This window comes from Zea mays, chromosome 4 (genome assembly GCF_902167145.1).
Source record: "Zea mays cultivar B73 chromosome 4, Zm-B73-REFERENCE-NAM-5.0, whole genome shotgun sequence".
NCBI lineage: Eukaryota > Viridiplantae > Streptophyta > Magnoliopsida > Poales > Poaceae > Zea > Zea mays.
Genome location: NC_050099.1, coordinates 108,423,630 through 108,495,718, shown reverse-complemented (window position 1 = coordinate 108,495,718; position 72,089 = coordinate 108,423,630).

Below are 72,089 nucleotides of genomic sequence, written 5' to 3'. Positions count from 1 at the left end.
TTTTAAATCTTGTCATAGATGTCTCTTTATTTATGCAACATATTGATAATGACAATTTACTCAGATGGTAAAATAAGAAAAATGATGCATGCATGCTCGTCCTAAGCGTCCTCACGTCAACATAGGGGTACATAATTCCCCTATCTATATTGTAGTAGCCTGTACGACATATTTAAATAGCCACCTAGCTACCTATCTAATATCCTAAGGCTTCACGTCCTAGGTCTATCCTTATCGTCCTAACCGCTATCTAACTTGGTTTCTAAGCAAGTTTTACTTTTGAAAAGGTAGGTAAATATGATTTATCGATTTCTCTGAGGTGGTACAAGCTCCGATACCAGCTATGGCGGAACCGCCCGAATTATTCCAACTTAAGTGCCTAAGTCCCGCCTTAGAGGCTAGACCACACTTAAATAGGAATAAACCGTCAGTCCCTCAGATCTAGTCCGATAAGGCCACTAACAGGATCAAGTACCACATACTCACTCGAAGGTGAGGCACAGAGTAAATACAATAAAGGATAAAACCATAATTTAAAGGAGTATAAATATTATTACATCATCATCAGAGTTTTTGCAAAAGTAGTGACCATTGTTCTCGATGCAGCAGAAATTAACTAACGGTAAAGAAAAGGGTGGATGGGGAAGCCTGGCCCATCAGTCCTCATGCTCCCCTCCTGCTGAGGTTGGGTCCCACTCGACAGTCCAACCTGGTGGCAAGGTGGTTGGCCAAGTCACTCTAGCGACCATATCCTCCAGAGAACATGTAAAAATTATGCCACAATCAAGCCTGAGTATACTAATACTCAGCTAGACTTACCCGGTGTGAGGAGTCTACTCCTCTACCTCTAGACCATGCAACTATTTGGCTGAGGGGTTTGGTTTGCCAAAAGCACTAGATGAGTCTAAAATCAAGTTTTATCTTTTCAAGTTCTAGGATAATAATTTAAACTAAATGAGAACCTAGCTATTCAGACATGGTATCAAACATTTTATCAATCAACATCTTTTGTGAGTAACCTCATTTTTCACTTATTACTCAATGCAGTACAATGGATCAAGCAGTCTCATTAGCTGCGAGAAACAGACGATTCGAATCGAGTTTTAACCTTGCAAGGTAAACCTAAACACACGACGTGGCGAGGCACTCCGTCCCCACACACATCAACCGTCCCCATCGATTCCCGGGCAACAGAAAGGGGCTCACCGCCTTGGCGTACAATGCCTCACTGACCCCGACCGCCGTCGTGCAGTGACCGCACTTGTACCCACCATAACCAGAATTTTCTAGCAATCCTGCTGGTCTTTAATGTTCTAGCAATCCTGTGGGTTGTTTCCAATTTAGTATTTCACTTATTTTACTGCGGTCTACATTGATTCCTCCATTGGTGATAATATGATCTAGGAAAGCAACTTCCTTTAGCCAAAAATCACACTTCAAAAATTTCGCATACAACTGATTGTCGCGAAGTTTCTGTAGAACTAATCTCAGATGATCTTCATGTGCTTCTTCATTCTGAGAGTATACTAGTATGTCGTCAATGAATACCACCACAAACTAGTCAAGGTATTCCATGAATACTTTATTCATCAAGTTCATAAAGTAAGCTGGTGCATTAGTCAGTCCAAAAGACATGACTAAAAACTCATATAGTCCATATCTTGTAGTGAAGGTTGTTTTAGGTATATCTTCAGTCCGAATCTTCAACTGATGATAGCCTGATCTTAGATCTATCTTTGAAAATATTGTAGCTCCTCTCACTTGACCAAACAAATCTTCAATCCGAGGTAACAGGTACTTATTCGTAATCGTTACTTCGTTCAAACTTCTATAGTCCACACACATTCTCCTTGAACCATCTTTCTTGTTCACAAATAGAACTAGGGCTCCCCATTGTAACACCCCTAGTGTTACTGTCACTAAAACTTGAGCATAACATCATAAGCATTGGCATTGCATATGTTTGACACACGTAGAGTGCATTCATTAGGCAAAAGTTTCAAACAAGTTGTATTGTTATGGCATTTTTGCAAATAAGACCCTAGTATAAGATACTTAACCTTAAACAGGGATCTGAAGGGTAAAGCAAGACCCAAATAGAGAAAACCCTAAAGCTTAATTAAAATAGTCATAAAATGTTACTAAGAAGGGACTTACATTACATTCACACCCTTGAAATACCAAAAACCCTAAAAAGGACCCTGGAAAATCTTAAATCCAAACCCTAGGGGGTTAAATGTAAAATTAGTCCACTTTTGGACTAAAGTGCAAAAACCATGATAATAAAGTGTCCTAAGTCATATGGTTCACAATCATGAAGATTTGCAATCCAAAACTTGAGATTTGGACTTATGTGCAAAAGAGCCACACTTGACCCTTTTGATGAAGTCTGAATTTCAGTGTGATTGATTCAACTTTGAGCCCTTGTATCCTCCAAATTATTGAGAATTTACCCTAGGTCACCACATCAAATTTGTAAACCTATCAAAGGTGAACAACTTTGTTTAAGAGTGTAAGCATAGTTGTTATGAAGAAATTGGAGATAATCAGACCCAAAGTCGGGCTGTCAGGTCATTTTAAGTCTGAATTTTCCAGTGACAGTGAGATTGGATGAATTTAGTGTTCGATTTTGGGCAAGATCCTATGACCTTTTGTGGGTGCACCATGTAACAAAGTTAAAGCTGGTTTATTAAGCTATAACTTTGGTACAGAGAGCTGGTCCGTTCACTACACAGAATCAGGAGTAAATCAACGCCAAACCTGCTCTGTCAGACTGACTGAATGCAATACGCCATGGTACAGTGTCTGAGTGGATCAGGACGCCAGCTCAACACGCTGCCGACGATCTCCGCCGCGATTCGGGTCGCCGGCATCTTGATTCGAGCTCGGGTGGATCAGATAACGTTCGGGTTACGCCGCAGGGGATAAGTTCCGACCAGTAAACAACTCCGGTTGCCGTACCAAGCTCACTGCGGCAGAGTCCGATAAATATGACGGCGACCGCCGCCTTCCGGCCTTGCGCCGCGTGTCTAAGCATCTCCACCGCATTGCCGTGACTTACTTTAGCTCCCCGTTGATCGCCGGAGTGACTGCCACGACATAGGACACAAATTCACGCGCGCTAGTGACCTCCCCCTCCTCCGACCACCGCGCGTCACCACTGAAATTCCCGGCCACCACTGTCGCTCCCTATAAATTGAAGCCACAGCGAGCTCCGCAAGGTCATCACACACCCAGCCACCTAGTATTGCCCCCAGCCGATCACCAGCGAGCTCGAATTTTTCACTTCCCCCAAACCGGTTCGAATACACCGCGAAGAACACCTCGACGCGGCCAGCTCAACTCAGGTCAGTTCAAGTCTCTCCGTCGCTTGTTCTAGCGTCCCTAGGCCCTCCTCAAGCTCCTCGACCCCTCCAATTGAACTAGACCGCCGCCAATCGCCGGGAATGCATGGTTCTTTGGTTCATCCGCGCGCTCACCGTGGCCAGAGACATTGGGATAGCCGTTCGTGAAATTTAATGAGGGGAAACACTCCTCAGGGCTAGAATTAGGGTTAAACCAGAGATTAGCACCAGTCCTTGCCCCATTCGGCCGGTCTACGAGCTCGCCGGAGCTCTGCCGCGCTCGTCGTCGTCGTGGGCCTCAACTTGTGAAGAATTAGAACGTGGGGGGTTTATTGTAAACTGTCAGTGACTGTTTGAAATAGTATTCTAGACTCCTTCGGGTTATTCAAGACTGCAGGGACTTATTCGCAAAGTTATCGTCGCGGGCACAGACGCGCACGCGTTTCTGCCTAGGTTTGGGCCGCCTGGGCTGAAATCGCCCAGGACTGTTCATTCTTTTCCCTTTTCTTTTTCTAGCAGGACTCCAACAATTCTAGGAAATTGTAGAAAAATCCTAAAAATGTCAAACCAATTTTCCTAGATTCCTAATTTTCCATAGTATTTAATAAAAATAGTTCCATGATTTTTAGATCAAATGGGGAATTTTGGAGCATTTAAAATAGCCTAAAACCTTGTTTCTGGATTTTTAGAAAATAGATAATAATTCCAAAAATCCCCAAACTTTTTATATGACCTTTATATAATATTTAGAAGCCTTGGGTAGAATTTGGTATGATATGGACCTTGTTTGATAATTAGAACCCAAAATCCCCACCCCCCTGCTCTTTGAACTTCACTATTGACTCCGGAAACCCTAAGTTCTCGGAGTTCCGTGAAGGAAAGTTGTATTCAAGACTTTAGATAATAAACTCTTATTATCTTTGCACTCTCATGAGTATTACATGGCATTCATTATTATATATATATGGTTATATTTAGAAAACGAGGAAGAGGTTGAAGTAGAAGAAGAGAAGACTACACCACCACCACCTGCGGAACATCAGGCAAGAAATTGTTTTTATTTTGACATATGCGGATCCGAGCCTGACTCACCTATAAACGAAAGCAAGCCCCGGTGCATTTGCCACCTCCTTGTGTTTTAAAAATCTTTTTCACTTGCTTGATGCATTAGGTGATAGGAGTTGATTGCTAAAACAACTCCTGCGTTACCTTCCTTGGCTTTGATTACCTTCCTTGAAGTCCCTGTTTTAAAAAAAGATTTTGATGCTTAGCTTTGCTCTAGAAAAACAAAAGGTTTTGTTTTTACAAAAGATGATGTGGCAAAGTGGGTGGGATGTTTTCTAAAATAAAACTTGATGATGGATCCATCAAGGCCTTGATGGGTTCAACATCGGAAAAGATGTACCTCTGCCAGGTACCAAACTTTGGGTTGAAATGATTAAGCTAAGACCGGGCGGGTGACTTGCACGAGAAGAGAGTCTCGGTGTAGTGTCTCCGTCTGAGTCGATTAAGGACCGTCTCGATGTAGGTTTGATGACCGAGGACCCTTTAACTGGTCACATGCCTTGTCATGGGTAAGCTTTGCCTTGGGCAGAATAAGGCCAGAATAAGATAACACGCAATGGGAGTGGAGCGATGGCGAGAGTAGCGTGTACCCTCCGTGGCAAGAGGCTGGACGGTGGTGTATCTGTGCTCTCGGTTGATGTGAACCTGATCTGGTCTTAAGAACCCCGGTGGTGGGATGACATATGCAAGGGTTAAGTGCTACATATGTCGTGTGATCAGAGATCCTCAGCTGAGTATAATCGATTCGGATCGCCGTACCTTCACGGTTATGAAGACTTGGTCACTGACCTATACGTAGAACTCCAGTAAAGATGAAGGGATTGTTAAGAAATTGGCTAGTGAGGTCAAGTGATTGAACTAGGGTAGAAGGAACTCTAGTTGCAGGTAATCTTACTTAACTTGACAATAAAATTGGATTTTTAAGGATCCACTTTTAGTAAGCATTTCTGCAAAACAGAGTCTTTGATCATTGAGAAACCTTACCTTGACTACCTTATAACCAGCATACCCTTGAGAGTCTTTTCTTTAGTCGGGTAAGACTTGCTGAGTAATTCCATACTTAGGGTTTTATTCCCCGTTGTTTTTAGGTGAAGAAGCGACAAACTTTTGTTGCTTCTGTTCTAAGGTGGTACCGAAGGAAGAACACCAGGAGTAAAGCCACGGGAGGAAAGGTCCTCCATAAGAACTTTTGTTTGATACTTATCGGGTGGGGTTTTTGCCTCCCTTGGTGTGTAATAATAATAGTATGCACTCGTAGGTTATATTCTAGTCTGTAATATATAACTTTGTCTTACTTTTAAAATAAAGGTAAGTTTATGTAATTGCTTCCGCATTCTCGTAACTCCGATGCTTGTAATGTTTGTGTGATGGGTGAAACTCTCTTGGGAAAGGTAAGAAAAGCAGATACCGAACTTGTCAAGTAATTCAGGGGCACCTACAGGGTTGTCTGAGGTCCATTAGACAAGGACAACTGTAGGTGGGCCTAATGACTTGGGAAGTTCCGTCACACCCATGGTGATGAACTGGGGCGAATAAAACCTTTTTCTAGTAATTCTTCTATTTGTTTCTTCAGTTCAATTAAATCTTTGACATCCATTCGATAAGCTCTTTTCGAAATTGGTGCGGTTTTGGGTAATAGTTCAATAGAAAACTCAATATCACGATCAGGTGGCATACCTGGTAATTCATCTAGAAATACGTCTGGGTATTCGCACACTATCCTGATGTGCTCCAAATATTTCTCTTCCAACTGATTTACCATTATCTCTGCTATTGCTGGCATACTGACATTGACTTCAATTCTTTATCCTTGTGGACTGGTTAATGTAACCATCCTCTTAGCACATGATATTACTGACAGGATATTTTCTCAAGTAGTCTACTCTGAGTATCACATTGATTCCACTTGATTCCAAAGTTATCAACTCTACTAGAAAGCTTAGGCCTCTAATTTCAATCTTAGTCTGAGGGCATGAGTGAGTGGCTCTAAGTTCACCTCCTAGTGATCGAATTAATAGTTTTTTCTTCAAGGAATAGTTTGGTATATTATATTTTTCCACGAATGACTTTGTTACGTAGGAATGAGATGCTCCAGAATCAAATAAAACTGATACAGGTATGGAGTTAATAAGAAACATACCATACACCACGTTGGCATCCTCAGGCACTGATTCCGCTGTCACATGGTCATCTTCCTCTACTCTGGTTCTACGGAGTCTTGTTCTATGCAGATCCACGAGTAGGTGTGTTCTGGTCAGTCCTATGGTTGCTGTTCTTCTAGGGTGTCTGTGGGTTACCCCTGGGGTAGTTGTTGGCATAGTGGCCAAGTTTGCCACACTTGAAACAGCCATTGGGTTGAACTGGGGTAGTTGCATTGTTGTTCTTGACCGGTGTGTTCATGGTGCTTCCCTGACGATTCTGCTGTTGCCCACTAGACCTTTGATCGGTCAGAGTGCTGCTTCTCTGTTGGTTCTTGTATTGATTGTTCCTCGGACTTTGTTGTACAGAGTGCTGTGCTTGGTAGTTGTTGTTCCCACTCTAGTTTCTGGAGCGGAACTGAGAACCTTGGGAGTTGTTTTGCCAGGTGTTTCTGCTGGTCTGCCCTTGGTACTTCCTCTTGTGATCAGACCGTTCTTTCCTTTTGTTTTCATGGCCAATTGCCTTGTTCAACAAAGTCTAGAAATTGGGGAAACTGTGGCTCTGTAGCTGGTAGTTCAAGGGTCCAATCAAGCCTTCCAAGAAACGTTCTTGGCGCTTCTCGTCAGTGTCCACCTCCTATGGGGCGTAACGTGAAAGCTGGATGAAGCGATCACGGTACTCACTGACAGACATGTTCCCTTGAGTGAGGGAAAGGATCACCTTCTTAAGATTCATAATTCCCGAGGGAATATGATGAGCACGGAAGTTCACTTGGAACTCCTGCCAGGTTATGGCATCAGTATTGGCGTGTGCCGCAGTGAAGGCATCCCACCAATCGGACGCGGCTCCTTAGAGTCTTCCGGAAGCGTACAAGACCTTTTCTCGGTTATTGCATTGGGTGATGTCTAACTTCTTTCCAATGACCTTAAGCTAGTCATCGGCATCCAAACGGTCTACTGCGTGAGAGAAAGCAGGCGGGTGATGACTCATGAAGTCCCGATGCTTGTCTCTAGCATGGGGTGCGTGCTGCTGTTGTTGTTGTTACTGCTGGTTTTGTTGATTCTGTTGAATCTGCTATACCGAAGTTGTAAGTCCTTGCAGAAGTTGCATCTGCGCTGCGATGAACTGATCCATCGTGGGATTGGGTGGTGGTGGTGGCAACTGCTGACCACGCTAGTTCTGGTGATTATTGGGACCTGATTGAGTGTTCACCATCTATTTGGTTAGAAAGTGCACTCCCGGGGTAAGTGAGGAGTAGAGAAGAAGATTCTAAGGGGAATAGCTTATTATTAATGGTAAGTTTATTATTATTTTTTATGCTCTTCTGGCCATCATTTCATAAGACCATTGCACTCAAGCAAAACCCAAATCAAACATTTCAAACAACACCATCACATGGTTGTTTTTATTAATAGTGTCATAATATAAAGATGTTTTTTGTCTAACACGAAAACTAACTTATTACAATATAAATGAAAAATCTAAAGCAGCCTGGTGATGGATCCTGGTTCTCCATAGCGGATCCTCTTCCGGGGAGGGGATAACACCATGGTAGGGACTTGAACTTCAGGGGGATTCTGTGGGGGATAGATATCCCCTGGGTCCACTAAAGAAGTAAAAGGCCTCACGAAAAGCCCAAGGGCCCAAATAGTTCGTAAGGTCATTCTTTCGTGGGCCTAGGGAAAGACAACCAATAAAGAAGACGTGGGACTGACTAGTGCAAACACAGGCGGCCCACAACGTCAAACGAATGAATCACAAACAGAGACCCGACTTTCCCGCGCTGAAGCCCCCATGCAACGGAGCCATGCGAGGATAAGTCGGCGGAGGTTACGTAAAGATAAACTCAAGAGGTTTACTATCTTTCAGCTACTTGTTGTTATCGTATCACATGTAATGCTCCACGGCCGAGTATATAAGGCCTAGGGGGCACCCCTTCAGAGGGATCGACCCTATTCTACTTAGCCACCCACAAACATTCTCTGTGCCTTCTATCCAGAGAATCCTCTTGTAACCACGCTCATATACTCACCAGGACGTAGGGTGTTACGCACTTCTAAGCGGCCCGAACCTGCAAACCTTGTCCGTTGTCCCTCGTGCGATCGGCACGAACCATTTTGCTACAGTCGTCGACACCGTCCTACTCCTAAAAGCACCTTGAGGGGCAACCCCGGGTGTGCGGTCGGACCCAAAACACCGACAGCTGGCGCGCCAGGTAGGGGGTGTGTCGACGATCCAAGCTAGCTCAATGGCCGTCACCTTCCACAGCAAGATTACCATGCGCCCCGGATCCACATTCTGCTTCGGAACAATCTCATCCGTGGCGGACGAAGAAGGAATTCTACACCGCCTCGCGGATCTACCGGAACAGAAGTCTCCTCCAACAAACTCCGAGGATGCTGGAAAAACACTACCTCCGGCTCTTCGGAACAAGATCGCCTCCGGGGAGGCTGGAGCTAGAAGCTCGCTGACCCGGAAGACTCCGCTGTCTACTTCCCCAACGAAAGAATGGACACAAGTCATGAGGAAGAAGGAGATCAGAGGGAGGCCAGTCATTCTTCCCGTTCCTCCGACCTCAAAGGAGAACGGAAAGAAATCCGCCGCGGCAACAATGCCGTTCTACCCCGACATCCTCTTCATTGGGAGGGCAGAATCGCTCGCCGTCTCCGACGATGAACCGACTGCACCCGGAGAAGAACCGCCTCAGCGAGAGTCCCGCCGACGAAGGAACCGACGCAGGAACATCCGACGACATCACGCAGCTGGAGAACGGGATCCGGAACAGCCTGTCTCGCGAGACGAGGTCTCAGAGATGGGAGAAACTCCGGAAGAACGCGTCTTCAGGGAACGAAGGAACTCCCGACGACGAGATCGCCGTCGGACTCAGGAGCAAGCCGAGCAAGATGCAAGGCAACGACGCGAGAATCCGCTCTTCGGGCGCAACCTGAACCCCGACTTCGCCCGAACTATGAATACGCCGAGCGAAGTCGGAGGCGTTCTGGCCCGGATAGCCGACGGACTTCCTCGGACCCCCGACGCCGAGGGATACCGGCGCCTGTTCACTCAGGCAGCCAATCATCTTCTACCGCTCGCCCATCCGCCGAACGATCTGCGACACGCCATCAACAGTCGCCGAGACGCGCGAAGCTCTATCAATGCTTCGCGCGAACGGCGGCACGAGAACGAAATTCGCCGTCGGGAGGAGTATGACCGAGATCATGGCTTCCCGACTCAAAGCCAGGCCACCCGAACTGAGTCAGCAACGGCTTCAACCGGTGGAACCTCCCGGGAACGGTCGAGGAACCACCACCGCCACTCCCCTCCCCGGGACAGGCGCCATCCTCGACGACAGGAGGACACGTGCGGAGTATCTGCTCTTACTCCGCGCCTTAGGGCCATCCAATGGCCTCCAAACTTCAAGGTATCCAACGTCGACAAATATGAACCTAAGCAGGACCCAGGGGGCTGGTTAGCCGTCTACACCACCGCCGCTCGGGCTGCCGGGGCATCTGAGGACGTCATGACTGCGTATCTGCCCATCGTCCTCGGGCAAGACGCACTGCAGTGGCTACGGCATCTACCCCGACACTGCATCGACGACTGGGAGACTTCAGCCGACGTTTCACCGCCAACTTCCAGTCTCTCTCCGACAAGCCGGCGCAACCATGGGACCTCAAATCCATCAAGCGCCGGGGAGATGAGACTCTCCGGTCATACCTTAAAAGGTTCCAGACCATGAGAAACCGCATCCCCGAGGTCACGGAGGCGGCCGTGATCGAGGACTTCTACAGAGGATCTAATGACTCGGCTTTCGTCCGAACCATACTACAAAAGGCGCCAACCACCTCCGAGGAGCTGTTCCGGGAAGCCGACCTCTACATCACCGCTGACGAGCGGGCCCAGGACCTCATCGGAGGAACAAAACCCGTACCGGCGGCACCACGACGCGACGCGAACCAGCCGTCCGACAAGCGCTGGGAGAAGAGGCCTCGCGAAGAGGTACACGCCGCCGGACCACCCGCCTCTCGCGCCCGAGGAGGACCTCGTGGAGGCGAACGCACGCTGGACGACATCCTCGACGCCCAGTGCCCGTATCACAAGGATATGCGCCACACTCTCCGCAACTGCCGGGACTTCAAGCACTCCGTCGGGCATGGCCGACCCTTCCAACCTCTACCACCTCCTCCTCCGAGGGGAGGACCAGACGAACCACGACAACCCCATCAGCCGGAGGAAGGGGGAGGCGGAGCTTTCCCGCGCGTTGACAGGGAGGTCAACGTCATCTTCGGCGGGCATGGGTCGCAGGAGAGCAAGAGACAACAAAAGCTCAACGACCGCCAGATACTGGTGGCGACCACCGGCCCTCCCGCCCCGTACCGGTGGTCGGAGCACCCAATCACGTTCACTCGGGAGGATCAATGGCTCAACTTCGACCACCCAGGCAAATACCCGCTCCTCGTCGATCCGGTGATCCGAGAGAGCCGGGTGAAGAAGGTGCTAGTGGACGGGGGGAGCAGCATCAACGTCACCTTCCCCCGCACACTTCAAGGCTTGGGAGTTCACCTCAAAGAGCTCCACGAGTCAGACACTCCTTTCTTCGGCATCGTGCCGACGGAAGGGGAGTATCCGCTGGGCCACATCTACATGCCGGTCACCTTCGGGACTCCGGATAATTACAGAACCGAGTTCCTGAGGTTCGAGGTGGCGAACTTCGACTGCGGGTACAACGCCATCGTCGGAAGGCCAGGGCTGGCCAAGTTCATGGCCATTCCACACTACACGTACATGATACTGAAGATGCCAGGACCACGAGGAATCATAACTGTACGCGCCGACTTCCAAGGCGCAGCAGAGTGTTTCCGAGTGGCCATCCAGGCGGCCCTCACCACCAAGCCATCAGGGATTTCTTCTACACCGGCGAACTCTAAGCCTGACGAAGACCTCGCCGTGCCGGCAAACGAAGCTCAGGCCGCGACCTCTATGCGGCCGACTGAAGACACCAAGCGGATCAACCTGGGTTTTGCTGATGAACGCAAGACGGCCATCATCAGCTCCAGTTTGAGTGACAAATAGGAAAGCGCGCTCGTCCAGTTCCTGCAAGATAACCGAGACGTATTCGCATGGCAACCTGCGGATATGCCGGGAGTCCCAAGAGAACTGGCCGAGCACAAATTGAAGGTCTATCCCCAGGCGAGGCCAATCCGGCAAAAGCTGCGTCGTTTCACGCCCGACAAGAGAGAGGCCATTCGTGCCGAGTTAGCTCGCTTGGTCACGGCCGGATTTATTAGAGAAGTATTACACCCCGAGTGGTTAGCCAACCCTGTTCTTGTACTCAAAAAGAATAAAGTGGATTGGCGCATGTGCGTCGACTATACCGATCTCAACAAACACTGTCCGAAGGATCCCTTCGGGCTCCCAAGGATAGATCAAGTGGTGGATTCCACCGCTGGATGTTCGATGCTGTCTTTCTTAGATTGCTATTCCGGGTATCATCAGATTAGTTTGGCAAAAGAAGACGAGGAAAAAACGGCATTTATCACCCCATTTGGTGCTTTCTGTTATACCTCCATGCCGTTTGGCCTCAAAAACGCTGGAGCGACTTATCAGAGAGCTATTCAGACATGCTTAGCCGATCACTGGGGCAAGCGTGTGGAAGCTTACGTGGACGATGTGGTGATCAAAACGGAGAATCCAGAAAACTTCATCGAAGACTTACAGCTGGTTTTCAACAGTTTGAGAAGATATAGATGGAAGCTCAATCCTGAAAAATGTGTCTTCGGGGTACCAGCAGGGAAGTTACTCGGATTTATTGTCAGCCACCGGGGAATTGAAGCTAATCCAGATAAGATCGAAGCTATCATGAAGATGGAAGCTCCTCGGTCACAGAAGAAAGTTCAGCGACTCACCGGATGTATGGCAGCCCTGAGCAGATTCATATCCAGACTGGGAGAAAAAGGTCTGCCATTTTATAAACTGCTGAAAAAGGTGGATAAGTTTCAATGGACTTCAGAGGCACAAAAAGCTCTAGACGCACTGAAGAAATTCCTGACGACACCGCCAGTATTGAAACCGCCCCGGCGAGCTATGCCGACTCAGCCGGCTGAAGATCTGCTGTTATATATCTCTTGCACGACTCACGTGGTAAGCACTGCGTTGGTAGTCGAGCGAGTGGAAGAAGGGCATGCCTACCCGGTTCAACACCCCGTCTATTTCATCAGTGAAGTTCTAGGCCCATCGAAGAAAAAGTATCCTCAAGTTCAGAAGCTATTATATGCAGTACTTCTAACTGCCCGCAAGTTGCGTCACTACTTTGACGACCACAAAGTCATAGTAGTTACTGGTTTTCCAATAGGGGACATTCTTCACAACAAGGAAGCCATTGGCCGAATAGCCAAGTGGGCTTGCGAGTTGGGGTCCCATGATATCGAGTTCCGACCTCGCACTGCCATCAAAACTCAAGCACTGGTCGACTTCGTATCAGAATGGACAGAACAGCAAGTGCCGGATAATCCAGAAACCGCAGAAGTATGGCGAATGTATTTTGATGGCTCGCTGAAGCTGCAGGGAGCAGGAGCAGGAATTCTCTTCACTGCACCGGGAGGCGAACACCTCAAGTACGCTCTCCAATTGCTATTCCCGGCCTCTAACAACGCAGCCGAGTATGAAGCTTTGATACACGGGTTAAACATCGCCATATCACTGGGTGTCAAGAGACTGATGGTATATGGGGATTCTCTGGTAGTCATCAGTCAGATAAACAAGGAATGGGATTGTTCAAATGATTCAATGGGGAGATACTGCGCCGCCGTCCGAAAGCTAGAAGATAAATTCGAAGGTCTGGAGTTTCATCATATAGAAAGAGATCGGAACACGGCGGCTGATATACTGTCAAAGCTCGGATCTGGTCGAACTCAAGTCCCGCCCGGGGTCTTCGTGCAAGAAATCCTTCAGCCAAGCATCTCGATGGATCAAAGGGAAGAGTGCAACATCATAGACCAACCCGAGCCAGACTCTGATGACTGGAGGCAACCGATTATTAAGTATATAAGGAATGAAGAAGAGCCAGATGACAAGAACTCAGCAGAGCGCATTGCCAGACAATCAGCTCACTACACACTCATTGGGGAGGTATTATATCGGAGGGGCGCGTCAGGCGTCCTCATGAAGTGCGTTCTCCCGTCCACCGGGAAGCAACTTCTGGAGGAAGTCCATGCAGGGCAGTGCGGAATACATGCAGCATCCAGAACATTAGTTGGGAAGGTTTTCAGGTCGGGATTCTATTGGCCGACAGCAAAGAATGATGCAGCCGAGCTAGTTCAGAGATGCGAAGCTTGCCAGTACCTGTCAAAACAACAGCACCTGCCAGCACAGCAACTACAAACCATACCAGTAACTTGGCCTTTTGCATGCTGGGGATTGGATATGATTGGACCTTTCAAGAAAGCTCAAGGAGGATACACCCATGTATTGGTGGCAATTGACAAGTTCACTAAATGGATAGAGTTTCAGCCCATTGCCTCTTTAACCTCTGCTAAAGCCGTGGAATTCATACAAAGCATAATATTCAGATTTGGGATACCAAACAGTATCATCACTGACTTGGGATCCAACTTTACCAGCTCAGAATTCTTTGACTTCTGCGAGCAGAGAAGCATTCAGATCAAGTATGCATCTGTAGCCCATCCGAGAGCCAATGGGCAGGTTGAGCGAGCCAACGGAATGATATTGGAGGCACTCAGAAAGAGGGTCTTTGATAAAAATGAAAAATTCGCAGGAAAATGGATAAGAGAATTGCCTTATGTTGTTTGGAGCTTGAGAACTCAACCTAGCCGGGCCCTGCATGGAAACACTCCTTTTTTCATGGTCTATGGATCAGAAGCAGTGCTACCCGCTGATCTCAAGTTTGGGGCGCCAAGATTGATTTTTGAAAACATAGCGGAAGCTGAGGCCACCAGGCTGGAAGATATTGATATACTTGAGGAAGAACGACTGAATGCAGTAATACAGTCAGCGCGATACCAGCAGACTCTAAGGCGCTATCACGATAAGGCTGTGCGGCAAAGGTTCTTTTCAGTAGGGGACCTCGTCCTCCGCCGAATTCTAACGGGGGAGGGACGACACAAGCTATCACCCTTATGGGAAGGACCCTTCATAGTGGCAGAGGTCACTCGACCCGGATCGTATCGCCTCACCCAGATGGATGGTACAGAAGTCGGGAACTCTTGGAACATAGAACACCTCAGAAAGTTTTACCCCTAGCTGTACTTCAAAACAGCCGGGGCGGCCATGTACTCTGTAAAGTGGAAATATGTCATCAATAAAGAGAAATTTCAAAGATACTTGATTCATTTATGATTGACCTGCATTCTTACTTAACTCGGGGTGACCACTATGCCCTACAAACGGAGCAATCGGCTTAAGTCGGCAACGACTTAAGGCGGTGCAACATGCTCACGCTCACTTAACTCGGGGTGACCACTATGCCCTACAAACGGAGCAATCGGCTTAAGTCGGCAACGACTTAAGGCGGTGCAACATGCTCACGCTTACTTAACTCGGGGTGACCACTATGCCCTACAAACGGAGCAATCGGCTTAAGTCGGCAACGACTTAAGGCGGTGCAACATGCTCACGCTTACTTAACTCAGGGTGACCACTATGCCCTACAAACGGAGCAATCGGCTTAAGTCGGCAACGATTTAAGGCGGTGCAACATGCTCACGCTTACTTAACTCGGGGTGACCACTATGCCCTACAAACGGAGCAATCGGCTTAAGTCGGCAACGACTTAAGGCGGTGCAACATGCTCACGCTTATTTAACTCAGGGGTGACCACTATGCCCTACTAACGGAAGCTACCGGCTAAAAGTAATTGATGGTTTTAAACCAGTATAGCATACTCACGCTTATGCAGTTCAAGGGATGATCTCCATATCCCACAAACAGACTTCATAATTATCATGTAGCATACCACAAATTTGCAAACTAATAAATTCTGATGCGATAAGAAAGAAATCATAACATTCGAGTGATAAGCTGATGTCCTCTAAATAAATACTCGCTCATGCTAACTGCGCGCTCAGAGCACGCGAACTGTTTCTTTATCTTCCAATGTCTCTTTCAGGAACGACTGACGAAGAAGGGCGATTCGAGGAATCAGGGGCAGCAACCACATCGGCTCTTATATCCTCGGGGACAACCACGCCAGGTCTTCTCATCAAAATTCGTCCCGCCCGAATGGCCTTGTCTAGGGCCTTATCGCGCTGAGTTTTGAAAGTGACAGCAGCCTCTTCAGCAACTTTAACAGCCTGTTGAGCAGTTTCCAACTCCCGGGCAATGGTTTTCTTGGAAGCTCGGAGTTCCTTGATGGAGGCATCCTTTGCTGATAGCAACTGTGTAAGGCGGGCCACTTCGTCCGAAGATTCTTGCAGTTGACGGCGCTGATTGTCAAGTTCCTCCATCGTAAAGCGGTGGCTCCTCTCCAAGATGGTCAGCGAATTACTGGAATCCCGGTACAGTCTGTCCAAGTTGTCGCGAGAAGCAGCAAGGCTACGTTTCTCTTCCTACAAGCAAAAATCAAGCTCATTCAGAATCCAAGATCGTGATAAGGCGAAGCACAGGTTCGTAAGCTACCTTCTCAGAGTTAAGCTGAACATGAAGAGAAGAGCTCAGAGCGTTAGCGTCATCCAAAGCCGCAGAGACCTGACTCAACTCGATCTGACTTTGAGAATACTTCTCCTCGAAGTCAGCACATCGTTGAGTCATCTCGGCTTGATCTTGAGAATGTTTTTCTTCAAGAACTATGATCTGCCGAGTCATCCCTATCAAGAAGTATTCAAACAAAACGAGATCAGAAGGTAAAACAACCTACGGACAAGAGCAAAGAAGAAGAAGAAAGGACACTGACCAGCATTGATGGCCTCCAACTCAGACACACAATGGCGAAGCAACACTGGATTCCAACACTCGAGAGATGATGCCACTTCTGGGGTAGAAGCACCCTGTGATTTCAGTTGACTGACCAATCCATTCACCAAAGCCTGACGAGAAGAACAGATGAGTATAATGACAGCAATTCATGCAACATAGAGATCAAATTAAAGCACGGCACAGCACCTGGAGGTTGGAAAAGAACGAAGAAATCCCCAGGTCAGGAGAAATCAGCTGGTAATCAGGTATCAGACCACCACCCGAAGCAGCTCGTAGTAGGCCAGCAGGAACAAGCTCAGTACATTCAGCAGAGTTCAACTTCAGACCAGTGGGGATGCTGCCCTCCAAAGCGACCCCCTGATCCGAAGTCCGAGCCACCGTCATGCCGCCAGAATGTGGAGGTGAACCCACATGAACATCCATAGAAGTGCAGGAGGGAGACCCCACTCGGACACCCTCGGGGGCTGGGTCAAGGTTGGCACTGCCCACTTGAGCCGGGTCACCCCCGGCAACACCCTCGGGGGCTGGGAAGTGGCCTACACTCCTCACCTGAGTGGAGTCCTCCCCGGCGACACCCTCGGGGGCTGGGCACATGTCAGCACTGTTCAAAGGATCCAAGCTCTCTGCCGTGACCACCTCTAAGGTCGATGGGCCTTCAGCTGTTTCCACAGGATCAGGACGGTCCAAGTCATTATCCCGGCCCTCAAGATCGCGCTCTAAGGTCGACGAGGCACGAGACGACCTCAACCCTGCATCTGGCACGGCTGCGCAAATTTCTGTTGCATCAACGTCTGCAGGTTCCAACAGCAAGTTCTCAGGGACCATATCCTCTAAAGCTTGATCAAAATTGGTCATGGACAGTTCTTGCAGACCAATAAGAGCAGACAAGGCAGGAGAAGGAACCCCACTACTACCACCGCTAGCGACGAGCTGCCGACTGTTTTTCCGAATTAATGGAGTTTCATTCTCTTCCTCCTCATCTTCCACAGCAGCAGCGCAGACAGCATCCTCATTAGGGTCAGCAACAGGCGGAGCACACCCATTGGGATCAACGTCAGCTAGACCAGTCGCAGTCATTTCTTCAGCAGTAGGAGCTGAGGTGCTGGCGTCCTCATCAAAGCTAGACACTCGCCGGAGGCGTCTTCTTTTCCTTTTCTGATCATCAGCAGAAGGCTCGGGCTGACTGGTTCGGCTAGGACGCCTCGGGCGAATATTGGCAGGTTTCGAGACATCCAAGGTCGCAACAACCTCTGGAGGCGGCACCACTGCCAGTGTACCATCAGGAATAGTATCAGACGAATCCTCAGCTAGCAGATCGAGCATGTCATTTATGTCTGCGTCACTAGGGTTCAGGGGCACTTCAAAATAAATCTGTCGTTCATCATCAGGTATCTCCCCGAGCGAAGCAACTAAGGAACGGACATCTTCAGCAGAAGGTCGAACTCTAAGACCCAAATTGCTATCTGTCACGGGCGGATTGGACACAAAAAGAGTGAAATCTTTGGGAGAAGGCAGATTCCAAGCCGAGTATGCCACTGGAGCTCCAACGTTTGAAACCTTACCCCTGAGGATCATCTCGAGTCGGCTCACCAAATCAACAGAAGGAATTCTCCTATTAGTAACTCGAGTTGGGTCGGCCAGCCCTCGGTAGAGATATGCTGGATAGGCCCTGTCCTTCAGCGGCTGAATGTTTTTGAAAACAAAATCTGTGACCACAGCTTCGGCAGTCAGACCTCTCTCTTTCAGTAATCCAACCTCAGTAAGCAACACGCCCGCCTCGGCTACTTCTTGGTCCGTGGGAGATTCAGTCCAACTCGGAGTGCGAACGTCTGCCTGTCTCCCTGAACGAGGAGGAAGAGAGTTTCCATAATTGTCCATTATAAACCACTCCAGACGCCAGCCTTTAATGCTATCCTTGAGGGGTATCTCGAGATACTCGGTCTTCCGCCCCCGGCGCATCTCTAAACTGGCACCTCCGACCAATTGATGTTGCCCCCCGGCCATCCCAGGACGGCAGTGATACAAATATTTCCACAAGCCAAAATGCGGCAGCACGCCAAGAAAAGCTTCGCAAAGGTGAACGAAAATAGAGATTTGGAGAATGGAGTTAGGGTTCAGGTGAGTCAGGTTGATATGATAAAAATCAAGGATGCCACGGAAAAAAGGAGATATGGGAAGGCCGAGGCCGCGAAGAAGGAAAGGGGTATAGACCACTGATTCGTGGGTATCTTCGGTTGGGACAGTAGTCCCATGGCAAGAACGCCAAGAACAGAGTTCCCGTGGAGGGAGAACCCCGACGGAAACAAGGCGGAGAAGCTCAACTTCAGAAATCACAGACATATGGTTACCTGCGAAGGGTAACTGACTGTTGGGATCGATGGCGGGGATCACTGCAGCAGACGAGTTCGCGGTTTTCCTCTTGGGCGCCATTCTTGCTTCTCGCTAGCGAAACAGAGTGGGAGGCGAGTGGCAGAGAAGATTCAGATGCGGAAATGCAAGAACTAGGGCACGGAAAGCAAAGGCGGCTGAAAGCGCGACACTTAAGGGATATTCTTGAGCCAGATACCTTTTGAAAAAGTGCCCGGTCATCACCCAGCGGTCATCTCCGAAATCTCAGCACGCCACGTGGATATCTAACAGTTATTTCCAAGAAAGCCGATATGCCACCTCATCACTCGGCCATTTTCCTCAAAGAAACTTGAAGAAGCTGGCTATCACTCGGCGTTGCCTCTAAAACGCCGACCATGGGTTCAATCACTCGGCATTACTTCTAAAATGCCGACGCCGACTTGCTATCACTCGGCGTTGCCTCTAAAACGCCGACCACGTGTTCAATCGCTCGGCATTACTTCTAAAATGCCGACGCCGACTTGCTATCACTCGGCGTTGCCTCTAAAACGCCGACCACGTGTTCAATCGCTCGGCATTACTTCTAAAATGCCGACGCCGACTTTCAACCACTCGGCGCTGTCTCTAAAACGCCGACCATGTGTTCAATCGCTCGGCATTGCTTCTAAAATGCCGACGCCGACCTTCAATCACTCGGCGCTGCCTCTAAAACGCCGACCACGTGTTCACACGCCCAGCATTACTTCTAAAATGCTGATGCCGGTATTCTATCACTCGGCGTTATTTCTAAAATGCTGGTCTTGTGTTCGATTGCTCAGTGTTACTTCTAAAACGCTGATGTCAATCTTCACAACTGCTCGGCGTTATTTCTACTACATCAAAAGAATCGATTCAACATTTAGCAAAACCAGTGAAGAGTCATCAAAAAGAGGAAATAAACGACAACTTTCATTGAAGGGAAGTCAACAAGTTACAAACCAACTCTTTATGAGTTGATACTTCCCTAATTCTACTCTACACTACTACTACTACTAAACTACATTATACTACTACTACTACTAAATTACACTAATTACTACTACATTATATACTAAACTATACTAAAATCTAAAAAGACCAGTGGCACCTAGCCACTAGCCCTGGTGCTGTCTCCGCTGCCGCCGCTGCCGCCCTTGGTGCCGCCTCTGCCGTCGCCGTCGCCCCCGCCATTGCTGCCGCCGTCGTCGTCATCGTCGTCGTCGTCGTCGTCGTCGTCTTCACCCTCCTCGCCGCCGTCCGAGTCCTCCTCATCCGAGGAGTACTCCGACTCATCCGAGCCTTCGAGCCCGGCGCGCTCGACGGCCCGGATGTATGTCCAGACCTCCGCGGCTATCCCCTGGGAGCGTCCGAGTCATCGGACGACGCCGGGGGAGAGACGGGAGCCGGAGACCCCTCGGGCTCGGAGGAGAACTCCTCCTCCGAGTACTCCGAGTCGCCAAACTCCTCTGATGGAGGAGTCGGCTCACGCTTACGCTTGTTGTTCTTGCCCATGGTTGAGAGCTTTGGGAGAGAAGAAGGAGAAGAGGCAGTAAGAAGCAACGAAGAGATGCGAAGAAACCAGAGAAGCAAAAGGGTTATTTATAGAAGGGAAAGGCAACCGCTCACTTCTAACCGCGGTCACTGAACAGTCGCAAGGCATTCAATAAGCACTTCCACCCACCCGAAGACACGTCAGGCGGCGGACGCCGTTTCATGCAACACTACACCCATTGGGACTCCAGTCAACAGCGCAAAGGATATGATTACACTAGCCGTCCCATCGCATTACTACTCAGAGGCAACCAGGCTAAAACACTCAGCGTACCAAGCCATCTCTTGCCCACACCCATTGGGGGGGGGGACGCCCAGGAATTATCAGTATATTTTTCAAACGGTCACATCCGTGCAGGGCGTGCAGTGAATACCTCAAGACAAAAATGAGATATCAACAAGAGTTAGAGGGAAGCCAAATATAGCCAGTGGAGTGCAAAATATGGTCGACAGAAATGACTTGAAGACTAGACAGAGAACGTCCATCAAATGTCCAATCAGTCACAGAGCAAATAAATTACACTACCTAGCGAGATATGGATGGATTGCGAACTCGGCTGCAAAAGACAGAAAACATGCTGACCTCTGAAGCATAAAAACTGATGACATAGCGCGGATGACATCATGCCAATTTTTTACAAGCAGAAAGGATAATTCTCAGCAAAAGGACACAGAAGGAAGACCTTCGAGTGGATTATCCTCAAAAATCCACTTGAAGGTCGGGGGCTACACCCATTGGGTGCACCTTCGGTGCACCCCATGGATTATCATTCTAAATCAATATAGTGCCGACCTCTAAGGCGTAGAACAAGATTGGAAAGGTCAATCCTCAACTGAGATACAGGAACGCGAATGGAGATAATCTTTGGAGAAGACCTTTGAGTAGATTATCTTGTAAAATCTACTCAAAGGTCGGGGGCTACACCCATTGGGTGCACCTCCGATGCACCCAATGAAGCCTAGAGTCTTACAACCCAAAATGCCGACCTCTAAGGCACAAGCACAAAACCAAACTTTGGTCGAACGAGTGATCAGAGCCAGAGAAGACAGCAGGAAGTCATTTTCCGGACCTTGGATCTTTGAGTTGATTACCTCTAAATTAACTCAAAGATCGGGGGCTTGTGGGGGATAGATATCCCCTGGGTCCACTAAAGAAGTAAAAGGCCTCACGAAAAGCCCAAGGGCCCAAATAGTTCGTAAGGTCATTCTTTCGTGGGCCTAGGGAAAGACAACCAATAAAGAAGACGTGGGACTGACTAGTGCAAACACAGGCGGCCCACAACGTCAAACGAATGAATCACAAACAGAGACCCGACTTTCCCGCGCTGAAGCCCCCATGCAACGGAGCCATGCGAGGATAAGTCGGCGGAGGTTACGTAAAGATAAACTCAAGAGGTTTACTATCTTTCAGCTACTTGTTGTTATCGTATCACATGTAATGCTCCACGGCCGAGTATATAAGGCCTAGGGGGCACCCCTTCAGAGGGATCGACCCTATTCTACTTAGCCACCCACAAACATTCTCTGTGCCTTCTATCCAGAGAATCCTCTTGTAACCACGCTCATATACTCACCAGGACGTAGGGTGTTACGCACTTCTAAGCGGCCCGAACCTGCAAACCTTGTCCGTTGTCCCTCGTGCGATCGGCACGAACCATTTTGCTACAGTCGTCGACACCGTCCTACTCCTAAAAGCACCTTGAGGGGCAACCCCGGGTGTGCGGTCGGACCCAAAACACCGACAGATTCCTTCCATCAAGCTAAGCTTCCAGGGCTGCGATCCTTGCATGTGCATCCTCCAGCTCCAAGTGTACCCTAGAGAGGTCCAGAGTAGCACTATCCAGGTCGGTGTTAAGACCTGCCACTACACCAGCTAAGATGTTGAGGCGATCTATATTAGCTCCACCTGGAACAATGCTGGTCTGGTTCTCTCCATGAATACGTAGAGGAAGATGCATGTACTTCGCATTGTGCAGCTGCTGCCGGTAGGTGTGGCTGAGAGACCACAGAGTTCGCCTAGCAGCATCGCTGACCGAAGCAGCGTATGTTGATAGCAGCGTCAGAGACTCATGTGCTGACAGAGTCTTGAACCCTCTATGACCTGCATCCATTATCTTGACATGAATGCGAGTGATGTAGTAGCAAGCCCGAGGAGGCTCGTACACTCGCCTGGTCTCGTACAAGGGTCAGACATAGGTTCCCAACGCGTGCAGAACATCCTGCAGCGGGTTAGGGAAGTGCTCTGTCTCGAACATTGAGGTGTAATGTTCAGTGACAGACCATAACCCCACTATGATACCCAATTTTCTTAAAAGAAGTTAAATTTATTTTTCCCTTTTCTTTCGTGATCTGTGTAGCTGGGGTTTTGGATTTCTTTGTTTTAGGAAGCATTCACCAGTAAAACAGTAGAATTCTTGTGAGACATGCGTTGGGGTTGGGAGCAGACGTGAGAGCAAGTTGGGCCATGGATCTCGATCTGGCCCACTAGTCCCTTCCCTTAACCCTAGCCGTCCCTCCCCCCTAATCCCCTTTTTGGTTGCAGCCGCCCCCCCTTCCCTCTTCCTTGCTTGGCCGCCCCCTTCTCTCTCCCTCTCCTCCCAAGTGTTTGCAGCCACACCACCTAACCCTAGCCGCCTCCCCCATCTCCTCCTCTCCAAGGTGCCATTCCTTGCCGCTTGGATCTACGTCACGTGGTGCAAGTCCCCAATTGGTTTTGGTGGAGGGAAGAAGGGAGGAAGGAAAGAGGGAGAATTAAAGGTGATTTTTGTGATTATCTCTTGTTTATTTGTGCTGCAATTCCATTGAATAGATGTTACGTATGCGAATTGGTAGAGGTGCTGTCCAGAAATTTAGTGGGTGGGCGAACAGCAGTAGTTCTAGTGATTTCTGCGAATTTTTCGTGGGTAATTAGTGGGGATTAGTGGGAGAATCATGTAGAGCTTTGTCATATCTTTCCAACGAGTACTTATGCACTCGATTCGGAGTTATATTTTAGTAGATATCGCTGTTTGAATCCGGGTATGTTGCTGTAAAAAAAACAGATTTGCAGGTGGGCGAACAGTAGTAGTTCTAGTGATTTCTGGGAATTTTTCGTGGGTAATTAGTGGGGATAAGTTGGAGAATCATGTAGAGCTTTGTCATACCTTTCCAACGAGTACTTATGCACTCGATTCGGAGTTATATTTTAGTAGATATCGTTGTTTGAATCCGGGTATGTTGCTGTCCAAAAAAACAGATTTGCAGGTGGGCGAACAGCAGTAGTATTGACAGTTTCTGGGGATTTTTTGTGGGTAATTGGTGATATTTAGTAGGATAATCATGTAGAGCTTTGTCATACCTTTGCAACGAGTACTTACGCGCTCGATTCGGAGTTATATTTTGGTAGATATCGCTGTTTGAATCCGGGTATGTTGCTGTCCAAAAAAAAACAGATTTGCAGGTGGGCGAACAGCAGTACTATTGACAGTTTCTGGGGATTTTTTGTGGGTAATTGGTGATAATAAGTATGATAATAATGTAGAGGTTTGTCATACCTTTCCAATGAATACTTATGCGCTCGATTCGAAGTTATATTTTGGTAGATATCGCTGTTTGAATCCGGGTAGGTTGCGGTCAAAAAACAGATTGCAGGGTTTATCTTGTGGACTGTGTTGGGCTAATTAGATGTTGGAATTTAATTGTAAATTGTATACAAAACTGGTGGGGAATTTTATGTACATGCTTCCTGAGTTTTTGATTGATATCACTGTTGTTATAATTTTAAAGTTATGAAATTATCAAGCAGCACCGCTGCAATTTGGTGGTGATGGGGAGAGTTGTCGCTCGCGACGGGTTGGAATTGTGCGTATGTGCGGCGTTGTTTATTAGCGTTTGTTATGTGAATTTGTGCACTAAGGTGTGTGTCAAAAACAGGTGTTGGACTTCCAGATCGTACTTTTTACCATTCTAAATTCCCGGTGAAGGCAAGTAAATACAGTGGTGGTTGCTACCGTTTGGTTTGCATCCTATTCCCTGTCATTGAGTATGCATAAGTTTTAAATATGTTAATCATTGAATTCTATGATGAAGTTTATTTGTTCCAAAGTATTAATTCTCAATTGTCTAATATTGTGGATGATCATGATTTGGTAATGATATATGTGGTTGATTCCCATCTTGGATGAAGTTGAAGTATCTTTTTGAATCACGTTATATGAAGTGTTGTAGGCATGTCATGCACATCGCATCATCCATCTTGCATTATGAAGTTATGTCGTGATCTTATGGTCCGACCGTACTGGTACATTTTTAGCATCGTACGTTGCCCGAGAAGGGGTACGATGCGGCTTCATATCATTAGAGGTATGAAGGCAGAAGTCATCCTTGCATTTGCAGACATTTACACTCATGAGGTATATATGAAATGTGACATTACTATGTTACTATTGTGGTTTCTACCTGCGAGGTGTGGTAACTAGGAGTGTTGTACGTTGTATACGTGCTGCACCTTCGTAATAAGAAGGTTGTGAAATCAAGTGGTGGTAAAACAATGTTCTTATGTGGTTAAACAGTTTGATATTATTTTACTTGCTGAGATGTGTCATCTCACTCTTGCATTACTCAATGCAGGTACTTGATACATGTTGGGAATGAGGGGAGTAGCAGCACGTCCACTTTCACTCTCATAATAACGCTGCCTAGGCACAGCCATGATTTAATTAGAAACTTGTTATTAAAGGAAGTTTGTTTTTTAGCTAGTCATGCGCACTGGTTAATTCAATTCATGTCGTATGTTTAACTTCCCTTTGCTAGCCGATTAATAATACTTAGTACGTTTTTGTCATGATATATGTTTATACACTGTCCCCCCCCCATTTATGCAATTTTGCAAAGGAGATGCTGCCGAAATTTTATATAGATGTCAGAAGTGTAGTTCAATAGCATTCCGGGGTGTTTGTGGAACTCGGGGTGTTACAGTTGGTATCAGAGGATAGGCTTTAGATTCTACGCAATTTGAAGATAAATTTGACACACTTGCACATATAGGAAGGGTATGAGTTCATATATCTTTCATATTAGTATTTTATTGTATAGATGACTAGAACTTCCTTACTCCAAATCCCTTTATGGTTTGATGGGGTATGTCGTTAACGACGTAATGCTTGATATGATATGTTACTTCTATTTAATATTGGTTTCTTGATGTGGTTGTTATTGAAGATATTATGCAAGTGAAGCTACTAATGTACTTGTTTTATATACATATCGTCATGATTTCTTTTGGATGCAATGTTTCAAATCTCTGAGCTATTACTATCATAAATTTCTATATGCTTGACTGTGGATGTTTTTTTCCAAAAGGATTCTTGGGTTCTAGTACTTGTAGGACCGATTGTTTATTGAGCTTGTGTGTAGTGGGTCTAATCCGACTTGGTGTAGTGTGAAAACACTATATAATGTAGTTTTATGGTGTTGTTGAGTTTGATTGACTGTTGGGTTACAACCCAACTTATCAATGTAATATTTCCATGGGTGCAATGCTTTGCGCCTCACTTTTTTTTGGCTAGTGTGGCTACTTGCTAACTTGATCTTAGTATAAAATTGGTTTGTCTCTATAGAGCAAAGGCAACGTTGTAATGTCTATGAAAGCTTGAGACTGGTAGAACTCAAGTGAATTTGTAAGATGACGTAGATTGATAAGTCCAACCATGTTTACCTGATAGGTTTTCTTATTATGTGCAACCTTATTTTTAACAATCAATAGGGTGGTTTCCTGTGGATTTTATGTCGTGCATGTTTTCCTTCTATGGCTTGTTTCAATAGCCATAAAGGCTATGCATAATTTTTAGTTGTTGCAGGCTAGTCATGTGGACGATATTGACAACCTGTTGTATATTTTTTTTATTTGCCAACATTGTATGGTAGTTTGATTTTTTTATGATCAGTTTCTCTATGCATGCTTGTTGAATCATTATTTGGACCGCTTTATCTTAAACGAAGTCAATGCTTAACTGGGAGTTGCTTATGTTTGCTAGTCATCTATCTCTTTAATGATGGGGTTGTTGCATCAGATTGAGATTTTTTTATATGAATGATGGTTTGATAGATCATGTATCTCTACTACTTTGAATGCATCATGTGATATCACGAGGTACAGATTGTTCAAGTGCAGTAATAGTAGGTTTTGTTGTATGTGAGGTTAATCAAGGTAGTTTGGTTATGTGGATTGTCTTATTGACGTCCAATTACTCCTGTTGAGCATAGTATCGTGTTATTATTTTAGTATTGAAAGTAATATTTATGAAGCTTTTGCATGAGTCTGTGTCAAGAAGTACATTAGTTTTTCTTGTTGTTATCCCTCCATTGCATTATGAGTATTGCAAATTTTATCTCTTTTGAGAGGAGGAAAAGACATTACATGACATGAGCACTGTCGGAGAGCAAATCTTTGGCCGGGTGGCGGAGTGCACCCGCCCTAAATCCTAAGATGAGGAGGGGCCTAGGCGTTTTGCTTGTTAGTCGGGAAAACGGGAAGAACACAAGGACACACAAGAATTTAGAGTGTTTCGGGCCGCCGGAGCGTAACACCCTACTCCAATGTGTGATGTATTGCTTGTGAGCTTGTATGAGCTTGTGAGTCTAAGATTGGATCTAAGATCGGGTCCCCCCGTAACGTCGCATGTCTCCCCTTTTATAGCTGAAGGGGAGCATGCACAAAGGTACTAGGCCCCGACATGTGGGCCCAGGGACATAAAGAATATAACACTTGGGTTACAAATGTTTGTTGCTGGAGCAATCTTCTTGTGCCCTGACATCCGAGATTTGTGTCTCTTCGGCGTGCAGGGGAAGCTTCTTATAGAAGAGATGATGAGTACAGTGCACCGCTTGGCACGGGCGCACTGTTTGTCAGCAGACTGGACAGGCGCGTCGTCTGCTGGGTGACCCTGACACCGCTACCAGCAGATTGGACATGACGAATTAAATGCTGAGAGGGCACGTCGCTCGTTAGCGTGGTGGCAGGTAGTGCGTCCTCTCCGCAATAAATGCAGAGGCTGCGCGGCGTTATGGGCCTCGCGTCAAGCCCAGCCCGTTGGCTTATGTCATGGGCCACAAGCCATGCGGCAGCAGCGGGTGTCTGCCTGAGAGGGGAGCGCAGGGTAGAGCCTAGACGCGTTTCAGCACTGGACCGTTACTCAAGCCGGGTCCTCCCCGTCCCGGGACCCTGCTAAGGCCCGGACCTTACTCGGCGGGACCTGGGGCCTATCCAAGGGACCCGACATGCCTTCTTGGGAGCCCCGAACTTGTATGCACAGGGGTCCGGTGTCCTACTGTGGGGGTCCGGACCCAATGATGTATCCTGGGATGTATTACCTTCCCTTGCCACGTGGTGCCTTCAGACCTGCCCATGTGATGGGGTCGGGTGCCGTTCTCCGTGTGACCTGGAGACGTTGTACATGTACAGCGCCTTCGTACTGTAGAAGAGGGTACCCCTAATTCAAGGTACCGACAGTGGCCCCCGGGCCCGCATCAGGGTAGGATGCGAGCCTGTAGGTGGGGCCGAAGCTTGATTAGCAGTTGGTCTGCCGCCCCTGCGCGTCTGTTGACGCAATTAATGCCGACCCGCCTATGGTCATGCCGACTGCCATGTCTATTCCCATGGTTGACTCGCCCGTGATATTCATACTTAATGCCACCGCTGGGCCATGTGAGGGCTGCCTCGAGTCGCTGCACTGGTTTTGAAAACTTATCTTTTCAGTCTTTCGTGACGGCCCCGAGAAGACGTGGCATTAGCGCGAGCGGCGGTGTCATTTTTCCGCACCCGGTAACCGGCGCGCCGGTTTGCATGACATGTGGGCATGGGCCCCCATGTTGGACCGCCGGTTGCAGCGAAGCTGAGGGGGCGCACAACCGCAGGGCGGTTGTACGCTTCTTGCGTGGCGGTTCGCCTTCCTGACCGCTTGTTGCTCCGTAAATGAAGGGGCACATAACTGCGGGGTAGTTGCACGCTCCTTGTGCGGTGGTTCACCTTCTTCGTGCTTCGGGTCAGTATGTATGACATGTGGGGCCTGGCCCCCGTGTCATAGGGCGGTGAGCCTGGTGCACGTCGGGGAAACTTTGCCCATGACGCTTCGGGGTGCGAGCGGGGAAATCTGCCTTTAAAAAGGGATCAGTCTCCTGGGCAGTAGCCATGCCTTGCTCCTCTCGCATTCATCGCGCCCTTCTGCCTTCCGGGCGTCGTCCAGATGGAGTGCGCCGGTGTTCTCTAGGGGGATCCTCGTCAGGGTCGCCCCCTCTAGCGATCTCACCACCGGAGAGCTCGCGCTCGCGGTGGTGCTGCCGGTCTTGTCTTCTTCTTGCTGCTGTTAGAGGAGCGCAACCCCGTGGGGGTTGGCGCTCTTCCGCCATCGCTCGGCTTTAAGGATTTTCATCATGCAGCCCGGCCGCAACCTCCAGCCGGTGGTCATCAACAAGGATGACTACCAGCCTTGTGGTGGAGAGAAGAGAGCCGGGCTGCGGCCTCCCCCCTGCCCTCAGCTTCAAGGATGTACATCATCCGTGTTGGGGAGGAGGGTGAGCTGAGTTGGGGTCCCGCCTTCCGCATGGGCTAGTGGCCCGCTTCTTCCTCCAACATTCAGGGGAGAAGGGCGTTCACCAACCTTGCGGAGGAGGCGAACTTCGGGTACGCGGGACCGGCCAAATGTGGGTGCCGCCGGCCGCCGCGTGCCCGGTTCCCCGGCTTGGACAGCCCCGGCGCCGCCTCCGACGCTGCCTCCTACCGTTTGGTTGGGGCGTGGCTGCCCGTCCACCGCACGGTCGACGGTCGTGCCGTGCGTAAGTCCACCACATCCACGGCTTCTCTCGCGCCGGCGGCCGCACCGAGGGCGGTACAAGACGTCATACGCCGCGGGGGCGGTGGTCACGTTCTTGGATGGTCTTGTCAACACTCCCATATCGAGGACGGGAGCGAGGACCTCTTCGTGCGCGCTGGGGCGACCGCCATTCGCCGGTACGGCACTGGTGCGCAGGTGGCCGCTGTCGTCCGTGCTGAGGTGGTCGCCACCGCTGGTGAGGCTCCCCACTGCAGAGGTGGTTGCCTCCGCTGGCGAGACTGTCAGTGCCACCTGCCACCGGGCCTCTGACTCTTTGGCTTTAATGGCCTCGTTGTCGCCCCTCATAGGAAGACGGGGGCGAGGACCTTTTCGCAGTGGCGTACGTGCTGAGGTGGTCGCCACTGCTGGCGAGTCGTCGGTGCAGAGGTGGCCACCGTCGTTGGTGCTAAGGTGGTTGCCTCCGCTGGCGAACCGCTCGGAGCTAGCTATCTCGCGGCCCTACTGGTGTGGAGGTAGTTCATTCCTGCAGAGTAGAGATGGAACTAGGGCTCCACTTGAAAACAGATGTAATACTTTTTCTTTTTGTAAGGTACTCAAGAGTACTATTTAAGCAGTATTAGCACTTATCTATCTCCAACTTGTTTCTGCTGTGTGCGATAATGTTGACTCCTCCCTGGTACATGGCCCCCCTGCCTGGGATGCAGGCTTGATTTGTTGAGGTTGGATACGAGTGTATCTAAAAAGGTTGTCAATAATTCTCGGGAGGCAGCCTCACCGAGGTCTGGATCTGTACACAGCTTTAGCTAAGGAGCATTAGTAGTACACCCATAGGGTCCCCTATCTGACATTAGCCATCCTTTGATACATGCTCGGGACTCGCAGGTTTCAGTCCGGGTGGCCAAGTTGCGCGTCCGGACCCCCTTGGGTCGCGGCTCTAGATACTAGGACACTTGTCGCAGGGCGGTGGAGCGTGCAGGCCCACGGTACGGGACCAGGCTGAGCGGCTGCACGGGCTCCGGACCACCCTAGGAGACTAATGTCCATTCTCTAGCTCCGGTCCCGAGGTTGTCGGACCCACATGACTTATAGCCCCAGATACTAAGTACCCGTCATGGAGTGGCGGAGCATGCAGGCCCACGGTACCGGACCAGGCTGAGCGGCTACACGGGCTCCGAACGACCCCATGGAATGGGGTCCCGTTCTCTAGAGCCGCTCCCAGGTTGTCGGACCTCCCAACTTTCGTATCAGGGGCCCTAAACTGCAAGCCTGGCTGCTCAATTCGAATGTCGTCATGTCAGACAGATGGAAACCATACGGGTGGGTTAGATAAAAAGTACTATCTGAAGGACTGCAAGGTAAGACCATGGAGCAGCGAGATGGATCTATCATAGGGGCACAACTGAGGGGGTAGTTTTTCTTTATAACTCATCATGCATGGGTGCAGACCAATAGGTCGGGTTTATGGGGATAGACCCCACCGGATTGTCGTACACGTGTGCGTTACCTAGTTACAAAAGGGAAACAGATTCAACCCCTTAGTCTGGCCCTATGGATAGAACTTATAGAGATGTTTTGGCATCGGGGTAAGGCACTCCTTCAGTCGTAGCTAGATGGCTGCCCCTGGGTCGGTGTATTCCTGTTTCCTTGAAGGGTCCTTCCCAGCTAGGGGAGAGTTGCGGAGCCCTTCTTGGTTTGGTACTTGCCGTGGGGCTAGGTCTCGACCCTGGGTCCCCATCTGCATTTGACACGGGAGCCCACGTCTTTGGTTGTGGCCATCCCTGCACGTACCTATCGGAAGCCTGGACCCGTGGGGAATCCAGAAGGGTTTCCGGAGGAAGGCATGCTTCAGCTCCATAGACCGGGGAGCATGGGATCCCTCTGGGGTCTGTCTAGTTGTCTTCACCGGAGTAGGAGCCTCCGGCGAAGACATCCTTTAGGTCACCCTCGGGCGAATGATACCCGAGGTCCCGCTCAGCCGCGGCCACCTCGCCGTCGACCACCTTTTCTTTACCAGGTCGGCGGTAAGGTGGAGAGCCGTCTTTGGAAGACTGCTCGCGCCGCTCACTGACATGTTTCGCGAGGTCAATGATCTCGCGACACTCTGCGGCGCTGTGGCAACCATTAGGGTGCACAGGGCACGAGCCGCTGTTACCCCTCTGCGGTCGTGGGCGTTTGTTGCGGTCGTCCTGGCCTCCGGTCGTGGCTGCGACCACCAGAGCGGTGGACCGCGACTTCTGGTAGTCGCGGTCCTTCTTCTTTTTCTTCTTTCCGTCCTTGGGGGCGGCACTGGAGCCACCCGATTAGGTAGCTCCGGTTTGTGGGGCTGAGTGCCATGCACGGCCCTCGGCGGCTCTGGCGCATTTATCGGCCAGAGCGAAGAGTGTGGGGACAGTTTCCACGTCATGTGTGGCCAACTTCTCCAACATTTTTTCATCACGTACTCCCTGTCGGAAGGCCGTGATGATGGAAGCAACAGAAATACGAGGTATAGTACCTCGCACCTTGGTGAAGCGGGAGATGAACTTTCAAAGGGTCTCCCCGGGCTCCTGCCTCACCGCATGGAGGTGGGCCTCCACACCATGCTGCTGATAAGCACTGGCGAAGTTTGCAACGAACCGCGCGCAGAGCTCCTCCCTGGAGTAGACTAACCCTGGGGTGAGGTTAATGAGCCAGGTTCGGGCTGGTCCAGACAAGGCCACATGGAAATATGTCGCCATCACAGCGGTGTTTCCACAAGCTGCCGTGATGGCGGTGACGTACACCTGTAGGAACTCCGACGGGTTCGATGTTCCATCATACTTTTCTCGCAGGTGCGACCGGAACTTGGGTGGCCATGACGCCGCGTGGAGATGATACGCAAGAGCGGCACAGCCCACACCGGCCAAGGGGACACCCGTTTGGGACCGGGTGCCCATTGGTGTCTGCGGTGCAACCGCAGCGAAGTCTTCATCGAGGTTGCGACCATCGATGTTTTGGCAGCGCTCGTGCGCCCTTTCCAAAGAGACCCGGGCATCCTCTCCCACAGGCCTGCGATTGAGTTCTACCCGGAGGTCGTTGGTCTGTGCACCCCTTACTGAGGGCGAGCGCACAGATGCTGACGCCTCGTGTTGGCGCCGGGATGACCGTGTCCTCGACCTGGTCGAGGTAGAATGTGCCATACCGAGTAGTCGGTCGACATCGTCCCACCATTGCTTCATGGCCCCTGGTGAGGCCGTGGAGCTTGGAGGGTGTCGCAATAACTCCCTGGCTGCTGACAATGCTCCCGGAGTCGCCCTCGATGGAGTCCGGGATGTCTGTGCAGCCGTGTGCCGCCGTGCGGCGTGCACAGCAGTAGTGCCTGCCACGGGGCGGTTGGGAACTTGCGGCGTGGAGGAAGCAACTTCTCCCTCCACCGCGAAATCTACCAAAGTCTCGGCGCGGTGCTCAATGATTTGCACCATCATGCTTGGGCAAGGAAACAAGCAAAAACATAATGCCTGGCCCCCTACCTGGCACGCCAAATGTCGGAGAGCAAATCTCCGGCCGGGTGGCGGAGTGCACCCACCCTAAATCCTATGATGAGGAGGGGCCTAGGCGTTTTGCTTGTTAGTCGGGAAAATGGGAAGAACACAAGGACACACAAGGATTTATAGTGGTTCGGGCCGCCAGAGCGTAACACCCTACTCCACTATGTGATGTATTGCTTGTGAGCTTGTATGAGCTTGTGTGTCTAAGATTGGATCTAAGATCGGGTCCCCCCGTAACATCGCATGTCTCCCCTTTTATAGCTGAAGGGTGGCATGCACAAAGGTACTGGGCCCCGACATGTGGGCCCAGGGACATAAAGAATATAGCTATTGGGGTTACAAATGTTTGCTGCTAGAGCAATCTTCTTGTGCCCTAACATCCGAGATCTGTGTCTCTTCGGCGTGCAGGGGAAGCTTCTTGTAGAAGAGATGATGAGTACAGTGCACCGCTCGGCATGGGCGCACTATTTGTCAGCAGACTGGACAGGCGCGCCGTTTGCTGGGTGACCCTGACACCGCCTGCCAGCGGATTGGACAGGACGCATTAAATGCTGAGAGGGCATGTGCTCGTCAGCGTGGTGGCAGGTGGCGCGTCCTCTCAGCAATAAATGCTGAGGCTTCGCGGCGTTATGGGCCTCGCATCAGGCCTAGCCCGTTGGCTTATGTCACGGGCCACAAGCCATGCGGCAGCAGCGGGTTTCTGCCTGAGAGGGGAGCGCAGGGTAGGGCCTGGACGCGTGTCAGCACCGACCCTTACTCAAGCCGGGGTCCTCCCCATCCCGGGACCCTGCTAAGGCCTGGACCTTACTCGGCGGGACCTGGGGCCTATCCAAGGGACCCGACATGCCTTCTTGGCAGCCCCGGACTTGTATGCACAGGGGTCCGGTGTCCTACTGTGGGGGTCCGGACCCAATGGTGCATCCTGGGATGTATTACCTTCCCTTGCCACGTGGTGCCTTCAGACCTGCCCATGTGATGGGGTCGGGTGCCATTCTCCGTGTGACCTAGAGACGTTGTACATGTACAGCGCCTTCATACTGTAGAAGAGGGTACCCCTGATTCAGGGTACCGACAAGCACCATTTGCTTCACGTTAATAGAATAGTAGTGGAGAGCTCTAATAGTTAGATTCTAGTGTAATAACAACCATGTTTTATAGTGCTAGAGACGGGTATGTCAGGTGTTTCATACATTGTCGATACATGGATGTTTGACCTTAGTGGCATTAACAAACGAGGTTGTTGAATTCGTTGATTGTTGTGCTTAGTGTTCTAACCTATTAGCTAAAGTGTTGCTTAAAGCCTTTGGGGAGTTGCATCCCCATTTGGTAGTGGAAAATCCTAGTGTCGATCGCACCTGCCAATGCCTTGGGTTTTATTTTATATTGTTTTTTTTATTATGGGTAAGGTGTTGTTTGGTTTTGGGAGTCATTTTAAATTAGTTGGAGGCTGAATCAGGCTTCACTTATCTAGAGTGTTTTGTAGTAGATTTCTTCATCTTTGCATAGGATTCTCAATCACCCAGTTTGGTCTAAACATTTGAGAGTTATGGATTTTCTATAGCAGCCTTAATTTTGTACGGAAGTATAGACATTGAAGACGGTAAATTTTGGTTTTTGTTGGATTATGAAAGTTTTAGTAATTTCATGATCTTTCCAAAGAGTATTGGTTTGTAATTTTCATTGCATATAATTGGAGTTAGGCTACTCTGAAGTTGTTGCACTGTTGTGTCTGAACTTTAGGTGTCGTTAAAACCACAAATAAATCGACCGCGTTTTGATAGTTTCAGAGCCCAAATTTGGGAATTCTCTTTAAGCAAAACATTTAGTTTTTCTCAGTACCTTTTAATGGGTATTTACTTGTAATTGTCTGTTAAATAGATTGGGAAAGGTGGTTGTCTGGATATAAGTCGAATTTCTGATGTGCAGTATCTCAGGCTGAGTTTAGCTGTAGGTCATGCAGAGTTGAGGGATATAAAGATAAATTTGGGTGCAACTTTATTGCAAAAGTCATGGACAATTTCCAAACTTTTCCAACGCGTGTTCGTTGTAGTTTTAAGTTGAGTATAGCAGGAGTTATAGGATTTTGAATTTTAGTTGTCCATTGTATCTATCCTATCAGTTTTGCAACAAAGCAGTTGCATTGTTTTATCGGTTTGGAAACCAATTCTGAGACACTCATTATAATAAAAGTTTTAGGGAATGTTATAATATTTCCAATGAGTTTATATTTGCAAAATTTTGTTAGATGCAGATTGTGTGAGTTATTGGATGGATATATATGCATAGTATAATTAAAAAAGTGTTCTTCGATGGAATGATATAATGTATAGAATGTGCTTGGATGGATATATGGGCAGGCATAGTATGCTTAAATCGATTCTTCCTTGCATGATGTGAGATTAGGCTTAAAATGATTTAAAAAGTAAGCATATTGCTTCTATCCTTATGTTGGCTCTAAGTGTCTCGTAATGAAGAACCTAAAGTTATTAGTCCTTCGATGAACGCTTAATCTTAGAAGAGTATAGAACCTGAATAAATCTATTGCTTGTTGTTTGGGTCTACATGACCAGTTTTGGTTATGCAGCTAGTTCAATGAATTAAACCATGTTTTCTGTAGAGGTGCTGTATATAAAAGTTGTAGCCAACTTCTTCGTCTTACTTGTGTAAACATTTCATGACCATAGGTCTAGTAGTTTGGGAGTTATGATTTTCTCAAATCTAGTCTTGGAATCTGTCCAGATTTTGTACAGATTTCGAAACTGACCTTGTTTGCCCAAGTTAAACTTCGATGTCAAGAATATTCCACGAGGAGAAAATGAGCACGCTGATCTACTAGCCAAGTCAGTGGCACAAGGGCTGCCTCTACCTTCGGAAGTATTTTTTGAGATAATAAGAGCACCTTCGGTGGAACTTCTTGAAAGAGGAGTGCTCAATATATCTCCTGTTCATAGTGAAGATTGGAGGACTGAGATTATATCTTTTCTCCAAGGTAACTGCCTTTCAGATGACGAAGCTTATAATAAGAGAATGGAGGCAAGAACAAGACCATATGTAATAATAGAAGGGGAGTTATACAAACATGGAGTCTGCTCTCCACTTATCAAGTGTCTATCCAGAACTGAAGGTATAGAGTTGATGAAGGAAATACATGCAGGATTGTGTGGATCTCATATTCGATCTAGACCTTTGCTGGGGAAGCTCTTTAGACAAGGATTTTATTGGCCGAAGGCAGCTTCGGATGCAACGGATCTGGTTCAAAAGTGCAAAAATTACCAAAAATGTGCAAGAGACCATAAACAACCTTCGTCGTTAACCCAACTGATACAGCCAACTTGGCCATTGCAAAGATGGGGCTTGGATTTGTTAGGTCCACTTCCACCAGCAAAAGGTAATTTAAGATATGTTGTGGTGGCTATAGAATATTTTTCCAAGTGGATTGAGGCGAAGCCTTTGGCCACAATAACTTCGGTCATAGTCCAGAAATTCTTTTGGCAAAACATTGTTTGTCGTTTTGGCGTACCAAAGGCTATAACTGTGGACAATGGAACACAGTTTGATGACGAAACCTTCAAGGAATTCTGTTATCAAATCGGCATGAAGATCCATTTTGCATCAGTTAGACATCCAGAATCAAATGGACTTGTCGAAAGAGCAAATGGTACTATAATGACAGGAATAATGAAGTTAATTTTTAACCAGCCCAGAGGAAAGTGGCCAGAAGAGTTGATTAAAGTGGTGTGGAGCCACAATACGACTGTATCAAGATCAACTGGTTTTATGCCATTCAAGCTATTATTTGGTGACACTGATTATCATGTGGCAAAAGACACTATAGAAGGGGTCAGACTTTAGGCTGTGGAAAATATTAATAAATACCAAGCCGAAACAATAAAATGGCACGACAGAAAAGTCCGACTGAAAAATATCAAGCCAGGGCATCTGGTGCTTCGGAGAGTGGCTAATCCGGACACAGTAGGAAAACTACAGCTGAAATGGGAAGCGACCTTATCTGGTGGTATCTTCGTCAAGGCCCGGTTCTTACAGACTAAAGGATATGGATGGCAATGATATTCCTAGGTCTTGGAACGAGGATGAGCTTCGACGGTATTATGTATAGGTTCATGTAATCTTTTTCATTTTTCTATGGCACCCTTTTCCTTTCCAAAGGGGGAGAAAGGTTTTTAACGGGGCCATAGTTTGTAATTTTTTCCTTTCTTATTCAGCTCCACGAGAGCAAAATCCCCCAAAATATGTAAATGTAAAATTTGAGCATGCACCATCGAGTGCAGAGAAAAAGAGAACATAGGGAGAAGCTCGAAAGTCATCCCTAAGGGGATGCAGAGCATGACGAAGCTACAAAAAGTCGTTCCTAAGGGAGCGCAGCGTAAGTTTTCTGCTCAAAAGTCGTTCGGGAATGCAGAGCCAAATACCGCCGAAATATAAGGCGAAGCGCGAAAAGTCAACGCGAATACCGCCGAAATAGAAGGCGAAGAAGTTCAAAATATGTTCCTAAGGGGATGTAGAACTTACACCGAAAAATAAGCGATGCAGCCGAAAAGTAAACGGCGAAGAGATTTCAGTCATTCTTAAGGGAATGAAGGTTATGGATAAAGCTTCGCATTTGTGTGTGTTTGGGCATTCTTTTGCATGATACATTACATCATATAGTGCATTCATAAAACATCCATTTAGACATACATAGGATCATCATCATCATACCATACAGATACAGACAGTTGCTTCGGCTATAAGGATACAGTTTCAAAGGCAGATTTATGCTTCGTTGTGTACAAAAAGAAGGGAAGGTGTTTTTCGCCTTCGGCTCAAAAAATACAAGTTTCGTCCACATCAAAGCACTTCATACATTGATGGAAAGGTAAAAATATATTACAAGGTATGGACAAATTTACAGAGTAGAATCTGATTCTTAAATTACAATATTCTTTATAAAGGTTAATACAAGAGTTTTTAGAGTTTTTTCCATAGCTAGCTATTCGAGCTTCATCACCATCTGATTGAGCTTCGGATCGTCTGCTAAGCTTCGGCTTTGTGCTCCTCGGCTTCGTCATCCTGTACATATTAAAGCCTTATAAAGAAAATTCAAGTTTCAAGGAAAAGGTAAGCACAAGGTATGATTTTATTACCGGCTTGAGATGACTCCGAGCTTCGTCACCAGCTAGGCTCCGCCCACCCTTCGTCCATATTTGCTTTATAAATATGTTTCCTATGCTTCGAGCAAGACTGGGGATATCAATCAGATCTGCTAGTGATAAGCTAAAGTTTGGTCTATTAACAATTTTCCCATGCGTGCAACCAGACTTCATGAAGGCAACAGCTGTGCCCCGAGAAGCTAGCAGGGCACAGAAATCACCGTGTCCAGCTATAACCTCATCAAGAGCATCAACTTCGCCCTCAATGTGTTCGAAGGTTCCCGGCAGGTCTTCAATCGAAGGACTGAATTTCTCAGAACTAGCTCCAACTGAGTTGAAGACCTGCTTTAGCCGCTGCACGCATCGGTTGCTGAACTCTAGACATTTATCTTGAAGCTCTTTCAATGATTTTTGCAAATTTGAACTTTTTTCGACCTCAGCTTCAAACTTCGTATCAATGTGACACCCCAGTGTCACTCAGGGTTTTTCTCAAATGCCAAACCAAGAACCATCATTTTATGTGAACCAAAGTAAGCATGAACAACAAAACAATTTAAGTGAGAAAGAATTCACCAAGTATATGCTTAAAAGTGTCATGGTCAAAACAATTGAGACTTTTGAAAGATAAGAATGTGCAACCCTAATTAAAAACCCTAAGTAAGCCCCATGAACAAAATTCAAGACAATATGAAAAAGAGGATGAAAAGTTTAAAATTTTGAGTTGAGCCAAATATATAAGTTAAAGTATATTTATTAAGCAACAAGAAAGTTTGAGAAGGCTTAGCCAAAATAACTCAAATAAATCCCCAAATCAGCCCTTGATCAATGAACCCTTAGAGAAATTCAGATTTCTGAATTTCTGAATTTCAGACCTCTTCTCAAAGATCATCTGTGTTCTCTGCTTTTCAAAACTCAAAGCCAGAAGATCCAAATATCAAAGTCGTGCCAAATTACCTTGAACACATTCTGGGAAAGTTTGAACTCAAACCAAATTCATTTGACACGGTTTTGGCGCAGCTTAACCTCGGGACCAGGCATTCTGACACTGGCACCTTGGTGACGCTACAACTCCCTGTCCCTAGCCTAAAACCGCACGTCGTCCATACACAAAAGACAAAGCTTGGTCTGGTGAACAAATCCCTTGCAGTGATCTTGCCCAAATTATCGAAGATTTGCTCCCAATCGGCGCTTGAACAGGGGCAGAGGCAACGGGAACACGTGTTCGACCGTGGCTGACACCCCTGGTTCACGCCCGTTCGCGCACCGCGCCTTCCCAGTGCACGCCCGCGCGCACTCGCCGGTCCACGACCGCCCGTGCACCGCGCCGTGCGTATAAAGCCTTCCCAGGCGCGCCCCACTTCGCCCCGCACTCACCCTCACCGGCCAGCCCCTTTCCCTTAGCTCCGGCGAGCTTAATTCCGCCCGCCATTGCCGCCAGAGCTTCGGCCACCGTGGCCAGCCCACCCTAGCCATCCTCCGGGCAGGCCAGTGCTTTGGCTAGCTCCGCCAGTAGCCCGTGAAGCTCGCCAAGCCCTCGGACCCGACTGGACTTCACCGGAGGCCCGAGATCGACCTCACCGGACTTCGGTCTTCCGCCGCCGCGCGTGGACCGAGCTATCCTGTGAGTCTCCGCCCAATTCCTTTCGCTCATGTCTTCTCTGGCATCCCGTGGACCTCCCTGACCTATTTGATTGAACTATCTCGCCGTGACCAGGCCGGTCTCCTCGCCGCCGACGAGCATCCCCGCCTGCGCGCGTGGACCGACCGACTCCGGCCATCTCCGACGGCGTTCCGCACACCGTTGTGATCCCCGCAACCTCCCCTTCATCCTCGACCACTTCACCGGAACAGTCTCGCCGCCGGTAAGCCCCTCCGCCCTTTTCTTCGCCGCGGCTACTATTTAAGGTAGAAGAACGACCTCGGGTTAGGTTTTGTAGAACCCGAGGGGTTTTCTGTAATGTAAGTGACTCATGTGAATAGTAACCTAAGGACTGATTCGCGAAGGAAACTTAGAAAACCCGCCAGGGACCCCAGTGCAAAGTGGATTTCCATTTAATCAATTCTGTTATTCTTTTTAAAATGACCAGAGAACTTAGAAAATCCATAACTTGATGAAATCTTAATAAAAAGTTGTCAAACCAATTTTGCTAGCTCTGGAATATTATGACCTATCATTTAAAAATGGTAAACCCTATGCTTTCTGTTCTAAATTTTAGAGTTTAAAATTAAAAACAGAAACCCACTAAAACTTGTTTAATTAAGGAAAATTAGTTTTTCTTTTGTGCTGAGCTTAAGAAAATTTGTAGATGTTTATACCTTATTTAGACACTGTTTAAAAATAGTAGGAACACCAGCGTTGGAAATTATGGTGTAGTTTTCCATTTAAAGCTATTTTGTCCAAAACTTAGAGAAAATCAGAAAGGCATTAGAGATTAATGAACAATGATTAATAATATTTTTCCTAGTTTACTTATGCAACAGAGAACCTAGGAAAAATACAGAGACCATTAATTTGGACCAGTTTTTAATTAAGATGATTTATTTAGCCTTATATAGACTGAAAATCAATTATTAGAATTGCAAAACTATAACCAAAGTGATTAATAAAAATCCAGTGAACTTATAACCACCAGAGCCCCACTACAAAAATACAGAGCACCTCAGCCCAACTTTTTAAGTAGGGAAAATAAATACAGAGTGATAATAAGGCATTTTTCCAATAAATCATAAACAACCCCTTTTAAGGTGGTAATGGGCAACTAAAAATTAACTAAGTCCATGATGAAATAAACTACCAGAGAAAAATGCAAACCCATGAAAAAGGAGTAAACCCATACCTTTTGCTAGTAATTTATGAGAAAGGCCATTTAATTCAAATAATGCAAACCACCCCTTCCCTTAAGCAAAAAGAGGCCAAACTTCAGAATGATTGCTCTTGCACAAAATACCAACTAAGAAAAATAAGAACTCTGTTGTTTGATGTTTTTCAAATATAGTGGTAGTAGAAAGCACCCCTTTGGCTAGAAACCTTAAGAAAACCATAGGAAAAGAATTAAAAGGTATTAATGACTAGAAATTTGTATCAAGTCATGTTATAACACCTAAAAGCCAGCAAAAATGAGTTTTAGAAAATTACGCACTGTTAAATAATAGTTGTAGTTCAAAGCACCCCTTCTGCCCTAAAATTTGGTAATTTTGTCCAGAGAAAACCATTCACTTTCTGATCCCCAAACTTTGAGACAGAGCAACACACACCAGTAACAAGCCACTGTAATTTTTGCAGAATTTGTGGAATTTTATAAAAGCAACTTGTAGTTCAAACCTACTCCAAAACATTAAAAGAATAAAAGAAAAGGAAAGAAGGAATAAACCTCATCCCGATAAGTCTAACTTGAGAACTTATCATTTATCACTAAGACTTAAAAAGAGTTCAGTGGAACCCCAAAATTTAATCTACTACTTACCTTAGCTAAGTCTAACCCAATTTACTAAGTATACCACTAAAGGGTTTTGCATAAGTAAAGTTAACTTGTTTAAACTGAAAAGATCATACCCCTTTAAAGTTGTAATTTCTAAAAGCACATATCATATCATGCATATATCTTACGCATTGCATTCATTAGATTGTAATCTTGCCGACGGAGAGTACGTGCTCATCCCCGAGCAAGGACCTGTCCAAGAGGAGGACCAGGAGCAGGCTTCAGAGGCTGCTATCGAGGATCTCCCCGCAGCCCCAGCAATTGAAGGCAAGCCCCGGTTTTATGCATAACCATGTTATTATATGCTACTTTACTACACTTAATGCTTGTAGGATTGCAATGTGCACTTAAGTGTAGGAGTTGCTTGAAACCTCTAGTTGCATGAACTTAGGATTCCTTTTTGAGATGAATACTAGTATGCTAGGTCGAGTAGCTGCTTGCTAATCAGGATCTCGGTAGAAGTCGAGTGATTTTTCTAGCACTCGCGCGAGGTCAGGAATTGATTGTATTCATCTTGATAACGGGATTTATGTTGGTCTATGGACTTGGATCCAGGGAGGATGCCTTGTCCATGAGACGGGAAAAATGAATTAAGGATTAATGTGTGGATACCTGAGTCAAGCTTTTGAACGTACTAAGCACATGCCGGGAAAAATGGTAACCGGTAAACCTAGTACCTGAGTGAAGCCGGGCGCGGACTTTATCCCTCATGCGACCTGAGACTGGGTCTCCCATGCTAGCTATGGTGGGTACAAGTGCGGTCACTGCACGGCGGCAGCCGGGGTCAGTGGAGCATTGTATGCCAAGGCGGTGAGGCCTGGACGCGAACGGGGAATCGATGGGGACGGTTGTCATGTGTGGGGTCGGAGTACCCTGACATGACGTGTGTTTAGGTTTACCTTGCAAGGTTTAAAACTCGATTCGAATCGTCTGCTTCTCGCAGCTAATGAGACTGCTTGATTCCTTGTACTGCATCGAGTAAGAAGTGAAATGTGGTTATATGAGATAACTTGTTGATTGAACTAATTGATTGTTACCATGAATGCTTAGAAGGAGCAAATCTAGCTAAGTTAATAATGGTAGAATTTGAAAAGCTAAAAATTGAATTTAGAAACAGCTAGTGCTTTTGGCAAACCAAACCCCTCAGCCAAACAGCTGCATAGTCTAGAGGTAGAGGAGTAGACTCCTCACACCGGTTAAGTCTAGCTGAGTATTAGTATACTCAGCCTTGCTTGTGGCACCATTTTTGCAGGTACCATGCAGGAATTGGTTGATGGTGTGACTTGGCCTACCACCCTGCCACCGGGTTGGACGGTCGAGTGGGATGTGGCTCCGACAGGAGAGGAGCATGAGGAGTAGTGGGCTAGGCCTTGCCCATTTCCTCATTACCGACGACATCGATTATCCGCTGCACTTTAATTTGTGAACTTATTTGCTACTCAAAAACTCCGATTTATGTAATAACTCAGTACTTAATTTGAGGTTTCCTGTTTTATTGTATTTCTTCTGTGACTCACCTTCGAGTGAGATTGTGGAATTTGATCCTGGTTAAGTGGCTCTATCAGACTAGATCTTCGAGGGACTGACGGGTTATTCCGATTTAAGTGTGTTACGGCCCCTGAGGCGTGACTTAGGCACTTAAGCTGGAATAATTCGAGCGGTTCTGCCACAGCTGGTATCGGAGCAAATTCCACCACAGAGAAGGACAATAAACCATGAATACCAATTTTCAAAACCTAAAACTTGCCTAGAAACTGTTAACGAATCGTCAGGACTAGACCGCTAGACCTAGGACGAAAGGCCTTAGGCATAGAGGGAGAAATAGGTGGCTAATTAATTAGGCCCCGTGGGCCAGTACTTATATTTTAAGGATGCCCTAAAAAGGCACCCTATTTTCTCTTTGAGAGGAGCGTTTCTTCCAGCATGCATGCATTATAAAACACAAAGAGGAATTGAAATTTGAGCTAACCCCTTTTCTTAAAACCATTCGGGCTCTCTTTTTCTTTTTCCTTCCACCATAATCTTTATCTTTGATTCCCTTCCGCAGATGAATTCACCCACCCCCGCCAGTGGAGGAGACTCTCGTTTCAGTTCTGACTTCCTTTCTCGCGATGGCTTTCCCTCCATCTTGTGGGAAGTGCTTAACTCCGCCGGTTACCCTACGCCCCCTTTGTACACGGTGCAGTTGTATGAGGAGCATCGGGTACCTCGTTGTCGGGTCTGGTTGACTTTGGAGGCTCATCCCCTTCAGCCGGGTTGGCGTTCTCTTGACTCTGAGACGATTGGACTCAGGACGGACGACACCGTTGAGGCAGCAGCCATGAAGACTCTGACGACTTTCTGTGGCTACCATCCCCTGGAGATGGTGATGCACCCCTTGGGACTCTTCCCTGCTGAGAAGAAGGATGATCCCATGTGGTGTAACCGCGTGAGCCATGTGAAGGATGTGTGGGCAATGTATCCTGACTTGGTTGGGAGGGTCACTGTTCAGTGCATGAGTGCGCTGTACCGCCTTCAGGCCCTTCAGAGCGATGCTATGACACTTCTTACTAACACCGCTCAGACTGCCAAGCTCACTCTCGACAGTCGGGAAGATTTTGTGGTCGACCTATCCACAGAGTTGGTGGAGAAGGATCTGCAGGTGGAGAGGCTGAGCCAGCGTATCGCTACCCTGGAGCAGCAAGTGGAGATCCGAGACAACACTATTGATGTCTTGGAGAACCAGCTTCACGATGTGCAGAGGGAACTCGAGGAAGCAAATGACCACTTGGACATGCACCACCTGGAGATGGAGGCCAATGAAGCAGGAAGCGAGGGAGAAGAGGCTCCCGAGGAGCTAGGACCAGCCCCTGGCGCCAATGGGACTACCTCCGCGATGCCTCCTTCACCCGTATCCAGTGTCGCTTCCACCGCTCAGGGTTAAGCAGTCGCTTTGAAGTTTTTAGGCGGATAGAAACCTATGCGAGCTTAGTAGTATCACATTTTGGACTAGGCTTGTGGGTACCTTCCCCTGATTAATGTAACCCTGTAAACTTTTGATATCTGTGGGATCCTTGTCACCATGTTATCTTCATTTCGAACCTAATATTATGATTATGGCATTTTCCTTCCATATGAGATGATATCTTGTCGTTCGGAAATGTGAGTTGGGATAACAATGGCGATAATCTCTATTTTCAGATGGCAGCTAGGCAGCGTCGCGGGCAGAACGAGCAAGCTCCCCCGCCACCTCCTCCAGCTCCCACAGTGCAGGAGCTGATGGCCCAGCAGAATGAGATTCTGCGACAGCTCTTGCAGCGCCAGCCCCACCAACAACATCATGGTGGAGGTCAGCATCAGCGACCTCCGGCTATGGCAACTTACCAGGAGTTTCTGAGCACGCAGCCGCCCTTGTTCACCAAGGCAGAGGATCCGTTGGACGCCGACGTATGGCTTCGCGTCGTCGAGTCCAAGTTTCCCCTCCTCACAGGAGACTGCCCTGATGAGGCCAAGGCTCGCTTCGCCGCACAGCAGCTTCGCGGCCCTGCTCGGACTTGGTGGGACCACTTCCGTGCTATGCTCCCCGCTGATCGTGAAGTATCTTGGGAGGAATTCAAGACTGCCTTCAGAGGACACCACATCCCAGCTGGCATTCTTGATCGGAAGTTGAATGAATTTCTGGCCCTCAATCAAGGAACCCGCACGGTACTGCAGTATGCGCAAGCCTTCAACGACTTATGCCAGTATGCAGGGTATCATGCTGATTCTGATGAGAAGAAGAGGGATCGCTTCCGAAGGGGTCTCAATACCAAGCTGCGGGAACGACTCAACACTGTCCGAGCTGATAGCTTCAATGAGCTGGTCAACATGGCCATCTCTCAGGAGGATTGCATTGTTGCTCACCGGGCAGAGAAGAAGAGAAAGGCACCAATGGCAGCACCATCCGCTCAGGCTCAGAGGTTCCGGATTGTTTCTCACAATCAAAGCAGGGGTTTTCAGCAGCAGGCAGGCAGATGGGTGATCAGGCCACCTCAGCAGCAGCAGCAGCCGGCACCCAACCGCTACCCAGCTCCCGCCCCAAGAAATAATCAGCCTCCGCAGCAGCAGCAGTTCCGCCAGGGCAATGGGAACAAGTGTTTCACTTGTGGCAATGTGGGCCACTATGCCAAGAATTGTCCCAGGAACCAGCAGAGGCAGATGCCAGCACCAAATCAAGACAAGGGAAGAAAGCAGAAGGTGCAAGTCAGGCAAGGGAAGCTCAACTTCACTGCTCTAGAGGAAGTGCCAGAAGGAGCTCCTATCATGACCGATACCTTTTCAGTTCATAATCAACCTGCTTTAATTCTGTTTGATTCTGGTGCATCTCATAGTTTCATTAGCCAAAAGTTCAGTGCTAAATGCAAACTGCCATTCTCTCACTCAAAAGGGTCATTCATGATAGTCACACGTGGGGGTAAAATTGCAACTAATCAATTAAACCAAAGTGTGCCTATTCAACTGGGAAGCCACATTATCAAAACCACTCTTCTTGTGTTGGGATTGGAAAATGTGGATATTATTCTAGGGGCAAATTGGATGACCTTGTACCAAGTTGTGCTTGATGTAGCCAGTCGTACCGTGGAAGTTAATTCTCCTTTCTGCGGGAATTTCACTTTGATTCTGCCTAGTCAGGGTTCTTCTCATTCATGTGCTTTCTCTATGACGGAGATACCCCTGAAGAAGATCCCAGTGGTCTGTGAGTATGCAGATGTCTTCCCTGATGAATTGCCAGGAATGCCACCGGACCGGGATATTGAATTCGCCATCGAGTTGCAACCGGGAACGACCCCAATTTCTAAGAGGCCCTACCTAATGCCACCCGCTGAGTTGGCAGAGTTGAAGAAGCAGTTGCAAGAATTGCTGGATAAGGGTTTTATTCGCCCAAGCACTTCGCCTTGGGGATGTCCAGCACTGTTTGTGAAGAAGAAGGATGAAAGCTTGAGGCTGTGTATAGATTACCGCCCTCTTAATGCGGTAACCATCAAGAACAAGTATCCTTTGCCTTGTATTGATGTTCTCTTTGACCAGTTGGTCGGAGCCAAGGTGTTTTCCAAGATAGACCTTCGCTCTGGCTACCATCAGATCAAAATACGAGCAAGTGATATTCCGAAGACGGCATTCTCAACCAGATATGGGCTATATGAATTCTTGGTGATGTCATTCGGGCTGACAAATGCACCAGCATATTTCATGTATCTGATGAATTCTGTTTTCATGCCGGAATTGGACAAGTTCGTGGTGGTTTTCATCGATGATATTTTGGTGTACTCAAAGAACGAAGAAGAACATGCCGGGCATTTGCATGTAGTGCTTCAACGTCTGCGAGAGCACCACCTTTATGCCAAGTTATCCAAGTGTGATTTTTGGCTAAAGAAAATCAAATTCTTGGGTCACACTATCTCTCAGGATGGAATAGCTGTTGATCCTGATAAAGTGCAAGAGGTGATGAACTGGAGGCCACCAACGACTGTTTGCCAGATTCGGAGTTTTCTGGGATTAGCTGGTTATTACCGAAGATTTATTCCGGACTTCTCTCGAATTGCGAAGCCTATTACTGAGTTGCTGAAGAAAGAAGTCAAGTTTGTGTGGAGTCAGAAGTGCGAAGATGCCTTCCATGCATTAAGGCAGCATCTGACCACAGCACCAGTGTTGGCGCAACCCGACAGCAGCAAGCCTTTTGATGTATATTGTGATGCCTCTGGCACCGAACTAGGTTGTGTCTTGATGCAAGACAACTGAGTCATTGCTTATGCCTCAAGAGCACTCAGGCCTCATGAGCAAAACTATCCCACTCATGACCTTGAGTTAGCAGCAGTGGTTCATGCATTGAAGATGTGGAGGCACTATCTAACGGGAACCCACTGCAACATCTTCACTGATCATAAGAGCCTTAAGTACATTTTTACTCAGGTTGATCTCAACATGAGGCAGAGAAGATGGCTAGAGCTGATCAAGGATTATGACCTGGAGGTACATTATCACCCAGGAAAAGCTAATGTGGTAGCAGATGCCTTGAGTCGGAAGTTGCAATGCAACTGTATTCTGATGGATTCTCGCATTAACACCTTGTGTGATGAGTTGAGCAAGATGCAAATTGAAGTGATTCCTTCTGGTTCCTTGTCTCAAATTGCTGTTGAGCCAGCTTTGCAAGACCAGATTATCATGGCCCAGCTCAGTGACAAGGGAGTGCAGATTATCAAGAAAAATCTCCATCAGAAGGTTGAGAAGTACAATTGTTTCCGCCAGGATGAGAAAGGTGTGTTATGGTTCAAAAGCAGATTGGTAATTCCTAAGGACCAGGATCTCAAGAGGAAAATTTTGGATGAGGCTCATCTCTCCAAATTCTCTATGCATCCGGGAAGCACCAAGATGTACCATGATTTGAAGCTTTTGTACTGGTGGACCAGAATGAAGAGGGAGATAGCCCAGTATGTATCAGAGTGTGACACCTGTCAGAGGATAAAGGCAAGCCACTTGAAGTCCGCTGGAGCTTTGCAACCACTGTCCGTACCTTCGTGGAAGTGGGATGACATCAGCATGGATTTCATTGTGGGTCTGCCCAACACCTCTCGTCATCATGATTCAATTTGGGTTATTGTAGACCGATTGACGAAAGTGGCACATTTTCTTCCTGTGCACACCACTGATAAGGCTCAGAAGTATGCAAAATTGTATATCGACCGGATCGTGTGTTTGCACGGATTACCTCGGACCATTGTTTCTGACCGAGGAGCCCAATTTGTTGCCAGATTTTGGGAACAATTGCAAGAGTCTTTGGGGACCAAGCTAATCAGGAGTTCAGCTTACCACCCACAGACTGATGGTCAGACGGAAAGGGTAAACCAGATTCTGGAGGATATGCTGAGAGCTTGTGCGATCGATTGTGGCAAGAACTGGGATAAGCACCTCTCCTTAGCAGAGTTTGCTTATAACAATAGTTATCAATCCAGCCTAAAGATGGCACCTTTTGAAGCTCTCTATGGAAGAAGGTGCAGGACACCACTCAATTGGTCTCAACCTGGTGAAAGAGAAGTTTTTGGACCTGACTTAGTGACTGAAGCCGAAAGGAAGGTCAAGCTAATCAGGAAGAATCTAGAAGCTGCTCAGGCCAGGCAGAAGAGCTATCATGATAGAAGAAGGAAACCTCTCCAGTTCGAGGTGGGAAGTTTCGTATACCTCAAGGTATCACCCACCAAGGGAGTGCAGAGGTTTGGGATCAAAGGCAAGCTAGCCCCTCGTTACATTGGACCTTATGAGATCATAGAAGCATGTGGACCCGTGGCATACAAGCTGAAGTTACCTTCAAAGATGTCTGCCATTCACAGTGTATTCCATGTATCTCAGCTGAAGAAGTGTGTTCGATTGCCGACTGAGATCATAGCAGAGCCAGAATTGGAGATAGAGCCAGATCTCTCGTACCAAGAGTACCCCTCTAAGATTCTGGATTGCAAGGAAAGATCAACTCGGGCTAAATCGATCAAGATGTTCAAGGTCCAGTGGAGTAATCACTTAGAGGAGGAAGCTACTTGGGAAACCGAGGAATTCCTGAAATCCAACTTCCCCGATTGCCTACCTAAGAAAGCTGGTACGTAATCACCCCCAACCCCTCCTCCTGCCTTTCGAATCTAATTTCCAAAAATATGATCTTAATTCAGAATGAAGTAACTATAAAGTAAAACTTAAAAGGACTTCCTTCTGAAGTTGCAAAGAGAATGACATTAGAAGAGCAGTTTTGCCCTAATAATAACAATCATCACCCTTTTTTCTATCAGTCTCACCCTTCGCTTCACCCCGGGAGGACTCTGGCCCGAATCTCGGGACGAGATTCCTTTAAGGGGGGAAGGCTGTGACACCCCAGTGTCACTCAGGGTTTTTCTCAAATGCCAAACCAAGAACCATCATTTTATGTGAACCAAAGTAAGCATGAACAACAAAACAATTTAAGTGAGAAAGAATTCACCAAGTATATGCTTAAAAGTGTCATGGTCAAAACAATTGAGACTTTTGAAAGATAAGAATGTGCAACCCTAATTAAAAACCCTAAGTAAGCCCCATGAACAAAATTCAAGACAATATGAAAAAGAGGATGAAAAGTTTAAAATTTTGAGTTGAGCCAAATATATAAGTTAAAGTATATTTATTAAGCAACAAGAAAGATTGAGAAGGCTTAGCCAAAATAACTCAAATAAATCCCCAAATCAGCCCTTGATCAATGAACCCTTAGAGAAATTCAGATTTCTGAATTTCTGAATTTCAGACCTCTTCTCAAAGATCATCTGTGTTCTCTGCTTTTCAAAACTCAAAGCCAGAAGATCCAAATATCAAAGTCGTGCCAAATTACCTTGAACACATTCTGGGAAAGTTTGAACTCAAACCAAATTCATTTGACACGGTTTTGGCGCAGCTTAACCTCGGGACCAGGCATTCTGACACTGGCACCTTGGTGACGCTACAACTCTTTGTCCCTAGCCTAAAACCACACGTCGTCCATACACAAAAGACAAAGCTTGGTCTGGTGAAAAAATCCCTTGCAGTGATCTTGCCCAAATTCGCGAAGATTTGCTCCCAATCGGCGCTTGAACAGGGGCAGAGGCAACGGCAACACGTGTTCGACCGTGGCTGACACCCATGGTTCACGCCCGTTCGCGCACCACGCCTTCCCAGTGCACGCCCGCGCGCACTCGTTGGTCCACGACCGCCCGTGCACCGCGCTGTGCCTATAAAGCCTTCCCAGGCGCGCCCCACTTTGCCCCGCACTCACCCTCACCGGCCAGCCCCTTTCCCTTAGCTCCGGCGAGCTTAATTCCGCCCGCCATTGCCGCCAGAGCTTCGGCCACCGTGGCTAGCCCACCCCAGCCATCCTCCGGGCAGGCCAGTGCTTCGGCTAGCTCCGCCAGTAGCCCGTGAAGCTCGCCAAGCCCTCGGACCCGACCAGACTTCACCGGAGGCCCGAGATCGACCTCACCGGACTTCGGTCTTCCGCCGCCGCGCGTGGACCGAGCTGTCCAGTGAGTCTCCGCCCAATTCCTTTCGCTCATGTCTTCTCTGGCATCCCGTGGACCTCCCTGACCTATTTGATTGAACTATCTCGCCGTGACCAGGCCGGTCTCCTCGCCGCCGACGAGCATCACCGCCTGCGCGCGTGGACCGACCGACTCCGGCCATCTCCGACGGTGTTCCGCACACCGTTGTGATCCCCGCAACCTCCCGTTCATCCTCGACCACTTCACCGGAACAGTCTCCCCTCCGGTAAGCCCCTCCGCCCTTTTCTTCGCCGCGGCTACTGTTTAAGGTAGAAGAAGGACCTCAGGTTAGGTTTTGTAGAACCCGAGGGGTTTTCTGTAATGTCAGTGACTCATGTGAATAGTAACCTAAGGACTGATTCGCGAAGGAAACTTAGAAAACCCGCCAGGGACCCCAGTGCAAAGTGGATTTCCATTTAATCAATTCTGTTATTCTTTTTAAAATGACCAGAGAACTTAGAAAATCCATAACTTGATGAAATCTTAATAAAAAGTTGTCAAACCAACTTTGCTAGCTCTGGAATATTATGACCTATCATTTAAAAATGGTAAACCCTATGCTTTCTGTTCTAAATTTTAGAGTTTAAAATTAAAAACAGAAACCCACTAAACCTTGTTTAATTAAGGAAAATTAGTTTTTCTTTTGTGCTGAGCTTAAGAAAATTTGTAGATGTTTATACCTTATTTAGACACTGTTTAAAAATAGTAGGAACACCAGCGTTGGAAATTATGGTGTAGTTTTCCATTTAAAGCTATTTTGTCCAAAACTTAGAGAAAATCAGAAAGGCATTAGAGATTAATAAACAGTGATTAATAGTATTTTTCCTAGTTTACGTATGCAACAGAGAACCTAGGAAAAATACAGAGACCATTAATTTGGACCAGTTTTTAATTAAGATGATTTATTTAGCCTTATATAGACTGAAAATCAATTATTAGAATTGCAAAACTATAACCAAAGTGATTAATAAAAATCCAGTGAACTTATAACCACTAGAGCCCCACTACAAAAATACAGAGCACCTCAGCCCAACTTTTTAAGTAGGGAAAATAAATACAGAGTGATAATAAGGCATTTTTCCAATAAATCATAAACAACCCCTTTTAAGGTGGTAATGGGCAACTAAAAATTAACTAAGTCCATGATGAGATAAACTACCAGAGAAAAATGCAAACCCATGAAAAAGGAGTAAACCCATACCTTTTGCTAGTAATTTATGAGAAAGGCCATTTAATTCAAATAATGCAAACCACCCCTTCCCTTAAGCAAAAAGAGGCCAAACTTCAGAATGATTGCTCTTGCACAAAATACCAACTAAGAAAAATAAGAACTTTGTTGTTTGATGTTTTTCAAATATAGTGGTAGTAGAAAGCACCCCTTTGGCTAGAAACCTTAAGAAAACCATAGGAAAAGAATTAAAAGGTATTAATGACTAGAAATTTGTATCAAGTCATGTTATAACACCTAAAAGCCAGCAAAAATGAGTTTTAGAGAATTACCCACTGTTAAATAATAGTTGTAGTTCAAAGCACCCCTTCTGCCCTAAAATTTGGTAATTTTGTCCAGAGAAAACCATTCACTTTCTGATCCCCAAACTTTGAGACAGAGCAACACACACCAGTAACAAGCCACTGTAATTTTTGCAGAATTTGTGGAATTTTATAAAAGCAACTTGTAGTTCAAACCTACTCCAAAACATTAAAAGAATAAAAGAAAAGGAAAGAAGGAATAAACCTCATCCCGATAAGTCTAACTTGAGAACTTATCATTTATCACTAAGACTTAAAAAGAGTTCAGTGGAACCCCAAAATTTAATCTACTACTTACCTTATCTAAGTCTAACCCAATTTACTAAGTATACCACTAAAGGGTTTTGCATAAGTAAAGTTAACTTGTTTAAACTGAAAAGATCATACCCCTTTAAAGTTGTAATTTCTAAAAGCACATATCATATCATGCATATATCTTACGCATCGCATTCATTAGATTGTAATCTTGCCGACGGAGAGTACGTGCTCATCCCCGAGCAAGGACCTGTCCAAGAGGAGGACCAGGAGCAGGCTTCCGAGGCTGCTATCGAGGATCTCCCCGCAGCCCCAGCAATTGAAGGCAAGCCCCGGTTTTATGCATAACCATGTTATTATATGCTACTTTACTACACTTAATGCTTGTAGGATTGCAATGTGCACTTAAGTGTAGGAGTTGCTTGAAACCTCTAGTTGCATGAACTTAGGATTCCTTTTTGAGATGAATACTAGTATGCTAGGTCGAGTAGCTGCTTGCTAATCAGGATCTCGGTAGAAGTCGAGTGATTTTTCTAGCACTCGCGCGAGGTCAGGAATTGATTGTATTCATCTTGATAACGGGATTTATGTTGGTCTATGGACTTGGATCCAGGGAGGATGCCTTGTCCATGAGACGGGAAAAATGAATTAAGGATTAATGTGTGGATACCTGAGTCAAGCTTTTGAACGTACTAAGCACATGCCGGGAAAAATGGTAACCGGTAAACCTAGTACCTGAGTGAAGCCGGGCGCGGACTTTATCCCTCATGCGACCTGAGACTGGGTCTCCCATGCTAGCTATGGTGGGTACAAGTGCGGTCACTGCACGGCGGCAGCCGGGGTCAGTGGAGCATTGTATGCCAAGGCGGTGAGGCCTGGACGCGAACGGGGAATCGATGGGGACGGTTGTCATGTGTGGGGTCGGAGTACCCTGACATGACGTGTGTTTAGGTTTACCTTGCAAGGTTTAAAACTTGATTCGAATCGTCTGCTTCTCGCAACTAATGAGACTGCTTGATTCCTTGTACTGCATCGAGTAAGAAGTGAAATGTGGTTATATGAGATAACTTGTTGATTGAACTAATTGATTGTTACCATGAATGCTTAGAAGGAGCAAATCTAGCTAAGTTAATAATGGTAGAATTTGAAAAGCTAAATATTGAATTTAGAAACAGCTAGTGCTTTTGGCAAACCAAACCCCTCAGCCAAACAGCTGCATAGTCTAGAGGTAGAGGAGTAGACTCCTCACACCGGTTAAGTCTAGCTGAGTATTAGTATACTCAGCCTTGCTTGTGGCACCATTTTTGCAGGTACCATGCAGGAATTGGTTGATGGTGTGACTTGGCCTACCACCCTGCCACCGGGTTGGACGGTCGAGTGGGATGTGGCTCCGGCAGGAGAGGAGCATGAGGAGTAGTGGGCTAGGCCTTGCCCATTTCCTCATTACCGACGACATCGATTATCTGCTGCACTTTAATTTGTGAACTTATTTGCTACTCAAAAACTCCGATTTATGTAATAACTCAGTACTTAATTTGAGGTTTCCTGTTTTATTGTATTTCTTCTGTGACTCACCTTCGAGTGAGATTGTGGAATTTGATCCTGGTTAAGTGGCTCTATCAGACTAGATCTGAGGGACTGACGGGTTATTCCGATTTAAGTGTGTTACGGCCCCTGAGGCGTGACTTAGGCACTTAAGCTGGAATAATTCGGGCGGTTCTACCACAATCAAATTTCTGCTTTTCTTGTTCGAAGCTTCCTAATTTTGAGAGAAGCTCTTTAACCAATTTTGCAATTTTGGCTTCAGCTTCTGCCAGTAAACCCTCCACTGTCTGAAGTTTGAAATCTTTCTTTTCAAGAGCAGCTGCTTGATCTTTTATTTTGCTTTCTAAACCTTCAATTATAACTTCATGCTTTTTATCTTCAAGGTCCTATTGCATCCTCAAAGCTTTACTCAATAACATACTTTGTATAGAAGCAACTTTCGTTAGAAAACACCTTCGTTGTTAAAAACAATGAAAAGTCAAAGAGAAGTTTTTACCTTGAAGTTGGAATAGAATAAACTACCGATGATATGTTGTCGTCGATAGCGGCTGATATCGGTCTCAAGCTTTGGGAAACCAATACTCCTCGACAGAGTACCGATAACCTTTGCTCCAGTTTGGTCTCGAAGACATCCTAAGCATTCATCATCAACACCGCCGAAGAGTAGCGCCCCTAGTTGATACCCGCAGAATATGGCAGTCTTTCAACTCTTCTTTCTCAGCCTTTGATAATTCTTGTCCAAATAAGTTTTGAAAGTTGAAATTTTCTTCTTCCGAAGCATCTTTGGCTATTTCCTTCTCTTTCTCAGGCACTGTGGCCATGGTCTCTTCGGTGGCTGTAGCAGCTTCTTCTGCGGCCATGTCCAGTAGTATTCTATCAATATCAGAGAGTGTGCTTTCTAGATTTGCATCCTCGGCCGTTGTAGCTTCGGCAGCTGCAGCTTCAGTAGGTGCAGCTTTGGTAGCTGTAGCGCTCTCGACAACTGGTGTCTTTGGCGTCGAAGCTGGCGGTGGTGTTTCTTCAATGGCTTCAGTCACAGTAATAATTCTTTGCTTTTTAGGCCCAGCAGACTTCTTCGTTGACGAAGGCTCCTTCTTCTTCTGTAAAAGCTTCGTCAGATGTGGTCTCAGTGGACTTAGCTTGATAGGCAAGGATTCAGTCATTACCTTTAAAATTTCTTCCACGTTGGCAGCAGAAGGTGTTGAAGGAGTTTCTTCTTCGTTATCAGTCGCCTTCTGCTTCAGAGCCGCAACTTTCCTTTTCTTCGGAGCAACTACCTTCGGCTCAGGGCTCAATTTTCTCCTCTTCAGGTTTTCTTCATCTTCTTTTACCATTCTAGCAGCCTCTCTGCCCACAATACTAATAATTCTTTTTCTTTTTTGCCCTTCGGCGCCCTTGTTCAATCGCTCATAGTCTGGATATTCAAAATTCAGGGCATACATTACCTGATTCAATCTTCGCTTTAGTCGGGCATCGAAGGCTACAGTCATCAACTGATCTTCTTTTCTCGTATAATTGCCCAAAATCTCGTTGCACATAACTTCAATTGTATCCAACCATTCTTGGTAGGGTTCTTTGAAGTGTTTCTTGAACTTGAAATGATAGGGCAGCTGAACGAGTTCATTCTTCTTCTTCTCTCCTTCAAGCTTCGGCATACCCCATTCCCTTAGCGTTGGGAATACTCGGTTGGCCAAGTATTCTTGAACTAAATCCTTAGTTCCAATGTGTTCAGATACAACTCTAAACTCATACACAGCATCTCGGCATGGTGCCCCCGGCGTCATGTTGCACTGAGGCCTAGTCAGCCCGAAGGTTAGCTCCAGCGGGCTCTGAATTAGCTTCTCCTTTTTCTCGTCAATCTTAACATAAAACCATTCAGATTTCCAACTGGTCGGCCATTTAGTGTGATAGCTAACCACCGGTGTCTTCATGTCTTTGCGATAGGAAAAATTATAGCAGCCGAAGTTCTCATGCAGTCTGTCTTCTCTAGCATTCGTCTGATAGTGAAGTTCATGTACTCGGCAGAAGGCTTCGGCGTGCGGCTCCACCCCTTGACTTCGGAGAGCCCAGATATACACGCTGAGCCTAACAATGGCGTTAGGGGTCAGCTGATGAAGGTAAATCTCAAAATTTTCCAAGACATCTGCAATCATGCCGTGCAGAGGAAATCTCAACCCTGCTTTAAAGAAGCTCTTAAAAACCACCACTTCATCATTTTTCTGGTTTCGGGATAGTCTCTTCCCCGCCAAAGCGAATCAACCCTTTATCGGCTTCTCTGAAGTAGCCTAGCTTCGTCATCATAGCCATATCAGCTTCAGACACAGTTGACTTCCCAAAATCCAAATGGATGGGCTTCGACGGCATAGTGGTGTTATAATCAATCTCTTCTTCACCAGCATCGCCCTCTTCAATATCTGCCTGCTCGGCTTCAGCAGCGGGTGCATCTTCGTCAGAAGCGCCCTCAGTCACAACCAATCCCGACCCCATCATGACTTCGGAAATCGGGGTAGTTTCAGCACCTTCAGTTTCCTCTCCGTCGCTAGTAACCCTAGCTGTTGAGTGCACTCTAGCCATTTGATGTTGAATTTCTTGCGTTTTGACGAAGTTGATTATTCTTTACCTTTGCTGAAGCTCCCTCTTGTCACGAAGTTAGAGCAAAGTAATACGTTGAACAAGCTTCAGCTGTGGTCAAATTTTTCGGCAGCACAACAATGCAATAGCAGTAAATGTTGTGGTAACTTCACACCTACCCGTCTGTTTATATAGTGTTGCAGGTGGGAAGGTGAATCATCAAGCCGCTCACACCCGTTGAACAGTCACCCGCACTCGCTGAACAGTGGACCATAGTGCCCAAGAAGCTAAATCACCAGATCGCGTGTACCCGCTGCATGGTGGGACCATCCTTCATTGGGAATATTTAAATCGTTTCTCGGCAACGAGCTCAGGGAATGTGTTTTTCGGACCTTCGACATTCCGAAGCCTGAGAGAGTTTTTCACGAGTTGAGCTCGTTACGAAAAACGATCTGGCACCGTGAAGGGGCTACTGTTGGGGGTCTGCTTCGTCGCCGAAGGTCCCATAAGAAGAAACACCTTCGGAAGATTGACACAAAGCCGAAGCTATCAATCAGAGAGCTTCGAAGTACATTTCCAAATGCACCGACTTAAAGATGAAATGACCAATCAGCCAGTGATAACTTGTATTATGATTGTAAACCTTTGTAAAGGGCATGAATGTAATTTCTCACAGGCTGCGTCCTGTGCCTATAAATAGATGAATAGTACCCCCATACAGTTCACGCTATCCTGCATTAGTTCGTGCGCAACACTTGGATTTTTGCCTTCTGTCAAGCTGAAGGTATAAATGTAATTAAATATCGCATTTAAATATCCAAGTTTAAATAATGAAAACATGTGAATGATATTATATGTTTGTTCATGTTATCTTTCATATTTCATATGTTTTGTCTTTCATTATCTTATAACCGTGATGATGAAGGTACGTCTTTCATAACCTTCGTCCGAAGATCGTTATATCCCAAGGGAAATAATGCTTCGAAGGACGAAGGAAATTAACATTTAATACTTTGTGTTGCCTTGTTCTTGACTCATAGCATTTGAGAACAAGTCCCCAACACGTTGCTAGTCGTAGCAATACAGACAAAGATATAGACAAAATTAACATCACACCAAACATAAGATTAAGTTGCATAATAATTATCTATGCGTTGCTATGAGATCGTGGGTTCGAGAACCACTAAAATCAGAGTTACGGTTAAGGAGTTGTGATTTATGGAAGATCTATGCGATTTAATTATTAAACTATATTATAAATTAGTTAATATACATCATATGAGAAAATATACACCAAATAGTTAAGTAAACTTCAATCTAGATTATAACTTGTTTAGGAATCATATTATAGTCAAATCACTATCATGGTCTAGTTTAACTTTGGTCAAAAGGTATAATCTACTGAACATAGGCTAAACAAATATCTAATTATAAAAATATGTTCTATGGTACAATTAATGTTGCCACTGTGTAGACAATATTTTTATGAAGCTAACGCAATTTGAATGGATCGAATCGGAGTTACGATTCTCAAGTTACGATTTTCCGAAGTTATTAAATACTTAGTATAGAATAAATCAAGTGGATAATTTTTATCTAGGTTTCATGACTAAACACGGTTACTAGATGATAAACAATATTATTATGGATTTACTAATGACTCATTTTGGAGTTAAAATGAATTAAACAAGAATTAAACAAGTTTCTAAAATTATTTGTGTATTGAAAACCAATTTCTAAATTTATTTATCTGATTTTTCTATCTCCTGGGCTGAGCACCTAAATCCAGGAAGGTCAGGGGCTAAACTACAAAAATTCCCTAGACAGAGGCTTCGCCTCCCTGGACGGCTGGTTTATTTGAGAATATTACAGGGGCTCATTAGCAAAATCGGTGGCCTGAAGGGGTTCGGGCCAACCGGGGCCGCGCGATGAAGGATCAAGGTACGCTCTCCGGGCCGCAGGATACGCGATCCACGGTTCAGATAATAAAGCGCTTTGATCCATCCCTGGTCGCACGCTTCTAGTTCGAAAGTCAAGATTTGATTCACCAAAGGGGTATCCAATGGCCAGATCTCGCCCGCCCATTACCAGATCAACGACGTTGGCACTATCTTCCCCAACTTCTCTCTCCCCGACGAACAACACATCTGCGCGCAGGAACCTAGTGGCGGCGCCAGCTGGCAACAAGCTCGAGCAACGTCCGGTGCACAAAACTGGTGCACCACGAGAAGGAGGGCAACACAAACTTCATAGGTGGTTTCTTACCTCCGATGTCAGCATAGACGGCCATGCCCATGGTGGCGAGTGGCCCCGCGACAGCGAAGAGCTCTGGTGAGCAATTTCTGACGCCTTGATGATCAATCCTTCCCACTGAGCCTGCGAATGACGTCACTTTCCACTCGCGATGTTCCATGGCCCGACCATGCACACAGACAGGCAGTGTGGGTGAGTTCCCTGGGCGGCGGCGATCTTCTCGGCTTCACCCGCGGCGAGTATTAGGTTGGGCATAACGCCCCCGGCACACGATGGATAAGGAAAGGGCGCGGGTTTCGATAGGTTTTATACCTAGGCCAACGCCCGAGCACGGGAGCAACAGCCACAAGCAATCCTGGTGGCATCGGTATTCTGTTAGCGCAAGCTTCGGCGAAGGGGATGAACGCAACATGCAGGCCCTAGCCACCAGTGACCCAAAAGCCACCCACGTGCGCGAGACTATGACTGGAGCCGCTGTCACGTGGGCTCGGTGGCTGAGTGGGTATGGGCAACGACTAACGCGACGAGCCCACCACGCAGAGGTACCAGCGCTAGAGGGAGTGGGTTTAGCGCGCATGGAGGCTGGCTGACAGGAGGGTCCCCCACGGTAGTGCCCCCGCGCGGTGAAAAGCTGGCGCGCCACGACAGCATCTGGCAAGTGGGCCCCGCTCGACAGTCACCGCGAGTAGGGCGCGGATCAAGGAATTGGAACCGAAGTCCCAGCGGCGGGTTCGGTGCTTCTATTATGGGGTTGGGATGGTGCGGAGGGAAGTGAGGCGAAGTGGGCCAAATTGGTGACTGTCGGCCCAATGGTGCACAATTTCATTTTATTTTTCCTTTTTCCACTATTTCCTTCCCTTTTTATTTAAAACTTTGAATTTCAATTCAAATGTTGTTGTGGATTTGTTTTTTCCCAATTCAACATGTCCTTTGAACATACCAGTATTAATTTCATTTATAAATTTTATTTTGTATTTTTATAGTATCTCTTTTCTTTATTATTTTCCCTTTCTCACTTATAAATTAAGTCTTAATTCTAATTTTGAACCTTAATGATTCTCATTGATGTGATCACTATTTTTGGTAAATGCACACACACACACAACTCCAGCATGATGCATGATATATTTTTTATGTTATTAGCTAATTACTCACCTAAAATGAGGTTATTCACATGCTATATTAAATAGAGGCAAACATATAAGTGATTCAACTCCATCTTCATTATTTACATTTTTGGGCATTACAGTCAGCCACACCACCTCAGCCCAACGCAGTCGCGTGCGCCTGTGCGCAAGGTCAGTCGTTGGCTTGTGGGCCCTCACGGTCAGATTCATCCCCATCCCCTCCAACCAATTCCCGCGACATCCTGCATAGCTCACGCGATCGGCACCGGAGTCTCACCAGACCGCCGCAGATCTCGCTGCTTGCTCTAGCTCGGACTTTGGGCGCCACCGGGGTATATAACCCATACCCCCCATGAGCCAACACCAGGGAGCTTTACTCCACCACCGGGAGCACCTCGCCACAACGATTCACGCCACTGCTGCAGTGAGATTGCGTTCCCGTCGTCGCTTCAACCTCGGCTCGTGGCATATGAGCATCGCCTGTGCGCACCACACCTATCCGTGGCCTCACTGAGTCCGGATGGGGTTAATCATGACTGGGATTCATCGCTGGGGCAAGGAAATCACCGCCAAACCGCTTCGCGCTGTGGGTGGTGCTACCCGCTTCATGAACCCCGGTAAGATCTCCTTCCACGTGTTTGCCATGTTATCTATTTCGTGTTGCGCCTTAGGTGGCTCAGATTGGGTCGCCTGATCGATGGATGGTCGTCGCTGGTAAGTCTCCGCAGTGTGGAGCGGCACGTGCCGCCACTCAGCTCGGTCAGCGAAGGAAGACACTTGCCAGCCTTTGGATCTTCAGCCAACGTGCAGGATTAGATGAACGTATAACGTTTCATGTGTTTTGATCCAAACCATAGATGCGTGATGCTACGGCTGTGAATAGGAATGGATCTCAAATCGAGTGGTTGATATCGGTTCACTTTAAGGCAGATTTAATCCTGGCCGTCTATTTTAGATCGTGCGGCTCATCTCTACGGAAACCCCTTCGGCTGAAGAAGAGTGCAAATGAGCCCCTGGGTTTGTTACAAATAAACCCCTGGCCTTGAACAATACTTAGAATGTTACCATTAGGTAAAAGACTTAATAATATTGACCCCGTGTTCTTGAGATTTTATAGCCGCCGTCTAGGGACTGTAGTTGTTCCTATAATAAATCCAAAAAATGATTTCTAGTAGCAAGATAAATGTAAAAACTTAGAAAATTCTTATTTTGCTCATTTTTACATCGTTTTGACCCATTCAAGTCACATTAGCTTCGTATTAAAATTGTCTACGCATTAAACAATATTATTTCATCATGTTTTCAGATATAATTAAATGATGCTCATTAGATTTACTTTTCTAATTAAAAGTTAATGTTTTATCTATAACTATATTAAAATAGTACTTCCAAACATGTTATAGTATTGATTATAGATTGAATTGGTTATATCTTTGTAATATTTCTCTCAGAAGATGTATATTAAAGAACATAGAATATAGTTTTATTATTTAATCACCTAAAACTTCAGAAATTCATATCTTTTTCACTGCAACTCCAATTTTAGTAATTCTCAAACCTACATTCTCGTAGCAACGCGTAGAATATTCTAACGTTGTTTGTTCTCATGTTTGGTGTACTGTTATTTTTATGAACTCCTTGTCTATTTGTATGTATTCTTACGAGTAGAGGCGAGGTCACGAGAAACCCGGAGACCAACTTGGTGAAGTACCTAGAATCTCAACTCACAGGCAAGTTGTGCCCTTGATCACTCTTCTTTACCTAATAATGTTCTATGTTAATCACTGTGACAACCTCAGGCTAATTTGATGCGACACAATAGGTTGCCCTAGTTTTGTTTACCCCACGCCTTGCAAACATGTGAACTATTGGGTAGACTTGCTATTGCTCTACCAAGTTTTGGGATTAATGTTACATCTAAATTATGATCATGTTCCAATTTTGCTGTTGATTTAATTATTATTCATATCAAGACTATTAAGTTAATTGGAACATGGAGCTTAACTTGCGATAACAGTGCTACCACAAGGGTGGAATGGGACGCCCTTGGTCAAGTAATTAGGAAAGCTAGGGAGAGATTACCTTACCCGAAAGGGGAAAGCAGGGAGGCGTCGCTACAGAGTATAGGGAGGTCCTCGGGTCGAACTGTTGGTAAAGCTTTTCGGATGAGGGATTCCCATGCTGCCTTCTTCCTGAATCCGTAGCGGGGTTTCTCAAACTAGTGGAACTTTAGAAAGGCCTCGCAGTGGATCCCTAGCCATTCACCTTGGAAGTTTCTAAGGGTCTAGCTAACCTTGGCTAATCAAGAAACACGTCTTGTGGGTAAAGATGCGCAACCTCAACAGAATGTAACACTGGTATATCAGTCATGCTCACTGTCAAGAGCGACTTAGGACACTCGCATGATTAACTTATGGAACTAAACTTAATCTATCATATGCATTGCATTGTGGGTCTATTCTGGTTAGTATCTACTTATACTTAGTAACTGCTAATAAAACATTGATCAACTTTAAAAGCAGCGCTCAACTTTAATCATCTCCTTTGGTAAGCCTTACACTTCACATGAGCCCCCACCATAAGTGAGCTCATGCACATTATTCCTTGAGAAAATCTCTTCAATGCCATCCAAACTTATACTAATCCCTTCAATGCCATCAGAATTTATAGCTTCCCTTCAATGCCATCAAATTTAAATTTTAATCCCTTAAACGCCATTGCCGTTAGATTGAAACTAACATCGTTAGTTCTATTTAATGTAAATCTCTCCAATGCCATCAAAATCTATATCGATCCCTTCAATGCCACTAGAAATTGGTTTGATCAATTTGGGTTTTAAAAATTACATAATAAAAAAATATGGACCAATTCCACGATTTTTAAAAACTTTAGTACATATTTTTTTGTAAACACCAAAAATTACTCCGCTATATCAGTTCGGTCTATTTTGATTTCTAATATTTTTTCTAGACTAACAACAAACACTAATGATAACAAAGGGAGATACATTTTAAAATCAATGTGGTATTTTGTGTTCAAATATTTTTTTATTCTGAATTTTATAAAACCCAAATAGACCGAACCAATTTCTAGTGGCATTGAAGAGATCGGTATAGATTTTGATGGCATTGGAGGGATTTGCTTTAAATAGAACTAACGACGTTAGCTTCAAACTAAATGTGATGGCATTCCAAGGATTAAAATTTAAAATTGATGGCATTGAAGGGAAGCTATAAATTCTAATGGCATTGAAGGGATTGGTATAAATTTGGATGGCATTGAAGGAATTTTCTCTTATTCCTCACAACTTGTTGAGCGATGAACATATGTGAGCTCACCCTTGTTGTACTCACATCCCCCCAGGCCAAGGACATGTACCACAAGATAAGGAGCACGAAGGATGTCGTGATGAGTTCATGAGAGGTTTAGGCCGTCGTCTCCCAGTCAACTATGGTTGTGTAGGATCATTGTCTTCTTATGATGTAATTGTTTAACTCCTATTATATATATTAAAGATGTGACATTCGTTTCTGTACCATGAGTCATCATATGTGTTAGACTTAATCCAAGCACACATTTGGTTCGCGCCCGGGTTTGCCCTTAAATCCGGGTGTGACAGAAAGGGGAGAAGGGAGCTCGCGAGCGCATGCTATATAGCCAGGAGGGAGACACGAAGGGGTGCTGGTGGAGGAGCAGTGACGACGACCATTAATGCGGATGGTGAGTTGGGGAGAGGAGATGGATGGATGTGGCTAGTGGGAAGGGGAAAGGACCGGATGGCGCAGGTGCATTGTACCACCCCGGTTTTTGCTCCAGAGGATAGAAACCCTAACTCCGTAACCCTCTCTGAGCCCTAGCCTCATAGGCAATCATATTACTCATATGCATAAACTATGCTTGCTAGTGGCACCTCACATATGTAGTCTCACCTAACATCTTATTTTGCACTAGGAAAATCTTATATATATGTATATATATAAAGAAGAAAAGGGAAATAGGAAAGGAAATGAAAAAATAAAAATAAAAGGGAAAACCCTCCCTCCCCTCGGCTCGACCGGCTTCGGCCCACACCCGCGCGCCTGCTCCCTCCCGTGCTCACCCTGCTCTCCTCCCTCTCGGCCCATCTCTGGCCCATTCCCCGTGCCGAGCCAGCCCGCGCCCACGCTCTCCCTATCTCGCTGCTCGTCCGACCCCACCTGCCAGCCCACGCGCACTTTCTCTCTCTCTTGCGCGCGCGACCGCTGACGGCCCGACCCTGCCCATTGTGACACCCCAAGTGTCTATTTCGTGTTATGACATGAGCTTTGTCTTTGATTTCTCCATCGCGTCTATCTCAGATTATCCAGACCGTTCATGAAATTTTCACTGAATTCGTAGTTATTCCCGCATAATTCTGAATTTGGAGTCTATCAAAAATGTTATTCTTAAAAACGAATGCAGATTAAAAAATCAACCTCGACTCGCAAATCCCATCCAAACTCATTTTTTCGAACTCTCGACAGTCGTTATTCGTTTGGTGCTCGAATCCGATTTCTCAACATTCGATCTATGTCCGAATATTGAATCCGAGTTCGTAAACTCAAACGGAATACTCAGTGTATCGACATCTATTTACCTTCTATTTACTGACTTGATATCACTAAATCTGATCCAACTTCGAAGCTAACATCGGTACTAATTTTCAAAGCATCGTAACTTGCCCTTTTCGGCTAAGAATCCGTGAGTCGAATTTTTACATAGTGCGCGAGAAATTAATTTCCATGCGACGCCTGTAACACCCAAAATTTTATTTAGGGATGTATAAAAATTCACCAAAAAGGTTTTGAATTAAGATAACTTTTAATAAGAATTCCCTTACCTTGTGATCACATCTCTTAAAACAAAATATGTTACCAAATAAATATTTAAAAGGGTCTATATGTGAACTTAATTATTTCCCTGTTAAATTATGTATTTAAAATTTCTCTCTAAAGGATTCTATCCACTAGGAATTACATCTTTAAAATGTCTATTTTTGTATGTATAAGTGGCATACTTAAAATCATTGGTTAAATATGATAGTAAATGTTGGTCACTTGTTTTCAAATATTGTGAATCAAGAACAAGACAACACAATTATTAAGTATTACGGACCTTCGTCCTTAGACGTATTGCCTCCTCTCGGATTTGTTGATCATCTTACGAAGGTTGTGAAGGACATGCCTTCATCATTTCATGAGCAAATAAGAATACATAAAGATGAATAATATAATTCATTAATTCATTCACAATTTTAGTCACTTGTTCTCAAATGATGTGAATCAACAACAAGGCAACACAATTGTTAAGTATTAAGGACCTTCGTCTTTAGACGCATTGCCTCCTCTCGGATTTAATGATCATCAGACGAAGGTCGTGAAGGACAAGCCTTCATCATTTCCTGAGCAAATAAGAATACATAAAGGTGAAGAATGTAGTTCATTAATTTATTCACATTTATATTTTATAATATATACATGAAATATTGACAAAGTATATATTACATTGATACCTTCGGCTTGCTCGAAGGTGCTGATGCGTGAATGATTACAAAACAGAGTGAACAGTGCGGTACAAAACAACATAAAAGTACATCTGTATCCCTAACATTTACTTATGACCATAACATAAATCATTAAGGACTATGTGGGAAATTTTATTCTGAAGCCATTAGAAAAAATGAGAAAGAATCTCATGACGCCTTAGAAGAGGCTAAAAGAGTTGAAGAAGCTGCTGAACAGGCCAGACTTATAGGTATACCCTTTATAACTTAGCTTCATATTTTTTTGTAGTTTCGGTACTAACCCATATTTGTGTATTAACGCAGCTGAGCTTTCTCCCCCTCCAGAGCCATATGATCCTAAAACTGACCCATCTATGAAGGAGGCGCTCGATATGATTAAAATTGCTAATGAGGCTATTGACGAAGCTGTCGACAAGCTGCTAAACGAAGCTGCCGACAAATTCCTAAAAGAAGACTGAAGCTGTGTATATTTGATAGTTTAGTGTCTTTGTACGTAGCTTTTGTTTTTGTAAGAAACAATTATCAACAATTTTCATGTATGTTGATGTAATATATTTCTTTGTGATGCGTGGAAACTTCGAACATACCATTTTTGAGCCGACGACGAAAAAACACCTTTCCTTCTTTTCACGCTTCAGAAAGAAATACCCCTTCTTTGCCATAGACGTTGCATAAGAATACCATTGTCGAAGGCAAAAACTCCGTATGACAGTACCTCTGTCACAAGCATGGACCATGCCTTAGTAATACACTCTTCTCATTAATCTTTGCCGAAGCTGAAGGGGCAATTTTCCTTGTTTTTGTAGTGTATGTATCAGTGCAAAGTGATGTATGATGCGATGTCATGCAATATGGTGCGATGGTATGATGCAGATGATGATGATGCACAAAACATAAAAAAATTAAGACTCTGCATCCCCTTAAGAACGACTTTGGAGTCTGTTCACCTTTTACTTAGGTGGTATTTCAGCTCTACATTACCTTAGGAATGACTTTGGAGCAAAGCTCTGCATCCCCTTAGGAACGACTTTGGAGATTCTTCACCTTTTACTTAGGTGGTATTTTAGCTCTTCGTCCCCTTAGGAACGACTTTGGAGCTTCTTGACCCTTCTTTGTTACACTCGATGGTGTAACCACAGATTTATTATATCATGCCGAAGGTTAAACCTCCTTATATTGTCTTTTGGAAGGGAAATATAAAGGCATAAAAGTAGAATTACATTGAACTAGAAAACATTCTGATCAAGCCCCTATGTTGCTTTAGTAAATGTGTCTCGATTCGGGTACAATGCTGTTGACTATGTGTAACATCCTTGGTGTTACTGGCACTAAAACTTGAGCATAACATCATGTGCATTGAAATATCATGTGTTTTTTACACCTAGAGTGCATTCACTAGGTAAAATTTTTAAACAAGTTGTGATGATAGGACTTGATGTGTGCTTAAACCTAGGGTAGGGTACTTAACCCTGAATTAGGGATTATGGATGAAAGTGAAGCCAGAATGAGTAAAGATCTCTAGAGTCATTAGAAATGTTCACAAGATATCAAAGTTGATGGACTTTAGTGGCACAAAAACCCTAAAGTACTCAAAACCCAAAAAAGAAACCCTAGAAAAACCCTAATTGAAACCCTAGGGGGGTAAATGTAAATTCTAGGCACTTTTGGACCAAAGTGCAAATAGCAAAGTAATAAAACATCACAAACCAAGTAACTTTCATATTGAAGGATTCTTAAGTAATGTGGAGGAATTTGGACTTATTTGCAAAAGTACCCCATGAACACTATAGAGTTAAATCTAAATTTGAGTGAAATGAGGTCAACTTTAGAGCTCTATATCTCTGAATTCATAAGGAATTTTCCTTAGGTCAATACATGAAAATTGTAGAGCTATGATAGGCATATAACTTTGTTTATGTGACTGAGCCTTGATGCTATACAAAAATTGGAGTATAATGGGCAGAAAGTTTGGCTGTCAGTCGAGTGAGAAGACTGAAACATGGCTAACAGTGAACTCTGACGAGTTTTAGAGCCGATTTGAGCTTGATCGAGTGAGCGGATGACCAAGGTCCCTATGGTCGAATTGGAGCCTGTATATAGGTTAATAACTTTGTTGTAATCCGGTCGGTAACTTGTCACGTAGAAATTGAAGAAAAACACCACTGAAGATGTTCTATCAGAACAACTGAAGAAGATCCTGATGGTACAGTAGCAAAAAGATCTTCAGATTCAGTGTACCTCGCCGTGGGTGACCTTACGCCGCGATTGACGCTGGTCGTTGCGATTAGTGCGCCCTGGTTTGTGGATAACGGCTGGCGGTGAAACATCTCAATGCAGGGAAGGGTTGGAGCCTTATCACCGTACTATTCACCATGCCACTTGCCGCACGATTGACTGAGGTGTCCTCGCTGGAGTTCGCCGCCCTTCGTAGCCATGCCACATACTTAGAAGAGTTACCACGTCGCAGTAGATAGCCGTAGGTAGTCTGTCCATCGCCTGAGACATTGCTCTGGTGAACGCCACGGTAGTTCATGCCGGTGACTCACCCCCTCTCTTCGGCCGCCAGTCTCCCCTTTCAAAATTCGGAGCCACCACTCTTGGACACTATAAATTGAGTGCGCTGCTAGCTCCGCTAGGTTGTTACGAAGCCAGAGCACCCACCCCTGCCCTCGATTAGCCACCATAGCCAAAGAATTTCATTCTTCCCCCAAATCTGTTGCCCGCGCCACCGTGAGACGTCGCGTCATGGCCAACCATCTCCAGGTCCGCCCTCGCACTCCTTGTCCATGTTTTAGCACCCACGCATGCTTGTGATACTCATCGGCTCAACCCATTGAGCTAGACCACACTCAATCGACCGGAACACCTTGATTGGTATGTGGTGTTCGTCGTCACCATGGGCGAGAGAATCCAGGGTAGAATTGGTTCAATTGAGGCATGTTTTAGGTTCGCCTTGGGTTAGTGACGCTAACCCAGCAGTTGGTTTAGGCAGTCGATGCCGGTCATGGCCGGTCTGAGCAACGAGATGGTCGGCGGCGAGCGTGTCGTTGCCACGGTTCGTTTTGGAGAAGAAACAGAAAACATAGGGCCTTAGTGCAAATGTCAGAGACACATGTGAATAGTGTGTGTTGGGGACTTGTTCTCAAATGCTATGAATTAAGAACAAGGCAACATAAAATGTTAAATATTAATGCCCTTCGTCCGCTGAAGCATTATTTCCCCAAGGATTTAATGAACTTCGGACGAAGACCGTAAGCAAAATATCACGAAGGTTGCACCTTCGTGACTAGACTTACAAAGTAATATGAGATGATAAATAAAACATGAAACATTAAAGATAAATACATCAAGGACCAATAACATCATTCAAATATTATATTATATGAATCTGAAATGTTAAAACATAACACTTAGTTACATTTATACCTTTGCCTTGACAAGTAATAATTCTCGAACAATGCGTTTGCAATTACAGGATTGCGTGAACAGTAAAGGAATACTGTTCACTATTTATAGGCACAGGACACAGCCTGTGAGGAATTACAATCATGCCCCTCATAAAAGTTTACAACAATGACTCAAACCCTTATGGACTAAAAGGTCATTCTATCTTTAAGTCGGTTCGACCCTTCATCTTTGGATATGCTGTAATACCGAAGCTTTATGAATGGTACCTTCGGCATCACGTACGAACAGCTTCAGCCGAAGCTGTTTCTTTCCGCAGGACCTTCGGCAACAAAGCATGGTCCCAACAGTAGCCCCTTCGCGGTGCTAGATCGTTTTTCGTAACGAGCTTGATCCGTGAAAAAGTCTCTTAGGCTTCAGGAAGCCGAAGGTCCGAAAAACACCTTCCCTGAGCTCGTTGTCGAGAAACGATACAGTTTCCGAGCGCGGAGCGGTCCCACCATGCAGGTTCACTTTTTGGTTCTTGTGGCCCACCGTGCAGTGGGTGCGAGCGACTATTTTCCCGGTGTAAAAATCCTCACGATTCACCTTCTTACCTGCAGCACTATATAAACAGACGGGTAGGTGTAAAGTTACCACAGCATTCATTGCTATTGCACTGTTTTGCTGCCAAAAATTTAACCATAGCCGAAGCTTGACTTTCGCATTCAAACGAAGCTCCAGTTTAGTCTCTGCTTCGTCAGAAGAAGAGCTTCGGAAAAAAGGTTATTAATTTGCAAGGAATTTTTAAGAAATTCAAACTCAAATGGCAAGAGTGCGCTCTACTGCTAGAGTTGAGCGTGATGGAGATGAGGCCGAAGCTGCTGAAACTATTCCGATTTCTGAAGCGATGAAGCGTTCCAGGCTAGTTACAGCAGAGGACACACCTGCTGCCGAAGCAACACAAGCTGATGTTCAAGAAGTTGGTTCTGAGGATGAGTTCAGCTGCGGGGTACCAACTAAACCTAGTCACTTGGACTTTGGAAAGTCCACCATCTCTGAAGCTGACCTTCCAAAAATGGTGAAGCTGGGCTACTTCAACGAAGCAAAAAAGGAGCTGGTTCGTTTTGGTGGTGAGGAAACTACTCTGAAGCCAGAAAAAAATGAGGTAGTAGTGTTCAAAAGCTTCTTTAAAGCAGGATTAAGATTTCATTTGAATGAGATGATTGTTGATGTTTTGAAGAAATTTGGGGTTTACCTTCATTAGTTGACCCCTAATGCCATTGTCAGATTAAGTGTTTATATTTGGGCCCTTCGTAGTCAAGGAGTGGAACCGTTCGGCGAATGATTCTGCCGAGTCCATGAACTACACTATCAGACTAAAGCCAGAAGAGATGGTCTTCATGAGAATTTTGGATGTTACAACTTTGCTTATCGCAAGACTATGAAGTTTCCAGTGATAAGCTACCGAAGCAAATGGCCAGCCGGATGGAAATCTGAGTGGTTTTATGTTAAAGTTGATAAAGATGAAGATAAATTGGTCCAGAGTCCACTAGAGCTAACCTTCGGAGAAACAAGGCCCCGATGCAACATGATAAGGGGGAGCCCGAGCCAAATTGCTATGGCTGAATTTCGCGTGATTTTAGATCACATTGGCACTAGGGACTTGGTGCAGGAATTTCTGGCTTTTAAAGTGTTCCCAACAATGAGGGATTGGGAGATGCCGAAGCTGGAGGGGGAAAAGAAAAAGGGAGAACTTGTTCGATTACCTTATTACTACAAGTTTAAGAAACACTTTATAGAACCCTGCCAGGAATGGTTAGACACAATCGAGATTATGTGCAACGATATCCTCGGAAATTATTCTAAGAAGGTAGATCAATTGATGACAGCAGCCTTCGGCAGTCGCCCCAAACGAAGATTGAATCGGGTGCTAGATGCGTTGAATTTTGAGTATTCTGATTATGAGCAACTAGGCGGAGATGCCGAAGGCCCAAAGAGAAAAAGAATTGCCAGCGCCCTTGACAAGGAAAGCACCAAATTGGCCAAAAAAGAACAAGAAATTTCCAAAAAATTGAGCCCAGAGCCGAAGGTAGTTGCTCCAAGCAAAAGAAAAGCTGCATCTCCAGAACCAAAGACATTGGTCCGAGAGGAGGAAGCTCCTGCGACACCTTCTGCTACCGAAGTAGAAGAGATTCTGAAGGTAATGACTGAATCTTTGCCTGTCAAACTAAGTCCACTGGCGCCGAAACTGACGAAGTTTTTTCAGAAGGACAAAGAAGCTTCGGCAGCAGAAAGTCCTGCAAAGCCGAAAAAACGAAGAATTATCCAAGTGACAGATGTGATTCATCAGACGCCGCCACCGGTATCGGTGTCAAAAATTGTTATTGCCGAGACCGCTGGAGCCGAAGCCGCCGCAGCCGAAGCTACCGGAGCCGAAACCACTGAAGCTGAAACCGTCGGAGCCGAAGCTACCGGAGACGAAGCCACCGGAGCCGAAGCCGGGACCACCGAAGATTCGAACCTGGAAACCACACTTGATGTTATTGACAATATACTTCTGAAAATGGCTGAAGAAGAAGCTGCTGTGACTGAGGTGAACACGGCTACTGAAAAAGGAAAAGAGTAGGTTGAAGACATTTTGGAGGAAGGAAATTTTAATTTTCAAGATTTACTTGGACAAAAATTAACAGGTGCTGAAAAAGAAGAGCTGAAAAAATATGCCATATCCTGTGGATGTAAAACAGGGTCTATGTTATTTGGTGGGGTCAACGAAGGGAAGCTAAGATGCCTTCGGAATCGCACCGAGGCCAAAGTTGTTAGGACCTTCTCCAAAAGCGTTGGCCTGCCGAAGATAGAAGCGGACCTTTGCAGGTACCAGTGACAACATATCGCCGGTAGCTTGCTCTATGCTAATTTTAAGGTAAAAAATATTATTATTATTTTATTATTATTATTATTTTAGGTCATTTTCTGACGAAGGTTGTTTTGGCAGAGTATACTACTAAGTAAAGTGCTAAAAATGCAACAAGATCTTGAAGAGGAGAAAATCAAAGCTATCATCAAAGATTTAGAAGACAAAGTTGAAAATTACGAAGCTGTTCTGAAGAAGAAGGATTTCGTCATTCAAAACCTTAAAATCATAGCTAAAGAACACGAAGCTGCCTTAGAAAAGAAAGACTTCGTTATTCATTCTATGGAAGGCTCACTGGCCGAGGTCCAAGCCGAAAATGACAGGATAAACAATGAATTACTCAAAAAGTCAGAAAAATTTGAGCAGGAAAAGAACAACCTCGAAACAAGTCTCAAGACTGAGATCGAAAACAATTCAAATCTGCAAAAGTCATTAAAGGAGCTTCAGGAGAGATGCCTAAATTTCGGTAGCCGATGCGTGCAACAGCTGAAGGATGTGTTTCACTCTATTGGAGCCAGCTCTGAAAAATTTACACCTTCAGCTGAAAACCTGCCCAGCACCTTGGAATATATTGAAGGCGAGGTTG